Here is a 72,089-nt window from a genome sequence, read left to right as displayed (position 1 = left end):
CCAACTTTTGTGAGAAAAATGGAATAATAAAGAGTTTTTTGTCAGTAGCTCATCCCCAGATGAATGGCCAGGTCGAAGCCGTAAACCAAACTCTCAAGAGTTCGCTAAAGAAAAAGTTGGAGGAAGCAAAAGGACGATGGCCTGAAGAATTACCCCAAGTCCTATGGGGATATAGGACTACAGCTCGAACATCAACGAGACATACCTCGTTCTCTCTGGCATACGGTTGCGAGGCTATGTTGCCTATTGAGGTCGAGATTCCTACAATTCGAACCCATGCTTATGACCAAAGCTCGAACCACACTCAGCTCGAAGAAACCTTAGACCTGATCAAAGAAAGAAGAAACGAAGCTCAGCTAAGAAATGCTACCTACCAACAGCGTGCTACCAGGTACTTCAACAAGAGGGTTCGAGATCGAAAATTCGGTGTGGGAGATTTGGTGCTAAGGCGTGTATTTTGGGCAACGCGAGATCCGACAGCTGGCGTGCTCGGACCGAATTGAATGGCGAACACCTAAGACCTTACTATCAATAGTGTAGGAAGGATGTTGCCTGTAACCATGCTTAACTATTTGTGCTGTTTTGCCTACTCTTGAATTTTATCAAATAAAGAGTTATTTCGTCTGATATGATTTATTTTTGCAATCTCTCTTAATCTAATAACCTATGGTCACATTCATAGGTTATTAAGGGGGCATCATTGGTATATATATAAATACCACCAGCTTGAAAAATAAATTAAGATATACGAAATACATATAAGTGTTTGGATGTAACCAAATGCACGAGCTAAGGTAATTTGTATAAAACCAAATTTTTAAAAAACATATGTGTTTGGATGTAACCAAATGTGCGAGCTAGATAATTTGGATATAACCGAATTATAAAAAACATATAAGTGTATGGATTACAAACCAATCACGACCTTAACAGGTTTGGAGCAAACCAGCTAAAACTAATCGACGATAAGTTGGAACATAAACCTACTTCGAGTTAAGTCGAGATCGAGGCTGGAGTATATTATAAAAAATAGTTTCGAACTCATAACCTCGGAGAGATAACCGAGGACGAGAAAAAGTAACTAAAAAATAAGATATAACTAAACCGTTCGCATTACACACCATACAAGTACTTTCGCGTTCATGGTTAAAGTAATATCCGACCTTGACGAATAACGAGATTGGAAGCGGATAATTCGAGCAAACTGTGCATGAATGCATTGAACCTCAAGCCTAAATCCAAACTATGTTTGTGCGAATAAACAAACATACGCGATTCTTTAATGCAAAATGTGCAAAATATTTCAAACCAAGAAATGTAAAGCATATGTATTAAAAGAAAAGAAAAAGAAATTGTATCAGCCCTACGGGCATAAATTAAAGCAGTTACAAAAATAAAGGGACGCAGCCCCGAGGTGAGATTCAAGAAGGGGCAGTTTCCTTGGCCTTCTTAGCACCAGCAGCACTAGACTCCTCAGGATGAATAGCATGACTATCCTTCTGAGCAGCCTCCTTAGCGGCCTCCCGAGCAGCCTCCTCCGCCTCAAGCCGAGCATTCCACTTATCTAGGAGCTTTGCCTTGAGAGGGCATAGGAAGCTGGTATCGAGGTCGTCATTATTGGCCCATATTCTGTACATAGCCAGATCAACCGCCTGGTCCTTCTTCTCTTTGTACTCGGCAAGGAGGCGAGCCTTTTCACCCTCAATTATATCAAAAGTGGCGGCCTTGTCTTCTTCGAGCTTTTTATTAGCCTCCTAGAGCCGAGTGTTCTCCTTCTCAAGCTCCACGAGCTTAGCGTTCTTCTTCTCAAGCTCCGCGAGCCTAGCATTCTGCTTCTCAAGCTCGGATGCCTTGGCCTTAAGCTCCTCAGCTCCTGTCTCAAGCTTTGCATTTGCTGCCCTTAGTTCATCACTCAGTTTGAGTTGAAGATCCTTCGCCTCCTGAGCATAGGATTTGCTCGAGTGGATCTCGTTATTCAACTTATAGTTGAGCTGAGCAGAAACAGCAAGAGTCTGGCATAAAAAAAAAATCATCATCATTAGCATACAGACCGTCTGTAAATATAGCTAATGGAGAAAAAATAAAAGTTACCGCGGCGGAAAGCTCGACACTCTTCTCGTAGAGTGTGTTGCAGTCTCGGGCGTTGTTCAAAAGTTGCCATTGAGGAGCATCAAAACTGCTAAAGCTTTGGCCCACTCAGGACAAGACGTCCGAGCCCAGCATAGCCCCATGGGACCCAGCAGCATTGTCAATTACATACTCCTCAACGTGAGTAGAAACCGACAACTTGTGGGTTAGAGAAGCATAAGGTTTTTTAGGAGGTGGACCGATCGTCGGGTGAACCAAGACAGGAGGTTGAGGCTCGAACATAATGGAGGCACCGACCTGTGAAGTCGGCACCACAATGGAGCTCGTGATAGGCGGAGCTGGTGGAGGTGTCTTTTCGGTCCTCTTAAGGACCTTGGCAGGTCGGTCAATATTTCGCGACCCCCTGGGGTGCTTGCTCCTCTTGGCACCGCCACTCTCGAGAATATTGTCGAGATCGGAGTCCATCTCACCTACACAGTCACACCGCTGTTTGAGTTAACAAAAAAGAAAGAAATATATATAGGGTAACTCAACATCACACCAGTATGCAAAGTGATGAAAAGGCGAGTGGAGAAAAACCTAACTGGAACTCTCCGTCGAGCCTGAGCTCGGAGACCACGAAATTCCCCCATCTTCAGAAGAGGCGGGGGGAGTACCTTCCCTATATGTGGGCGTCAACCTCGAAAGGTCCCTATAGTCATTGGTCCCGTATTGGACGGCTATTCTGTTCCACACCTCGTTCAGGCTATACATAGTATCGTATTGCCCGAGCCAGCTATCAAACCTATGAACCCGTTCATCTACCCAAGTCCATATGTAAAAATGGTTCCTATCGTCCTCGCACAGTACTAACCTATCGGGTTTGTGTTTTAGTAAGGTGGGGGACCACATTTTCGAGCTTAGGATGATTGTACCTTGATCATCCGAGCCCGAGCTCGAGGCTTCATCGTTGGCCTCGTTCCCTGATTGCGGGCTCCTTCGACAAACTGGAGGCGGGGGCCTCACCTCTCTCCTCGGGGGGAGGATGCTTGTTGGCAGGGGCACGAGCTCCCAGCGGTCGTACTTTTTGTTGGACCAGTCCGAGGTGGACTGGCCATTTCCCAAGAGCCCGCAAGCTCGAAGTTTACCTTCGTGCAAAAGGTATGAGAGCGATCTCCTGCCATAAGGGAGTTGGAGCAGGGTCTCCCTACGCTCCTTCATCTCGTCAGAAGGAGTGGGACGATGATAATTAGCTGGAAAATAAGATACATTTCAACTAAGTACAAGCCTATAGACAAAAGTTCGAGCACAGAGATAAAGGAGGTTGGGGTACTTACGAATCCGTTTGAATGAATAAAATCGAGACGGAGAAAGGTCATCCGTCCAGAAGAAGGCCTTCTTAAAATCAGGAGGATGGTTGGGAAGGTCCTCAAACATCTTTTTCTCCTTCGGGTAGCTCGAAAGGTAATAGAAACTGTCTCCTCCCCGAGCTCGGGAGGGATTGCTCTTCAAACAGAAAAGATACAGGATCTCCTCTGGCGTCGATCCTTCCCACTTCAGCTCGTGGTATATCGACTTCAGGGTAGAAAGAACCCTGTATGAATTATTGTTGAGCTGGAATGGAGCCAACCCAACGAAGTCCGTGAAGTTCTTGAAGAAAGAATTCAAAGGCAGTATCGCTCTTGCCTTCATATGCTCCTGGCTCCAAGCCGCATACCTCAGCTTGTTGTCAGGATTTCCATCTCCTGGAGCGTGGCAGCTTCGCTCGTGGGAAGTAGGGGCTCGACACCTTGACGAGCCTGACAATCTTATACCGTGAAAGGCCAAGATGTCGTTTATCTGACCTAGCGAGGTAACCGAGCTCCAATAATGCTCGGCCTCGAAAAATTCCCTCATCAGCTGCGAAGTAGAGGGCTCCCCCATCAGTGAGAATTGGAGATCTCCCGGGTTGTACGCGATTGTCACTTTTAACCTAGGATCAAGGGGGATCAGTCTGGGCCCTGAATCAGATTCTGGATAAAGAGCCTCTCGAAGGATTCTTCTATTCTTTTCTATGACCTTGAAGATTTGACGGCGATAGTGAGCTCGGGTTTCTTCTTGCTCGCAAGCTAGCTCACGTTCACGAATCAGGCGTTGGTTCCGGGCAAATAACGATTTCGGGCTCGGAGTTTTTGGAAAATACGGGATGGCAAACAACGACCCCCACCGTCTTTCCAGATTCTGTGACATCTAACGAGAAAGAAAAAATGGTGAGGGCCGGGCATGCAAGAAATCAAGAATAGCGAGCTTGGTGAAACAAGCTCGGAAGTGCTTGGGTACGAGACAAGCTCGATCCTGGAAACCCGATTAAGGGTCACGACGCGTATTCCACAAAAAAGAGGAGGGAAGTGGGTCTAATTTTTTAGAATCCCGAAATATCAGGGAAAAAGGTGGCGGTTGTTCAAAAATGGTATTCTTGGGTATCGTGCATTCTTTAAAACCAAGATTTTGTACCCAATATCTTGGTGTGCAAGATACGTCTTTTAAATTTTGAAAACCCAGAAAAAAGAGACCATTTTTGGGTTTGTTCTACATATAAATTGGATTTGGAACCAGTAATGGGAAAACCTAAACCTAAATACCTATTGGTCAAAACGTCCTAGTATATCAAACTACAAAATGAACTAGTGCATTCCCATAAATTAAAAAACAGCAAAGCCAGAAACTGATAAAATATATATATATTAGATACTTACACAATGAAGATGACGATTGCAGAGAAATCGTTGATTGAAGAAGAGGCTGCAAGTATAATCCCACGGTCTCGAGCAAGCTGGCGGTCTTTTGCTTCTTTGGCTGGGAAAACATGCAAAAGCAAGAAGCTTTCTGGGATAGCCTCTGGTTTTTCCTTTCTCTTTTCTTTTTTCCTTTGATAAACATAAAAGTAAAATGAGGAAGATGGCTAAGGCCTTATATATAGACAATCAGAGGTGGAAAAAAGGGATTAATCCGAGCCATTGGTCAGGATTCTTATCAAATCTGACGGTCAGGGAAAAATGACAAGATGGCGCCGAAAAGGTGGCAGGCGAACGATCGTGGGCAGGTTTCCAAGGTACTCGAGTACCTTGAGTGAGAAATACCCAACTGGCACGTGTCCATACTCGAACATGTGTGACAGTGCAGTTCCCGAGGAAAGTAGTTCAAAAGTTTCCTTCTCATAGGATTCGAACAAATACTTTTGAGGGGGCAAAATGTTACACCCAGATTTCGAGCCTTGAGAATTGTGATCTCGAAAGCTGGATTCGTCAGGTGTGAGCTTGCAATATCTAGAATACGTGTTCGCAACCTAGGCGCCGAACCTACAAAGCAGGTGGCAACCTCGAAGATGGGTAGCCTCGAATTCCTTGCAAGCTCGGAAGACAGAACATCGGGATACGTCCATTGTCATGTGACCTCGGATCAAGTGGCCCGAGCTTGGCTTAAGTGTGAGCTCGGTGTTTCATTCTAAGTTGATTTTGAGAAAATAATACAACTCGAAAGTCACCCAGAGACCTGGACTGGTACGATGCTGGCGATGTTGATTGCTGACTTCGAACATCTTAGTGAGTCACTTGGAGAGACGCAGTCTACATTTATTGTTGTAACTTCCCTATAATAAATGGATATTTATTAGTCAGTTATACGCCCATTGGTCTTCAGGGGACGTTTCCTTGTATATAGGAGTTACAGGCTTTTAAAGTCATTAAATTTATTAATGTAAAGGATAACTTCCCAGAGACGTGTGGGATAATATCCTGAGACTTCCTCTATAAATAGAGAAGTCCTGTACCTTTGTAAATGATCGAATTTTTGGGATCTTGAGAGAAACTCTGGAGAATTCATCTCTGAAGAATTTCCAGAAATTTCCTAAGTTCTAATAACATAGACTCGTGGACTAGGCAGAGTTAATTGCTGAACCACGTAAAAAATCCTACTTGTTTTATTGTATTTTTCTGGCCATAACTATTTATTATTTACGTGCTCTATATTTACTGTTGATGAAAAACAACGTCAACAATTTTATTTTAAAAGTAATATATTTTGCTAAAAGTTTTTATTATTTAAATTTTAAAAAGTCATAATAAATAAGTATTATTATTTTATAAAAATTAATTTTGATTAAAATGAAATCAATTGTATTTTATACTAGTTAGGAAAACACGATGATGTAATTTGATATTGTTGACATCCAGTGACGAAGGCCAGGAATTATCGAGATGGGGGCCAATTTTGTTTATATAATAAAAATTGTACTGTATAATTGTAATACAATTATTATTTATAATAATTCATCTTGAAGATCCAAGTATATCATGTATGTAATAAAATGTGAAAGTAAAGGAAAACAAAAAATTATAAGCTTTTGAATAACATTATAATGGTCTTAATAGAAGAGATGATAATTATGTTAAAGTCATATATACCTGAAAACTTCAATTTCTTTTATTAAAAGTAAGTTGTACTCGACGATTCTTCATAGATGCAAAATCATCTATAATGGAGTCACTACTAAATTTTGCAGTAATTTCTTTCTCAATACAAACTGTTAAGCAATCACTCAGAAAACTGTCTTCCATCTTGTTTCTGAGATTTGTCTTGATAATTTTCATGATTGAAAATGCTCTGTAACGCCCTAATCTCCAGAGACCGTTACGGTGTGCATTTAAACAGTGCTAAACTTGCTAACCGAGTTATTTGGCCATAATCGTGTAACTAAGTATGATTAGTGGTTTAGGGTTAAATTTTTTGGTTAAGATATAACATTTCACTAAAACGTTTACTGTATACATTGGGATCCCAAAAATATAATTTAAAGGTCAATTACAAGAAAATAATTACAATCAGCCGATCTAAGCGGCAAAATAGGATTTAACCCTAGTTCATCTTTCAACCCTCGGTCGTGGCGATCGAGCAGCCGCATATGTACACATCGTCACCTAAGCTCTCCAACTCAAGGATGGTCCAACTTTCTTTTGCTTTTACCTGCACCACATAGCACCCGTGAGCCGAAGCCCAGCAAGAAAACTCAATATGCTCATGAACAGTAATAACATGTCAACAAATCATAAAGTGCATTCCTATCGATAATAGCCTTAATCACGCATGCAAATAAGTTCAAATAAATGTTGGGAGTCCTGCACTCTGAGTAGATGACTAGTAATTCTCTCACTTTGAGGTAGATGATAGTAAGTCAATCTCGGTCAGATGACTAGTAAGTCAATCTCTGAGGTCCCATACCCTCCTAGCCGTGTGACGTGTAGGTCACCTTAATCTTTCCGACTTTGGCTCTAAGTAACTAGCTTTTAGACTAGACAAGCGCTTTTAGTTTTCATCGAACTTGAGGTCGATCCGGCATTAATGCTCATGATGAGTCATCCAATGCAAATGTCGATTAGATCTAATCTTTTATCGGCTTTGCGTTCATGACGCTTATGCCGCTCCCAACTCATAGGTCAGTAACATATGACCAATGCTCAGTACTACTGTTGAACTTGACTAGTAAGTCACAGCTTCATAGTCAATTCTGACACCATTGCCGATTCTGACTAGTAAGTCAGTGCCACACACACGTAAGCAATGCTACAAGGCATATATCATATGTCAAATATCCGAATGTAGGGCATTCAGCATGCTTACTTAACAATTGCTAGCATAATTAGGATCATGCACAAACACAAAGACTCAAGCTCTGATCAATCTCATGTTTAACATTCATGGCATGCCTTAGCCACATGTTTCTCGTGCATTACATGCATCACATACCAGGTGCAGTTTTCTTACCTTTGGTTCGAGCGAGAAATAAAAAATGGACGACCCTTGAGAACGATCGATCCTTGAATCCCTTAGCGATCACCTAGTCATAACCAAATACAATCTTCGATTAATGAAATCCACAATAATAGGGTCTTGACCTAAACCTCACTCCCGGGACCCCGAATTGTACCCAAATAGTGAGTAGATTCGATCCCGAGTCTTAGGAATTGAAAACCCGAGCCAAAAACCCTTAAAAACACCCAAAACATGCATCAGATAAAATAGGATAGCGCTACAGCGCTGCCCCCTTAGCGCCTCAGCGCTACAACCAGGGGAAATTTTCCCTGGCTAGCATTGTAGCGCTACCCTTTAGGCGCTGTAGCGCTAGCACCAGGCATATCACCCTGGTTTTTCCCCTCCTTCGAATCCTCCATTTCAAATTTGAAAAACAAGCTTCCAAACTTCTTTCAAACCCCCAAATGAACCCAAATACCATATACACAAGTCCTAGGCATCATAACCCAAGTATCATTTGCCAAAAACTCCCATTGAAACTCAACTTTCAAACCAAAAACCCAACTGAAACTCAATGAGAAAACATACCAAGAATAAGAGATTCCATGGTTAAAAACTCACCTCAATCTCAGCTTAGGACCCTCTTCAATGGTAGAGCCTAACCCAAAACCCTCAAGGCTTGGTTCCCTAGCTTGGTTCCTCAAAAGAAGCTTCAAAATCCAAAGAGAAATGGAAGAGAAATGATGCACGGGAGAAGGTGAAGGAGACTCTGTTTTTGGTTCACTTCCACAGCCTTCTAATGGCTAATTATAAGCTTAGGATGAAAAGACCTAAATGCCCTCATGCCTAAATAAAAGCCTTAATAGCCACCAAGGGAAAAATCGTCATTTCCCGCCTATCTCGTTAATCATAATTAACACCCTCCAATTCCCACTATTCTCAATATTCTCAAATGCTAATAAATCATATCCCGTTACCCTTTAATTCCCGGCAATGTTCTAATCACCAAATTACCTCGAGACTCACACCGAGCGCGAAACTAATCCCGTTATGACCAGACTGATAACTTGCATTCAAAGATCGTCTCATGTCGAATGGCACGAACAAATCCATATATAATATGTTATTATTTGTAATTCACCCACATGCATGAAAATACACAAATCATGCCCTCAACGGGCCAAATTACCAAAATTCCCTTATAATTAAAAATGGACCCATATGCATGCATTTATCATCATATTATTATATAATTCACATAAACATGCATATAATTATTTAATGGCATAATAAATCAATTATGACCGTCCCGGGCTCCTAATCAAGGTCCTAAACCTTATTAGGGATTTTGGGGAATTTCAACTATCCCCACCTTACAGAAATTTCGTCCTCGAAATTTATCTGAACTGCCCAGAATATAAATTCTGCACAACTGATTCCAGTTTCCCAGGTCGTTCCCTCGACCTCATTGTCTCTAAAACATACCTTAACCCAAGGTATAACTTTGTTCCTCAGAACTTTATTCTTTTTGTCCCATATCTGGACTGGCTACTCCTCAAAGGATAACCTAGCCCCAATATCCAATTTCTCATAACTCAACTCATGAGTTTCATTCTAACCCATGTCCTTAGCATGGAAATCTAAAATACATTGTGTACCGCTAACAGTGCCAAAGACATGGCTAATCCAAAGACAACCTGACCAATCTTATCCAGGATTCAAACGGTCACCTTAATCCAGACTCATCTTGCCTTTATCTCTTCATCTCTTTCTACTTGGAACTCCATGTTCCTGCATCTCAAATCAATATAACTTTTCCATTTATTCTGAGAAGTGAGCATCCAAGCTCTAACCTTTTCAAAACCTCCATGCTCCCCTGAACTACCTCAGGATCCAGATATAATATCTCATTCATCTTATAAGATGTCCCTTTAAAAATAATTGGATAACTCTCTATCTCTCTGATTTACCATCAGTTTGAGAGCAATAAACTGTGTGAAACATTCATCACCTTCTGCAAACCTTCCAAAACTTGGAAGTAATGATCAAGTCTTCATCTGATATGATAGACCTTAAATTCCCATGAAGGCCTACCATCTCTCTCACACAAAGATCTGAATACTGATCAGCTGTGTTACTTGTCCTTACTGATAAAAAATGAACTCACTTTAAATACTGGTCCCTAATGACCCAAACCAATTCACGCTATCCCACTAACCTGGGCAATCCCACCGCGAAACCCATCGCGATGCTTTCTTATTTCCATTATAAAATACTCAAAGGCTACAATAGCCTTACTGGTTTCTGATACTCTGTCTTGACCTGCCAACAGGTTAGGAACTTTGCCACATATACCATTATGTCTCTCTCCATCCCAGGCCATCAATATAAAGCTTTCAAATTCGGGCACACTACCTTGATGCCTGAATGAAGAGAATAAGAGAGTGGCATGAGATTCATCCAGAATCTCCCAATTAATCCTAGTGTCCATCGGATTTCAAATCCGATCCTTATACCACAATAAATTCTTACCTAACACTGCATCATCCTTACCTAATCCAGCTAAGACTTTCTACTCAATCTTCCTATCTGTGGTTTCACCTAACTGTTTTCCTTTTGATCCTATTTGAAATAGTGGTCTCAAGCATAAAACTGGCCACCTGGCCCACCAGAAGCTCTACTCTAGTTCTAGTCAGATCCTCTAACCAACATGATGCATAGGCAATCACTTTTCCTTGTCACTGAGGTGTCATAACAACCTACTAACTGATTCTGATTTGCAAGACGACTTAGAATTCTTTCCCGAGGAACATATAATATCCTGCCCGTCCAAGGAAACTCCTGCCCCTAAGGCGTTCCTTGACCTTGGCAAATCTCCGCAGAGAATACATCACAATACCATCGTTCAAGACGATCACAAATCCCATTCAAATAATCCTTAAATACTTTGTTCATCTGATTCATTAAAGCAATCTCTTGGCATTAACCAAATCCTCAAAATATACTCAACACTCCCAGTGCCCTTATTTGATACAAAAGTCAGTCTTTTGCATATCCTTCTCCCTGATCTTCAACTGGTACTAACCAGGTCAAAGATCCCCTTTGGAGAATACCATATTACTCAATAATTGAACCTTTAATTCTTCAACTCTGCTGAGTCGTTTAAAACAGTGCCCTAGATCTAATTCCATTCCTGGCACCAATCCAATCACCATTCTATCTCTTCATATAAAGGTAACCTTGACAAATCCCCTGGAAGCACATCCAGAAACTCACAGACTAATCCAGTCTATCCTGATCCCACTGGCATAATCTAAGTGGTATCCACCACACTAGCTAAGAGTTCTATGCATTTCCCTGCAATAAATCTCTAGCTCTTAATACAGATGTCATAAGCATACAAGATCCATGCACACTGCTAACTACCACGAGGCTTCCCACTCTCAAGCTCAAGAGTTACTATCCTTTCCTTGGAATTTAGCATTGCCTCACACTTGACTAACCAATCCAAATCCAGGAACATCTCGAAATCAATCATAACCAACCTTATCAAAACCATTGATGAGTCATTTTCATCATAACCTAACTCATCTCTTAAATCACCAATACAATATTACATTCCCATCAAAACATAACCATGTGATCTGCATAACATCTCTATGCTTCTCTATATGCAACAAACAAAGAAACAACATGGCACCAAAACCAGTCAGCATAATACAAAAATCAGGACTAGAAAGCTGACCTGCCATCCCTGAGGAACCAGCCTCAGTCTCAGTCTCAGTATTTGACTCTGACTGCCTCAGAATGAACACTTGAGCTGGAGTCGAGCTATCCATCCCCTTTTGCTCCTCTGTCTCTCGACTTGGGTAATCCCTTTTTATATGCCCAACCATTCAACATAAGAAACATGTCTTTGGTCGGCACCCCTTCAAATGACGCCTCTTGCACCGAGCACATGTTGAATAAGTCCTCCAGTTCTTATTTTTGCTTGCTTCAATAAATGGAGGCATCACTTCTTGAGCTCCGTGCTCTCCAACACTCTCCTGGCCAATCTGATTTCATGCACTCTCAACAGCAAGAGCCTTCCCTACCACCAGAGCGTAGGTAGAGATTTCATGCACTAGGGCAACTCTAATGCCTCGAGCTATTCTGGGATTCAATCCCTGAATAAACTTTTTCTTTCGAGCTGCATCTGAGGGTACCATGTCAACAGTGAACTTGGCCGACCCATCAAATCTATTAATATACTCGGCTACTATTGCATTTCCCTAAACGAGATTCAGAAACTCATTCATCTTAGCAGCCTTGGCTGCATCACAGTAATACTTTTCATTGAACAGCTGCCTAAATTCTTTCCAATCCATCACAACTATATATATCGTGTCTGGGATACTACTTCCCACCACATCCGGGCATCATCCCGCAACACATAAGTAGCACAGATCACCCTATCGTGACCTACCAACCCCATACTGTCAAGAATGGAAGTGATCATGCCCATCCATTGCTCAGCTCTGAATGGATCTAGGCCTCCCTCGAAGATTTGAGGGTAAAACTCCTGGAATCTTCCACAGATAAATTCCCATCTACTCTCAACCCTAGACTGAGCCAAAGCTGGTGCCACTCCTGGCATAACAAAGGAAAAGGTGTTCCCCGACAGATTCTGTTGTTGCTTCAAACACCTAATCTCTTCCTCCTGCCTCTGCAATCTTAATTACACATCAGTAAGCACCTGTTGGAAATTCTGAGGGGCAGATGAAGAACTCAACCCCTGGCTGAAACTCCCAGCCTCAGTATAACCACCATCAGGCCTCATTATCTGGCTACTGGTTGAATCTGCAGTCAATAACTTGACCCATTAAACATGATGAGCATATCAAGAGCTTTCCCCACGGGAACAATCTTACCACACTATAATCACAACCCACTGCAATGCTAAAAAAAAACATGCCCATGGCATTCATACATCAATCATAATCCCTGCTCGTCCAACATTCACACCATGCCTCCAACTCCAGCATGCAAATATCACAATTATATAAATTCATATAGCAGGTAATCATATAGTCAAGAGCCAGGCTCTATCAGAATCTCATGCTCCCTAATACAATGTACAGGTAAATCATTTACTTTCTATTTAAGCAGTTAAACACATAACTACAAAAATAGTTACCATTCCCTGAGTGAAGCTATCTTCAGTGACGAGTGTACATGCTCAGCTTGCCTTCAGGAACCCTTAACCCTGGCTCGCTCTGATACCAAGTTGTAACGCCCTAATCTCCAGGGACCGTTACGGTGTGCATTTAAACAGTGCTAAACTCGCTAACTGAGTCATTTGGCCATAATCGTGTAACTAAGTATGATTAGCGGTTTAGAGTTAAAATTTTTGGTTAAGATATAACGTTGCACTAAAATGTTTACTGTATACATTGGGATCCCAAAAATATAATTTAAAGGTCAATTACAAGAAAATATTTACAACCAGCTGATCTAAGCGGCAAAATAGGGTTTAACCCTAGTTCCTCTTTCAACCCTCGGTCGTGGCGGTCGAGAAACCGCATATGTACACATTGTCACCTAAGCTCTCCAACTCAAGGACAATCCAGCTTTCTTTTGCCTTTACCTACACCACATAGCACCCGTGAGCCGAAGCCCAGAAGGAAAACTCAATATGCTCATGAACAGTAATAACATGTCATCAAATCATAAAGTGCATTCCTAGCAATAATAGCCTTAATTATGCATGCAAATAAGTTCAAATAAATGTTGGGAGTCCTGCGCTCTAAGTAGATGACTAGTAATTCTCTCACTTTGAGGTAGATGACTAGTAAGTCAATCTCGGTCAGATGACTAGTGAGTGAATCTCTGAGGTCCTATTTGTTGGTTTTTATTGATCAAATTAGAGATTATACGCAGCAGAACAGCAATCAAATTGTTAATTTAATCCCACAAGATTTCTAGATCTACTTCTTCACATGCATATATATATATTGAATCAAAGACATGAATAGAAAAATTACCTCAGGTCCTTCCTTGCTGCTATCTTTTTATATGGAAAAATCCTTGAGATCTCACACCAAGATCTTCCAAAATGTTCTCAGCACACAAAGAACGAGTGTGGGCTCGCTATACAAAATATTAGGCAAAATCTATTTATCAGATGTTCTCAACACATGAGATCTGATAAAATTTGGACCTAGGTTTTGTGAAGAACAGTGACTTTTGTTTGTATCACTGTTCTCTTTCTCTGAGAGAGATTTCAAGATATTTTTCCATCCCTGAAAAGTTACGTTCTGAAAAACTGATATCCTATATTTAATATATCCAATATATTAAAAATAAAATATTCGTTATTTTAAACAATTTGAAAATATCTAATCAGTTATCAGATTTTGTTTAAATAATAATATTTTAATCATATTACAATATCTCATTATTTATTTCATATTTAAATAACTAAAATTGTGGAACCAAGAAACAGCTCAGAGTCTCTTATGCGTGTAGCACAGTGACTGTGCACTGTGCTACACGTGTACCACATACCAGGGATGGCATGTGATTTTTCATAATTTTTATTATTATTTAAATACCAAAAATCCCAAAAATAAATTAATTCAAAATTAATTATATTTTTGTTAAATCAAATAATTAATTAATTCTCAATTAATTAATTACACATAGTTATACAATAATTATGTTTGATGCATAGAAAAATATTTTACTTATCAAATAAGTCCTTTTGCCCATTTTTGTATTTATCTTTGCCAGTATTTGTTTGAGCCATTTCGGGGACCATGGACCTATAACATTAAGCTCCAATAAATTGAAACTAAATAATTAAACTCTTTAATTATAATAATTAATTTATTAATTCTGATATTTCTCCACTATAAATTCAGAATTGCACTTTTTATGTTATAGATATACATTTACAGAAATCTTATCTTAAGTCGTCCATTGATATAACCATCTTACAATAGTTTAACCCTCTAATTAATTAGTTCATAAATTAGAATGGAAGAATCACCATTTTACCTTTCTAATTTACTTCTTATTCCTTAAGTACCATTAATTCACTAGTGAATAATTAATCTATAATCTAATTATAGATTTGAGCTCAAAATCATTCAGTTCCAGAATTAACCCTTAAGGGAACTAATATACGATCTGTTAGGAAAGATTAGATTCCGTATTGTTGATACATGTTCCCAGCCATCCATGATATTAAATCTCCAAAACAAAAGTCATTAGCCTCATTCTTTGAAGAGACCTTAACGAATGAATCAAAAGATTTAATAAACATGAACACTCAGTATTTAGGTTGATCTATAAATGATCATTAGTTATGATATGAATTACAAGTCTTTATTGTTAAATGGTTTTTGGATAAAGACTTTAATTCATATATGTCTATGTCATATATAATCATATTATATAAAGCACCTTTACCGAGATGTCTTACCACATCAATAATTCGAATCTAGATTATTTGTATCATTATGATACTCAGTAAACCGTACTTACAACTCCAATTAAAGAATTCCATAACTTTAATTTGTTGTTGTTGACTATTTTTATTCATTTATGTGATCTTAATTCTCTCGTACTAATACAAGATCACATCCTCAATAATGAATATGGAATTTTTCTGATATTTACAAAATTATTCAAACAATAATTTAACAATCTAAATATAACAATAATAATAATCCATTGTATTTATTTATTCATAGAAAAACAAATGTCTTTTACATGCTTTTAGGACACACTCCTAACACCATTCCCTCTTAGCCATGTGACGTGTAGGTCACCTTAGTCTTTCCGACTCTGGCTCTAAATAACTAGCCTTTAGACTAGACAAGCGCTTTTAGTTTTCATTGAACTTGAGGTCGGTCCGGCATTAATGCTCATGATGAGTCATCCAATGCAGATGTCGATTAGATCTAATCTTTTATCGGCTCTGCGTTCATGACGCTTATGCTGCCCCTGACTCATAGGTCAGTAACATACGACTAGTGCTCAATACTACTGTTGAACTTGATTAGTAAGTCACAGTTTCACAGTCAATTCTGACACCATTGCCGATTATGACTAGTAAGTCAGTGCCACACACAAGTAAGCAATGCTACCAGGCATATATCATATGTCAAATATCCGAATGTAGGGCATTCAACATGCTTACTGTAACGCCCTAGTTACCCCAGAACAGTTACGGTGAACGGTGAACCGGAAATTTAACTTGCTACCCGAGTTCTTTGGTTAAAAACGTGCTTCTAGGTATTATTATTAGGCTAAGGTGGAAACCCATCAAAAGGAAATGATATATTTTATTTAAAACATAAAACTGTTCATGGGCCCATAAAAAACGTTTACAAGTTATTTACAACTCAAAATGGTCATTATTGTTTCAAATTTACAACCCGCCAACCTAAGTGGCAAAAATACGGTAAACCCCCTAGTTTCTCTGAGAACTCCTTGGCCGTGGTGGTCAAGCAGCCGCATATGTACACATCACCATCTAAGCTCTCCATTCACGGCTGGGTGAGCTTTTCTTTCCCTTTACTTGCACCACATAGCACCCATGAGCCAAAGCCCAGCAAGGAAACACAATATAGCATGAATATAATATCAACAATGATCATAATAATCATTCAGGACTTCCAGTCCAAAACAGATGAGTGACAGTTGGAAAGTCACTAAGATGGGTTCCGTTCCCATTAGCCATGTGACGATAGGGTCATTGGGGCTTTAGAAATAAGTGATCCTTTCACTAGCTTAAACAGGATAGGTGCATGATGACTAGTCACCAACATAACCTACCTCATGACCATAGAGTCATAACCATGGGATTCTGCTCCCTAGCCATATGACAAGCTGTCACCTAGGCCTTAGGCCTTGGCTATGAGTAACTAGTCTTAGACTAGCTAAGCGCTTATAAGTTTCATCGACCTTAGGGTCGGTCCAGCATTAATGCTTTAGAGTCATTCAACGCTGATATCGATTAGATCTAATCTTTAATCGGCCCTGTGTTCAGGACGCTTATGCCGTTTCTGACTCTCAAGTCAGTAATATGCGACCAGTGTCGTCCCTGACTAATCAGTGCCATACACAAGTAAGCAAGCACGACTAAGCATTTAATATGCAATCAATGTCCACATTTATCAACCAACATGCCTCAACAACAATCATGCACGTCATATACACAAGGTGCAGTTTTCTTACCTCTAATTCGAGCGAGAATGAATGAACGACCCTTGAGAACGATCTGACTTTTAGCCCTTTAGCGGTCACCTAGTCATAACCAAATATGAGACACCATCAATAAAATGAACAACAAGGGTTCCCAATAAGGCTGATCATTGGGCGGGTTGGTCGGGTTACAAGACATTTTTACCCGTCCAATGTCATAATCGGGTTAGCAAAAGTGAACCCGTAACTTGCCCAATTAAGAAAAAAATAAATTTAACCCGTCCAATAGTTTGGGCGGGTTGGTCGGGTCAACCCACCCAAACCGAAGTGGTATTTTTTTTTTTTTACATTTTTGTAGTTTTTTTTTTCTTTTAAATACTAGTACTAATAGTGTGAAGTTTATCTTTTTAAGCTTAAAACAATATTTTAAATTTATAGTAAAAAAATAAAACAAAACTTAATTAATTTATATATTTATGTGAAAAAAGTTCTTATATATTAATTGGCAATATATTAATAATTGCATCAACATTAAAAGTATTAAACAAAGTAACAAACATATATCATTAAAATGAAAAAAAAATATATAGTCCAAAGTCCAATTACAAATATAAACTTAATTAAGTATATATATAAATTTAATATATTTATTTAAATGTATTAAAAATAATAAATTAATAATAAGTTCTTAATTGGGCGGGTCGGGTTATATTGGGCGGTTTAAATTTTGGTCGGTTTATTCGGCTTGCGTTTTTTGGCGGTTTTTTCCGGTTGGTTTGGGCAGTTTATTCGGGTTGGGCGGGTTGTAAAAATTTATGCACAGACCTAGTTCCCAAACCAAGATCTAGTCTTTGGGACATCAATCCCCACTAATCTGGGTAGTAGGAACAATTCCCGAGGCCTAAAACCAAGTTCCCGAGGCCAAAACACTCAAACGGCCTCAAAACCACTCAAGAGCCGTGGCACTAGCACCTTGAGTCGTGGCCCCCAGCCACACCAGGAGCAAGGGCCGTGGCGCCCCATACCCAGGGCCGCTGCGCCCAGCAAGGCCAAAACCCTACAGCTGCTTCTTCGAGCTAGGGCCGCGGTGCCCAAGAATAGGGTCATGGCCCCCAACCCAGAACCAGCCATAACTCGATCTCCTTCATCTCAAACCCTCCAAAAACATACCTAAACACTTCCAAATCCAAAAATCAAAGTTCCCAAACTTCCCAATGATCCAAAACCATCAAATCCTGAGGCTCAAACGAACCAAAAACTCAATGATTCACAAAATCCAATTCGAAGCTTGGAAACTCTAAAAACTCAAAACTTAGATTACCTTTGATTAGGTTGTTTCTCGTCAAATCCTTCGGTCAAGAAGCTTTTAATCTTTCCTAGGATCGCTATGCCTCGATCCTCGCTTGATTCCGACTCCTAGAACTCGAGATTTCTTCGAAAATACCTAGAACGGTAAAAGGAACTAACGGGAAGAGAGAAAGGGTTTTCTAACGTACGGTTCTATCTGACAAGCTACTTCAAGCTTAAGTAACCTCAAATAAAACCTAGTGCTCGGGGTCCCAAAAACACCCCCGGGGACATTATAGTCAAAACTCCCAGAATTTCCTCCTGATCTCAATAACTCCCAATTTATCATCAAATAAGCATTATCATTACTCAATATCCCAATAAAAGACCCCGTTATGAGAGAACTGCTAATTTGAAATATAAGACCGTCTCATGCCGAATAGCTCAAATATATCTCCATAATAATGGGATCTCATCCACAAATCACAATATGCACCCAAAATACACAAATATGCCCTCAACGGGCCAAATTACCAAAACACCCCCTAACAATCAAATGTGGACCCACATGCATGAATATAACATCATATTATAATATAATTCACATAAACATGCATATTATCAGTTAATGGCATAATTAAACAGTTATGACCCTCCCAGCCTACTAATCCAGCTAGTAAACCACATTAGGGATTTCGGGGCATTACAATTATCCCCTCCTTACAGAAATTTCATCTATGAAATTTACCTGAACAGCTCGGGATACTGACTCTACATATCTGAATCCAGCTCCTAGGTCGCTTCCTCGACCTTACTGTTCCTCCACAATACCTTAACCAAAGGTATCATCTTATTCCTGAGGACCTTATCCTTTTTGTCGAGTATCTGAACCGGATGCTCCTCAAATGAGAGATCTGCCTCAAACTCCAGATCTTCATAACTCAAAATATGATTCACATCAGATACATATCTCCGAAGAGCAGAAACATGAAATACATTATGCACGACCGACAACGCCGGAGGCAAGGCTAGTCTATAAGCCACCTGACCAATCTTCTCCAGGATCTCAAATGAACCTACAAACCTAGGGCTCAGCTTGCCCTTCTTCCCAAACCTTCTCACCCATTTCCATGGCGAGACTCTAAGGAAGACATAGTCTCCCACTTGGAACACCACGTTCCTATGCTTGGGATCTGCATAGCTTTTCTGCCTACTCTGAGAAGCGAGCATCCGAGCTCTAATCTTCTCAATGGCCTCACTGGTCCTCTGAACTACCTCAGGACCCAAGTATCTCCTTTCACCTGTCTCATCCCAATGAATGGGAGATCTGCACTTCCTACCATACAACATCTCATAAGGTGCAACTCCAATGGTAGACTGATAACTGTTGTTGTAGGAAAACTCTATCAAAGTTAGATACTTACTCCAAGATCCACCAAAGTCCAGCACACATGCTCGCAGCATGTCTTCCAATATCTGGATCGTCCTCTCAAATTGCCCATCTGTCTGAGGATGATAAGCAGTACTGAACTTCAGTTGTGTACCCATGGCCTTCTGTAAACTCCCCCAGAACTTAGAAGTAAAAGTGAGGTCCCGATCTGACACGATTGACCTTGGCGCTCCATGAAGGCGCACGATCTCTCTCATATAGAGATCTGCATACTGATCAACTATATAAGTAGTCCTCACTGGCAAGAAGTGAACTGACTTGGTGTAGTGATCCACTATTACCCAAATAGAATCATGCTGACCAACAGTCCTGGGTAAGCCCACCACGAAATCCATCGTGATGTCCTCCCACTTCCACTCTGGGATATCTAGAGGCTACAATAACCCTGCCAGCCTCTGATGCTTAGCCTTGACCTGTTGACATGTCAAGCACTTAGCCACATACTCTACTACATCTCTCTTCATCCCTGGCCACCAATACTACGATCTCACATCCTGGTACATCTTCGTGGTGCCTGGATGCAAAGAGTAAGGTGTAGTATGAGATTTATCCAGAATTTCTCGCCTCAAAGTAGTGTCTAACGGAACACATATCCGCCCCTTGTATCTCAACAAGCCCAAATCAGACACTGTATAATCTCTGGATGCTCCAGCCAAAACATCCTCTCTGATCTTGATCAGCTGTGCATCACTCAACTGACCCTCCTTGATTCTCTCTAACAGTGTAGAGTGTAGCGAAATATTAGATAACTGGCCCACCAGCAACTTTATACTAGCTCTGGTCATATCATCTGCTAACTCTCCGGCTATCAGCCTCGCACCATAAATCTGTCCCGGACCCTTCCGGCTTAAAGCATCAACTACCATGTTGGCCTTTCCTGGATGATACAAAATCTCACAGTCATAATCTGTAACGACCCAAATTTACTAATAAGGCTTAAGGGCCTTGATTAGTGTGCCGGGAGGGCATAATTAGAATTTATGCGATTTAATGATTAAAAGTATGTTATATGACTATTTGAATATCTAAGATGCATGATTATGTGTATTAGTATGCATGTAGGCCTTGATTAGGTTAGAAGGGCATAATCGTAATTTTGGGCCCGTTGATGGCATAATTGTATATATATGTGATAAATTGTCGAGACCACATTATTATATGGATATATTTGTGATCTGTGATTCGAGACGATCCTAGTGAGCGGGTTAGCGAAAAAGTCACGGCGGAGATTTATACCAGCTCGGGGTGAGCCTGGGGGTATAAATGGGAATTTAGAGAATATGTTGGGGTCAATTTTGACATTGAGGAATATAATTGGTGAATAATTAGGTATCGGGAAGTAAGCGGAAAATAATAGAGACACTCGAGGAATTAGCGAGTATTGGATGAAATGACCAAAATGCCCCTAGGTGGATTAAAAGGTTTAAGAAACTATGGGAGGGTATTGTGGTCATTTAGTTTATAAAGGATAGGTGTTATTCAGGCTTTATGCTTTAGTGGAATTTGTAGAAGGGGCTAGAATTCTGAAGAAAAGAAAAAGAAAGAAAAAGAAGGAAAGAAAGGGAATTGGAAGTCTACTCTTTTCTCTCTCTCGGTTCAAGTTTTCTTCACCATTTCTTGGGTTCCTTTGGAGTAAAAACTCAGGAGGAGTTTGGGTAAGAGCTAGAGGCTAGGTGTAACGCCCTACTTCCTTAGAGCCATTACTAAGTGAGTTTTAAACGTGTATTTAACTCGCTAATCGAGGTTTTAGGTAAAAAGTGTAATTAAATCATAAACAGTGAAATAAACTTTGAAAATAATTCCATTTACTATAAATCAATAAGTGTATGACACTTGGGATCCCAAGATACTGTTTAGAAATATTTACAACATATAATTACAAATCAAGTCGACTAGACGACAAAATCTAGGTTTTAATACAACCATCTCCCAAAAACCACTGGTTGTGGTAGCCAGGCAGGCCAAACATGTACACGCCACTTCACGCTCTCCGTACTCATGGTTGGTTGACTTTCCCCTTGCCCTTACCTACACTACAGAGCACCCGTGAGCCGAAGCCCAGTAAGAAAACCTTCACAAGCAGATAACATATGCATAACAAACACTTAGCATATAATCAGGCCACCAATAGGCTAAACACATACGGCCATGCCGTCCCAGGCGCTTTACCAGGCCCTGGGTTCGCGGTCCACACCGTGAGGATATCCCAGGTATCCTTTAGGGTCTCGCCCTGGCAACTCGCACTCCACGTGCTCAACGCTGCTCCCGACCCCTTGCCGCTCTCGGCCTTGCACTCCACCTGCCTAACGCTGTTTCCGGCCCCTTACCGTTCCCGGCCTTGCCGACCTCGGCCTGCGCCGTTCCCGGCTCTTGCCGAACATTTACACATATGTATACATAGCATAATAAAGCAAATACTAATCATGAACAAATCAATCAAAGGGGCTACGCCCTGCAACACAGTCATAAAGGGCTCAGCCCTGCTGATAACTCTACAAAATAGAGTTATTTTACTACTTTTTATGTGTTAATTGTTGCTTAATTCTTGAGTTTTTAATTGATTTATTAAGTTTTAAAGTAATTTTGAATTTATTAGGTTTATTTTAATTTTATACATTTTTGTGTATTTTTATAGTTATTTTGTTGTAAAATGTTGTAGTTTAATTATTTGAATTATTGTTGTGTGTTTAGTGGTTAAAATAAATGCATATTTATTCAACTTAAGTGTCAAAACAAATTAAGTTTAAGTTAATATTTTCTTTAAATTAATAAGTATGTTCCAGCAATTTCAGTACTATTTAGCACACGATTGCTGAGAATGTATTATTTAGGGCACATGCTTTGTTATATTATTTTATAATATAATGTAATATTATATTATATTATAATATAATATTTTAGATTAAATAAATGTGACAAAGTGTGTCACATATTGTAACATATAATAGAGAGTTACAATATTCAGATATATGAGATATATCCAAATAATGTAACATATTTGGTGTTATAAATTTGTAACTTTCAAATATTACCCTTTATTGTGTAAAATTGTTGTTACAAAATATTGAGATGAATTTCATAAAGCCATATGTGATATGACTGTTAAAGATATGATTTAAACCCCAATAATGTGTTTTGGGAGTTACAAAATCATTTGGGAGGGTTTGGAACCGTTTGGAAAAACAACACATTTTTTAGTTCTAAAAATGGTCGGGGGCCGCGTGTAACGCCCTGGTTACCCCAGAACAGTTACGGTGAACAGTGAACCGAAAATTTGACTCGCTACCCGAGTCCTTTGGTTAAAAACGTGATCTAAGTGCTATTATCAGGTTAAGGTGAAAAACCAGTAAAAAGGAAAGGGTACATTTCATTAAGTAAATAAACTGCTCATGAGCCTTTTAAAATGTTTACAAGTAGTTCGTAATACAAAAGAGTTGCTATTGTTTCAGATTTACAATCCCCGCCGGCCTAAGCGGCAAAAATAGGGTAAACCCCTAGTCCCTCTGAGAACTCCTTGACCGTGGCAGTCAAGCGACCCTGTATGTACACAACATCGCCCAAGCTCTCCACTCAGGGTTGGTTAAGCTTCTCCTTTCCTTTACCTGCACCACATAGCACCCATGAGCCAAGGCCCAGCAAGAAAACACAATAAAGCATGATATAATATCAACGACGATCATAATAACCATTCAGGACTATCAGTCCGGCAAATAGGTGACAATAGCCAAAAGTCACAATAACGAGCATCGCTCCCTCTAGCCATGTGACAATAGGGTCACCAGGGCTTAACTGATAAGTGATTCTCTCATAGGTTGATCAGGACAGGTGTATGGTGATTAGTCACCAACATAACCTTCCTCACGACTCTAGAGTCGAAACTATGGACAACGTCCCTTAGCCATGTGACAAACGGTCATCGGGGTCATATACCTTGGCTATATTCATCTGGTCGTAGACCAGGCAAGCGCTTATAAGTTCTTCGACCCTAGGGTCGGTCTAGCATTAATGCCATAGAGCCATTCAATGCATGATTCTCGACTTTAGAGTCGGTCCCTGACTAGTCAGTGTCTTAAACAGGTAATTAGTGTTCACTGGCATTTAATATGCAATCCATGTCTACATATATCAACCAACATGCCTTAATATCAAACCATGCATGTCATATACCTATACAGGGTGCAACTGTATTCATACACTGTTTTCTTATCTCTGGTTCGAGTGAGAATTATTATATGAACGACCCCTGAGAACGATCAACCTTTAAATTCCTTGACGGTCACCTGGTCATAACCAAATTATAGAATTCATCAATAAAAATGATAACTGAGGGTTCCCAAACCAAATCCCAGCCCCCGAGACATCAAACACTACCCAACCGGGTACTAGGTCCAACCCCAAGGCCTATGGTTTGAATCCCCAAGCTAAAAACCATATTTTAGCAAAATTGGCCTTAAGGGCCGCGGCCCTCCCCTGCTGCGCCGCGGCGCGCCCTCAAATAGAGAGGGCTCCCTGTCTGCCAAACGCCAAGGGCCGCGGCGCACCCCTGCTGCGCCGCGGCTCCCAACCTAGACCAGCAAGAATGCCCTTAACGAACCAGTTTTTCCCCTGTGCGATTTCCTCTCAAACCAGTCCTTCAAACCTTCATAAAACCCCTTCCTAACATACAATTAAACCCCCAAATAACACCCTTAGCTCACCCTCATCAAATCCCAATCAAACCAACACTAAAACTCCCTTTGATTCACACTTCCCACATCAAAAACATAAACTGAAAACTAAAAGTAAAACAGAGCACCAGCTGTGATAAATGACCAAAACTCACCTTGGAACTAGCTTCAAACCTCCCACACAAGCTAAAACAAGTGCTCCAACCCAGCCTTTCAATTTCCCTTGGTTGAATCTCCACCAAGAACTCAAAACCCTCAAAGGAGAAATGAAGAAGATGATGTACGGGAAAGGAAGAAGCAAACCCCTGTTTTTGTTCTGTTTATTCTACCACCTTCTATAGTCACATAAGTCTCATATATCCACCCCTAAAATGACCAAATTTCCCTTGTGTCATCTAAAGCCTTTCAAGCTACTCTAGGGGTAAAATTGGTACTTTTCGCTTAACCCGTTAATCATAATTAACGCTTCCCGATTCCCGCTAATCTCAATATCCTCAAACACCAATAACTCATATCCCGTTACCCTAAAATCCCCGGTAACTCTATAACCATTAATATCACCCCGAGACTCACCCCGAGCCCCGGGCTCAAACCTGTTATGACCAGACCGATAAATCCCGCTCAATGATCGTCTCATGTCGGAGTACTCGAACCAATCCACATTATAATGTGGTCTCACAATATATCATTAACACACAAACAAATATTCAATTGTACCCTCAACGGGCCAAATTACCAAAATACCCCTGTAAACAATTGTGGACTCACATGCATGCATTTAACATCATATTATAATATAATTATCATAAACATGCATAAACACATTTAATGGCATAATTAAACAGTTATGGCCCTCCCGGCCTACTAATCCAGCCATTAAACCATAATAGGGAATCTGAAGCATTACACCGCGGCCTGTGGGACAGAGGCTAGTGGTCGTGGCCACTAATGTCTCTGGCCGCGGCCACAGGCCAAAAACTGACAATTTTTTCAGTTTTTTCAATCTTTGTTGAACGACTCAAACAACCCAAATAACTTCTAAATCTCATTTTTAATTCCATATTAATCCAATTAAACATTGGTAATAGCCAAGGGGGTTGGTGGAATTTGAAATTCAAAGGGTGTCTCTAAACTCAATAAATAGGAGCCTATAGCTCACTTGTAAGACACAACATTTCTATCCATTAGAGCACTTGGCTAGAAACACCTTGAGGCTTGATAATTCCAGAAAGCTTTTCCAAAATCTGTGAGAGATCCCTTAGTGCTTGAGTTAGGGGGGAAATAAGCTTTTGGACAAAAGTTTCAAACCTTGTTCAAGTTGGTGATCCCCAACACTCTTCACTTTGGTTGTGTGAGTGAGAGTTTATTGTTTTGGTTCTTGTTCTTATTTTTCTTCTATTGTTCTTTCTTCTTTTCTTCTTATCCTATTTACTTGTACTTTTGTTTAAGAGTTGTAATCATTTTATTTCCTTTGTTGAAACACTTCTAGTTTACTTGTATCTTTTTGTAATAGAGTTGTATTTTCTATTTCTATCATCTTACATCTCCTTCTCCTTTTATTTGTATTTTCAGTTATAGAGTTGTAACATTTTATTTAATCAATCCTTGTCTATTGTAATATTTTGCATAGAGTTGTAACATTTTCTTACCATTTCCATTGAGGCAATTTATATTTTCATAACAGGTTTAACATGGTGTCTCATGCATACAGGTAAATCATATATACTATATTTAAGCAGTTATACATATAACTACATAAATAGTTACCAAACCATGAGTCGAGCTTGACTTCAGTGATGTGTGTACATGCCCAGCCAGTCTACAGGAACCCTAACCTTGGCATGCTCTGATACCAAGTTGTAACGCATTGGTTACCCCAGAACAGTTATAGTGACCGGTGAATCAGAAATTTAACTTGCTACCCGAGTTCTTTGGTTAAAAACGTGCTTCTAGGTATTATTAACAGGCTAAGGTGGAAACCAATCAAAAGGAAATGATATATTTTATTTAAAACATAAAACTATTCATGGGCCCATAAAAAACGTTTACAAGTTATTTACAACTCAAAATGGTCATTACTGTTTCAAATTTACAACCCGCCAACCTAAGCGGCAAAAATAGGGTAAACCCCCTAGTTCCTCTGAGAACTCCTTGGCTGTGGTGGTCAAGCGGCCGCATATGTACACATCACCACCAAAGCTCTCCACTCAAGGCTGGGTGTGCTTTTCTTTCCCTTTACCTGCACCACATAGCACCCATGAGCCAAAGCCCAGCAAGAAAACACAATATAGCATGAATATAATATCAACAATGATCATAATAATCATTCAGGACTTCCAGTCCAAAACAGATGAGTGATAGCTAGAAAGTCACTAAGGTGGGTTCTGTTCCCATTAGCCATGTGACGATTGTTGGTTTTTATTGATCAAATAAGAGATTATACGCAGCGGAACAACAATCAAATTGTTAATTTTATCCCATAAGATTTCTAGATATACTTCTTCACATGCATGTATATATTGAATCCAAGACATGAATAGAAAAAAATACCTCAGGTCCTTCCTTGCTGCTATCTTTTTGTATGGCAAAATCCTTGATATCTCACACCGAGATCTTCCAAAATATTCTCAGCACACAAAGAACGAGTGTGGGCTCGCTATACAAATGATAGGCAAAATCTAATTATCAGATGTTCTCAACACATGAGATCTGATAAAGTTTGGACCTAGGTTTTGTGAAGAACAGTGACTTTTGTATGTATCACTGTTCTCTTTCTCTGAGAGAGATTTCAAGATATTTTTCTATCCCTGAAAAGTTACATTTTGAAAAACTGATATCCTATATTTAATATATCCAATATATTAAAAATAAAATATTAGTTATTTTAAACACTTTGAAAATAACTAATCAGTTATCAGATTTTGTTTAAATAATAATATTTTCATCATATTACAATATCTCATTATTTATTTAATATTTCAATAACTAAAATTGTGGAACTAAGAAACTGCTCAGTCTCTTATGCATGTAGCACAGTGACTGTGCACTGTGCTACACGTGTACCACATGCCAGGGATGACATGTGATTTTTCCCAATTTTTATTATTATTTAAATACCAAAAATCCCAAAAATAAATTAATTATATTTTTGTTAAATCAAATAATTAATTAATTCTTAATTAATTAATTACACATAATTATACAATAATTATGTTTGATGCATAGAAAAATATTTTACTTATCAAATAAGTCATTTTTGCCCATTTTTGTATTTACCTTTGCCAGTGTTTGTTTGAGCCATTTCGGGGACCATGGACCTATAACATTAAGCTCCAATAAATTGAAACTAAATAATTAAACTCTTTAATTATAATAATTAATTTATTAATTCTGATATTTCTCCACTATAAATTCAGAATTGCACTTTTTATGTTATAGATATACATTTACAGAAATCTTATCTTAAGTCGTCCATTGAAATAACCATCTTATAATAGTTCAACCCTCTAATTAATTAGTTCATAAATTAGAATGGAAGAATTACCATTTTACCTTTTTAATTTACTTCTTATTCCTTAAGTACCATTAATTCACTAATGAATAATTAATCTATAATCTAATTATAGATTTGAACTCAAAATCATTCAGTTCCAGAATTAACCCTTAAGGGAACTAATATACAATCCATTAGGAAAGATTAGATTCCGTATTGTTGATACATGTTTCCAGCCATCCATGATATTAAATCTCCAAAACAAAAGTCATTAGTCTCATTCTTTGAAGAGACCTTAACGAATGAATCAAAAGATTTAATAAACATGAACAGGAGTTCATGAACACTCAGTATTTAGGTTGATCTATAAATGATCATTAGTTATGATATGAATTACAAGTCTTTATTGTTAAATAGTTTTTGGATAAAGACTTTAATTCATATATGTCCATGTCATATATAATCATATTATATAAAGCACATTTACCGAGATGTCTTACCACATTAATAATCCGAATCTAGATTATTTGTATCATTATGATACTCAGTAAACCGTACTTACAACACCAATTACAGAATTCCATAACTTTAATTTATTGTTGTTGACTATTTTTATTCATTCATGTGATCTTAATTCTCTTGTACTAATACAAGATCACATCCTCAATAATGAATATGGAATTTTTCTGATATTTACAAAATTATTCAAACAATAATTTAATAATCTAAATATAACAATAATAATAAACCATTGTATTTATTTATTCACAGAAAAACAAATGTCTTTTACATGCCTTTAGGACACACTCCTAACAACGATAGGGTCACTGGGGATTTAGAAATAAGTGATCCTTTCACTACCTTAAACAGGATAGGTGCATGATGACTAGTCACCAACATAACCTACCTCATGACCATAGAGTCATAACCATGGGATCCGCTCCCTAGCCATGTGACAAGTTGTCACCTAGGCCTTAGGCCCTGACTCTGAGTAACTAGTCTTAGACTAGTCAAGCGCTTATAAGTTTCATCGACCTTAGGGTCGGTCCAACATTAATGCTTTAGAGTCATTCAATGCTGATATCGATTAGATCTAATCTTTAATCGACCCTGCATTCAGGACGCTTATGCCGTTTCTGACTCTCAGGTCAGTAATATGCGACCAGTGTTGTTTCTGACTAATCAGTGCCATACACAAGTAAGCAAGTTCGGATAAGCATTTAATATGCAATCAATGTCCACATTTATCAACCAACATGCCTCAACAACAATCATGCATGTCATATACACAGGGTGCAATTTTCTTGCCTCTGATTCGAGCGAGAATGAATAAAAGAACGAACCTTGAGAACGATATGACTTTTAGCCCTTTAGCGGTCACCTAGTCATAACCAAATATGGGACACCATCAATAAAATGAACAACAAGGGTTCCCAAACCAAGATCTAGTCTCCGGGACATCAATCCCCACTAATCCGGGTAGTAGGAACAATCCTGAGGCCTAAAACCAAGTTCCTGAGGCCAAAACACTCAAACGGCCTCAAAACTACTCAAGAGCCGTGGCACTAGCACCTTGAGCCGCGGCCCCCAGCCACACCAGGAGCAAGGGTCGCGGCGCCCAGCAAGGCCAAAATCCTACAGCTACTTCTTTGAGCTTGGGCCGCGGCGCCCAAGAACAGGGCCGTGGCCCCCAACCCAGAACCAGCCACAACTCGATCTCCTTCATCCCAAACCCTCCAAAAACATACCTAAACACTTCCAAATCCAAAAATAAAAGTTCTCAAACTTCCCAATGATCCAAAACCATCAAATCCCGAGCTCAAACTAACCAAAAACTCAACGATTCACAAAATCCAATTCGAAGCTCAGAAACTCTAAAAACTCAAAACTTAAAACGTAGATTACCTTTGATTAGGTTGTTTCTCGTCAAATCCTTTGGTCAAGAAGCTTCTAATATTTCCTAGGATCGCTATGCCTCTATCCTCGCTTGATTCTGACTCCTAGAACTCGAGATTTTATTCAAAAATGCCTCGAACGGTAAAAGGAACTAATGGGAAGAGAGAAAGGGTTTTCTAATGTACAGTTCTATCTGACAAGCTACTTCAAGCTTAAGTAACCTCAAATAAAACCTAGTGCTCGGGGTCCCAAAAAACACCCCTAGGGACATTATAGTCAAAACTCCCAGAATTTCCTCCTGATCTCAATAACTCCCAATTTATCATCAAATAAGCATTCTCATTACTCAATATCCCAATAAAAGACCCCGTTATGACAAAACCGCTAATTTGAAATATAAGATCGTCTCATGCCGAATATATCTCCATAATAATGAGATCTCATCCACAAATCACAATATGCACTCAAAATACACAAATATGCCATCAACGGGCCAAATTACCAAAACACCCTAACAATCAAATGTGGACCCACATGCATGCATATAACATCATATTATAATATAATTCACATAAACATGCATATTATCAGTTAATGGCATAATTAAACAGTTATGGCCCTCCCGGCCTACTAATCCAGCCATTAAACCACATTAGGGATTTCATGGCATTACACTTACTTAACAATTGCTAGCATAATTAGGATCATGCACAAACATAGAGAGTCAAGCTCTGATCAATCTCATATTTAACATTCATGGCATGCCTTAGCCACATGTTTCTCGTGCATCACATGCATCATTTATTCATCTGACCTCCGAGATGGACTGATCAGTCATCTGACCGAGATAGACTTATCAGTCATCTGACCGAGATAGACTTATCAGTCATCTCATCGAGATAGACTTATCAGTCATCTGACCGAGATAGACTTATCAGTCATCTCATCGAGATAGACTTATCAGTCATTTGACCAAGATAGACTTATCAGTCATCTGACCGAGATAGACTTATCAGTCATTTGACCGAGTAGACTTATCAGTCATCTATTTAGAGAGTGACTTATTAGTCAAATGTTCAAAGAATGACTTATTAGTCATCTACCCCGTTGAGACTTATTAGTCATCTACCTCAGAGCTGGAGACTTATTAGTCATCTACTCAGAGCGCAGGACTTCACAAACATTTATTTGTACCTGCTTGCATGCATGAGTAGGGTTACTATGGCTAGGCATGTCTATTATGACTTAGTAACATGTTATTACTTGTTCATGAGCATATTGAGTTTTCTTGTTGGGCTTCGGCTCATGGGTGCTATGTGGTGCAGGTAAAGGCAAAAGAAAGATGGAATATCCTTGAGTTGGAGAGATTAGGTGGTGATGTGTACATATGCAGCTGCTCGACTGCCACGGCTGAGGGTTTAAAGAGGAACTAGGGTTAAACCCTATTTTGCTGCTTAGGTCGGCTGGTTGTAAATCTTTTGTTGTAATTAATCTTTAAATTATATTTTTGGGATCCAAATGTATACAGTAAACATTTTAGTGAAATGTTATATCTTAACCAAAAAATTTAACCCTAAACCGCTAATCATACACATTTATAGCCAAATGACTCGATTAGCGAGTTTAGCACTATTTAAAATGCACACCATAACGGTCCCTGGAGTTTAGGGCGTTACAACTGTGAAGTCATTCTGGGGTCCCACTAAGCCATGTGACCATCAAGTCACTTGGGCCTTTTAGCCTTGGCTCTGAGTAACTAGCCATAGACTAGCCAAGCGCTTTAGTTTTCTTCGACCATTGGGTCGGACGAGTGTATGATGCTCTGTTGATTAGATCTAATCATATTGACCAGCGCACATTGTGCTATTGCTGCTCAGTCAATGCCATACGACCAATGCTCAGCACTATTGTCGTTCCCAACTGATAAGTCAGAGCTTCACGACCAGTACTCAACACTATTTTCGTTTCTGACTGATAAGTCAATACGTTTCTCAAGTAAACAATGCAACCAAGCATTAATGATGCAACATATATCCATATATATAGAGCACTCAACATGTTTCATCAATAATCATGCATGTCACATAATGGGTGCAGTTTTCTTACCTCAGGCTCGAGCGTAAAATAAGTTAAGAACGACCCTTGAGAATGACCCTGACCTTAGGCCCTCAACGGTAACCTAATCATAACCAAATATGAAATCCCATCAATAAAATGAGTAATAAAAGGTTCCCGGACCAAATCCTAGCCCTTGGGACCTCGAACTCTACCAAACCGGGTAGTAGATTCGATCCCAAGCCTTAAATTTTGAAAACCCGCTCCTAAAACCAACATAGGCTAAAAAAAAATAGGCGGGTCGCGATCTGTCCCCAAGGTCGTGGCGCGTCTCCCAGACAAACAGCCCCCCTATTTAGGTGCTAGGGGCGGGCTGCGACTTGCCCTTGAGGGTCGCGGCGCCCCATGCAGACAGAGCCCCAACAAGGCTCTAGGGTTCGCTCAGGTCGCGGTGCCCAATAACTCAGCCGCGACTTGACCCCGCGAACCCAGCTCCCCTGCATTTTCTTCAATTCAAACTCAGCCTAAAATACTTCCAATCAATCCCAAAATCAAAACCATAACTCACAACAACATTATCATCAATCCAGCAACAAAACTCAAGCTTAGAAACCCTCAAAACACTATCAAATACCCAATTCCATAATCAAACTTCCAAGCTTATAAACAACATAAAAACAAAGGAAAACTTCAAAGTTTATGCTTAGAATCATTACCTCAATTACTGAATTATCCCCTAGCTTCACCCAATCAAGAACCTAGCTCAACTTAGTTTCAATTCTCCTAAACTCCAAGCTTCAAAAATCAAAGCGAGAGAGAGAGAGAGAGTATGATCGAGAGAGAAGAGAGAGAAAGCCCTGTTTTCTGTGGTTCATTCCACGGTTTTCCCTGGCTGAGTCTATCTATTAAGCCTAAATGACTATATGCCCCTAGGGCCAATCTACTCCCTCAAAGCCACCCAAGGGTAATTTTGTCATTACCATTGTACGCCCTGTTTTTCCCACGGGCTGATTAGCGAGTCGAGCTGCGGCCTAATCATAGTTATCTCGTGGACGTCCCACAGACCAGAGCTTCCGTCATTAGGTCGTACCTCCTTAGCTCGAGGAAACTCAAGGGTTCGCCAAGATTGCACAAGACTTGGCCCCAGATTCTGAAGGCCTATGGTCGAGTTAGGTATCCAGCTCGCGGTACGAACTGAGTATGAAGGCTATGACCCTTTGTAAAGTCAACACACGCAAGGTAAACGTGCATATATCAGACATCACGTGTCTGATATGCCCCTGACTTCTCGGACACGCAGCAGGAACGTGCGTATTCAGACACCCACGACTGGGTTGGGCCGTGCGGCCCATTATCCCCTTACCTATCGATTTGACCATACTTATGTGTCAGGTTTAGGAATTAATCATGAATGTCACAGGGTTGATGTGATAGATAAGAGGGTCACGGGATGACCTTCTTACCAACTCCCAGGTGCCTTCTCCTATAAATATGGAGACCTTGGGACTTAATAAGGGTTGGATTCTCTATTGTAAAAAAGCTCATGTAATCAAATATCCAGTATAGAGCAATAATACTGACTAGTGGAGTAGAAGGATTTTAACCTTTGAACCACTCAAAAAACGTGTCTTGTGTCACCTCTTTCATTTTCTAAGATCTTATATCTGTTTCGGTTCACATTTAGCACTAATCCATTTCTCTTCATTTCTTAATTACTTGTTGGCGAAGAACCGCGTCAACAACCACCTACCCCGTCAAACATAATTAACGACCCTCAATTCCTGTTACTCCTAATATCCTAAAATAATTTTCAAATCATTTCCCATTACCCGCTCATTCCCGGTAATGTACTAAGTACCAAATTACCCCTAGGCTCAGCCCGAGCCCGGTAATTAACCCCGTTATGACTAAACCGCTAAATTGCTTCCTAGGATTGTCTCATGCCGAATAGCTCAAATATATCCACATAATAATGTGGTATCACCCATATATCACATACATGTACATAAATATACAAATACGCCATCAACGGGCCAAAATTATGAAAATGCCCTTCTTATAAGAAATGACCCACATATATGCAAATACAGTCATATAATAATACAACACACCTAATCATGCATATCATCATATAATAACACATTAAATCAATTATTGCCCTCCTAACCTCCTAATCTAGGCATTAAGCCATATTAAGGAATTTGGGACGTTACACTTAACTACCTAAGTTATTTTTTTGTCGGCAAAAGTACCTTCCGTCGATGTTTTGTTATAGTTGTTTATTTTGCTGCTAAGTCCACCACGTGACGTCAAATATTTTTATAACATTAGTACTTTTGTCACAAATATCTCATAGCTTAGGTACTTTTGTTGTACATATATTTTAAATTAGGTATTTTTATCGTAAATATTCATTTAATTTGATACTCTTGCTAATATGTCATAAACGCACTTAACGGTTGGAATAGACGGCTGCAACAAAACATGGACGGAAGGTACTTTCGTTAGCAAAAAAATAATTTGGGTACTTAAGTACTACAAACGTAATAATTTGGGTACTTTCGCCGCAAATATCCCTGTTGAAATATTATTTTTGCCATATATATCTTTGTTTTCTTTATATATATACAATAGGGAATTGAACCCCTGATCCATCTCCACACACCCAACTACTTGCGCTAGCCCAAAAGTGACATATATTTTTGTTGTTAACTGCTTGGTTACTATTTTTTTTGGCTATTTAGGATTTTTACCCCCCGAACTATTACCACTACCGTATCGTGCCCCCTAATTTTTTCAAGCCGTTAAAAATTCCCCCCGAAATATTCACAGTAATGTAAAGAAGGACTTCTGTTAACTTTCAACACATGTGGCTAACAGAATGCTAACATGGCTCTTTACATGCTGATGTGTCTTGGCCATGTCAACGCCATGTGTGTAATTTTATTGTTTTTAAATATGGTTTTTATTTTTTTTAATGTATAAAAAATGGTTTAATTTATTAATTATATTTTTTAGTGTTCAATTCATTAATTTTTAATATGATTATAGATTTTTTAATTTAAAATTACACACATGCCGCTGACATGGCCAAGACACATCAACATGTAAAAAGCCATGTCAGTCTTTTGTTAGCCACATGTGTTGAAAGTTAACGGAAGTCTTTCTTTACATTACTGTGAATATTTCGGAGGGAATTTTTAACGGCATGAAAAAATTAGGGGGCATGATACGGTAGTGGTAATAGTTCGGGGGGTAAAAATCCTAAATAGCCTTTTTTTTTTTATCTATTTTGAAGTTATTTAAATTTGATCTAATAGTGTAAAATTAGTGTATAAATATGTATCCATAGAATATATATAAATATATATGATACCCGTTTTATGGTATACTCATAATGGGTATAGGATATGTAAACATTTATACCTATAATATTCAATTATAAGTTTTATGCCAATAATATATTTATAGGCTAAACATTTTCACCAAAGATAGTTATTTATTTGAAATTAATTGGTGAAAAAATAAACTTTTTTTAAAACAATATTATTTTGCAAAAAAAAAAAATTAATATTGCTATGGGCACCAACGATGTCCAATACCATTATTTAAAATTAGAATGTATGAGACTTAATATTTAAACTGTTTTAATAACTTTATAACGTATCAAACAGCATTGGATACTATGATACCTCATAACGTTACTCTAATTTTTTGATAAATTTTTGTTAAATAGAATATTTTCGACATGATGTTGAGCGTATCAAAAGAACATTTTTTACAAAAAAAAAAAAAAAAGAAAATTATCGAAAGCATGTTATTTTATTAGAATATAACATAAAAAAATTATTTTGCCAAACGTTGTACTATTATTTAAATATCTAGGACATGTATTTATCAACTTTTCCAACTTATCGTTAATCATATATTGGGCTCTGCTCATACCCATAAAATCGTTTTGTTAAATTTGGGCCTTGGGCCATGATTTCCCCAATGGCTGCATACTCTTGAATATCAAAAAGGTTGGGTTATTTTCACAAATACCAATTATTTTCTTAGCATCAAATTAATTATTAAAGATTACATCACTATTTATAAGTGAATCAAATAAATATATAATAACTTGTAAAACTTCAGATATGATGAGGTTGTTAAATAGTAATATATATATATAAATGAAAGAAAATATCATTTTAACAAAATGGTATAAATCATCAAGTTGTGTTGGTAAATAAATCAAGCCTTTGACGGTCAATTTTAGTTTGACCCACAAGTAAAAATGTAGAATAATATAACACTAGTCAATAGTCAAGAGTTTTGACTTTGAGGTGAAACTTTAGTTAGCTGCTTTTTTGACTAATAATTGTAAATCAAGTCTTTTGTGGTAAAAAAATAAAGTAAATAATCACATAAAACAAATAATTAATTTATATGAACTAACATTTACCTTTTCACATTACCAATGCATACTCGCTTATAAATTACCCTAAATAAATAAAAATGAGTTTCCTAGATTTTGTAATTATTGTAAAATAATTTTACACAAAAAGTAGAAAAATTACTATTAATCCTAAACCTATTTAATTTAAACAATATATGCATCTATAAAAAAAAAAAAAAAAACATAGACATCATTTGATCAAGTTAATTGATTACTTAATTATACAAACAAAAACAAAATCATCTTAGTCATAATGATCTAAAACACTTATTTTATTTGTTTATATAACTTGAGAGAGAAAAAGTCTTACCAAAACCCTACAGCTGGTTCCAAAAATGTAACCACTACTCCTACTACTACTAGTATAGCTAACTACTACTACACCTTTTTCTCTTTCTTTCTTTCTCTCTTTCTATCTATCTTTCTTACTAGGCAAACACCCTTTATTTTTAATTTTCTTTTTTATCTTTTTCTTTTTGTTGTAGAACCAAATGATTATGTTGATTATGGTGGTGGCTAGTATATTTTTTGAGAAAGAAAAAAAAGCCAATATAAAAAAGCCAAATATATATATACCATTATATATTATCATCAGAAAACCATGAAGATCGATCGGAAAAGAAACCTAGCTATAACCTAGCTAGGTATTATTTGATCATATATATATATTTATATATGTATATGAGTGTATATATAGTTGATCCATATGATATAGATCGATGATGAAGATCAGTTTCAATGGCGGGTGGGAAGCTTCTTTTGAGGTGAATGTTGTCTGGCACGAGGTCACCAATTTCAACTTTATAATTTATTAATTTTTGGCTGGTTAATTATTTACCGATCAACCATATCAAAACTATATATGATTTTATATATATATTTATAGATGTGTTTATATGGTTAATATTAGTGTCTTCGGACCAGGCTTCATTCCCCTCAACTACTGCTTCGATCATCGATCGATCTCACTTCATCAGGTGGGTTATTCCAAGTTCTAGCAAAGATCGATTGATCATTAATTTTATGATATTTTTATAATCAAATGATCTTATTATTAGATGTTGAAGAACTTGGTTGATTTTTTATATGATAACTTATGATATTATTCTTTAGGAATAAACCAAACCCTATATTTTTGTATTTGCTCATATATTTCATTATAAGTTTATATAGTTATGATGAATTTTATGTGTTTGTTTTCTCAACTCTTTTTAATTTCTCTATATGATCAGTAGTAGTAATTTCTCTTTATCCTATATACACACACACACACACATATATATATATAGCTAGGGTTATAAGAACTGCTGTATACTTCTATTAATTCTTCATTAATATTATTCAAGAATATTGTACAATATATACTATATATAACTGTAAATAAAATTGTCCTAATTAGTATTATTATTATTTTATGATAATGATCATCTACTCTAATAAATTAAGTAATTAATAAGATAGAGATTTGTTTTTTGTTTTCTACTTCATATCTTCTTCTTAATTTCCCAGTAATTAAAAATATTTAGTATAGTGGGAAACCATGTGCAAAAGCTGTAAATCTGCGTTTTCTGATCAGCTTTACTAAATGTTCTTTAATTTTAAATGTATATTATTATTAGACGACTGATCAATATTTATATATATATATATGTATATGTATATATAAACTTGTAGTGGAAGACATAGATATATGGATGAATGAATAATTAACATAGTGATATATAGATATTCCTTTGTGAAATTGATTCTATTTTTGACACTCTTTTTTTTATTTTTCTCTTCTTTACGAAAAGAGGTATCTTTCTGTCATCTTTTGCAAATCTTTCTTTTCTCTAGTCTTCTTTATATTCCTGTTCATTTCATCTTTCTTTTTCTTTTGATTAGTTACTTTCTTTATATACATTTTTGGATATAACAAAGTTAATTCTACCGATTTAATATCATGAGATTGTACATTTATACAAAATATATATATATATCTTCTATTCCTTTTTGCTGCAAATTATTATAGTCTTGATCATATGATATATATATATAAACTATAATAATAGGTTGATCCTTTATTCATTAATCATGCATATATAACCTAAAAAGAGTAGTACATTTTATTCAAAAGTAATGCTGAGATTGCATATATACAAAAAGAGTACATCTATACATTTGTATATATATATATAAATATATATGACAGTATATTAACACTACTATATATCGGTACGTGTGTGTACATATATAGGACTCTCCTGACGAACTTTTCTCTTTTGCTGCAATTATAAACTTCATGAGTATACATAGATAGATATATACAAATATACTTATCCTATAAATATATATATATAAGTCATGTATGTGTGCATATATCTTGACCCTTATACTACATCTTCAATTTGCATATATATATATATATATATCATATATCTTGCTCGTTGCTTTGGATATAGACACATATATATAACAATAATGTTTTCTGATAATTAAGCTAGGTTAACTAATATATTATACTTCATGTTTGTTGCTGTATAGATATATATATAGTGCATATATATATATAATTCATAAGGTCCTAATGCTAACTTGATTGGGACTTGGGAGTATACATATGCATTTGCTAGCTGTGACATTGGCATAAATATATCAATATATATATATCGATTACTGTATATTATTATAAACCAGGTAGTCTCACTGTTTTCAACAAGAGTATAATACAGTAATATATATTTATACATATATATATATATATGTATAGACACGTGAAGCTTAAGCGTATATACTATTGATTCTAATGATCAGTTTTATTAATTTTTAAATTGGTGAATATATATATATATTATATAAATATATAATATAGTGAGTAGTGAGATCGTAGTGGGTAGCAGGTGCAATGTATGCAAAGACAAAGTAAAAGAATATATATCTAGGGTAAAGAACTTTAATTTGATGAGGTGGGAAACATAAAAAAGTTTTCAAGTACTAGCTGGAATATATATATATCGGTTTTATTTATATAATAATTCTGGTAATGTATATTGATGAAATACTAGCATATTAATTATTATTATATATATATATGCATTCATTTTTGGAGAGATGTGAAAACAAGCACTTAATCTATAATTAAGCATGTACATATGTATATATATATATATATAATACTTTTACGGTGCACAAGGTGCTTGCCTTGTGTGTTTCAGGTCGGTGAATATTTTTCGGTGTTATTTTTTTTTATTCGCATGGAACACAATTTATTTGAATTTAGTGTTTGACACGATAAATTATTCAAAATTTCTTAAAAATTTATAGAATAATTTAAATAACTAAAATATACACGATTTTAAAAAAAAAATCGATGCAAAATTTGTTCACTATCCAACAAAAAAAACACAAAAAGTTTGCATCCTATATATATATATATAAGCGACAAATTAAAAGGGCGAGTGACTAGCTATAGGTTTTATCTATGAAAGCTAAGAAAAACATAACAAATTGGCCGATATGGCCACCAACCGACCAAATGCTGAAGTTGCTATAAAGGCCGGTTAACAAAGGTATAGTAATTTATGCACATTATTTTTTACTTTATTTGTTTATGATCTTTTAAAAAAATTGTCTATAACATAAAAATATATAACCACTATAATAATTATTTAACTTGAGATTTATTATAAGTAGTTATAATTAATATACAAGTTAAATTAATAACATATATATATATTATGTTTTTGCAAGAAAAATAACTTTTCCCGCACATTTTACTAGGCGTGCTGGGATAGGTACATTTTGCCAGCGCGTTTTGTTAAAAGCGCGGCAGCACTGTCTCAACATATGGTATCTCCAACCCATCCTTCCATATACGAGGCAGTGCTGTTTCAACATATGATACATCCATACATGTACGGAGCAACACCATAACCTTATTCGTGGCTAATTCCACCGTCGTCGCAGCCACCGTATCCCTACATGTATGGAGTAGGATCGTCCACATCACCTCCCCAATATCCCTGGCAGATGCCGCCGCTGTAGCCACCACAACAACCACAGCTTCAACAAGAAGATAATAGGGAGGACATGGCAGCTAATTTAGGAGACTAGGTTTATTTTATTGTTAGTTATTGTTACATTATATGAACAATATGGATATTTGTTATCTTAATATATTAATAATATAGATAATTGTTATCTTAATGAACTAATTTGAATATTTAATATAATATTTTTATTTTTCATATATTTATTTTCAATTATTTAAAATTTTATTATATTAATTTTTAATAAATAAAATGATTTTAGGGGCGACTATTGACATATCAGGGGCGACACATCGACTAAAATTATGCCAAGTGTTCAAATATTTAGGACGACATTTAAAATTTTAGGGGTGACATATTGCCCCTAATAATCAAGTATCAGGGGTGACACATCGACTAAAATTAGGCCAAATATGCAAAAAAAAATTGGGCGAATAAGTTGCCCCTGATATTAGAATATTAGGGGCAACCCATTGAGTCGTCCCTAATGTACACTATTAGGCACATTTCATCATGGGCGACATATCAGAGGCGACTTTTAGCGCATGTCGCCCCCAAAACCTATTTTTGTTGTAGTGATGTTTTCTTGTTGTAGTACGTATGTCATCAATTTTTGTATCAAGTGCGCTAAGTTGGATTTAAATTATATATTATGGTGTTTGATCTAAATTGTCAACTCTAAATAAAATTAGGAAAAAATTAATAAAGTGGCTCGTATACATTTTGGTTAATTTGAATAATGTAATAATATAGTATATCTTTAAATTAATTAGCTAGCTAAATATAAAGCCATGACTTGATCAACATTCAATATATGATGAATTCGTTAAATATAAAGGGAAATTTGAGTTTTTATGCTTAGTGAGGGGTTATAAATCAAAAAAATGCTAGACACTTAAATCATTTCAAAACAATGCCAAAATTTTTGACAATACCCAAAATACCCCTCTCATAATTTTTCTCACCCCTTCCTCTTCCCTCTTCCCTCTCTCTCCCTCAACACATTCCTCTCAACTCCCTCTCTTGAAAAAAAATTCATGGGTAAGATAAAATATCATAGAAATCAATGTAATGGCAAGTATTCAACACTTAGGACACTAAAATACTACATTTTGAACAGATTTGGACATGATTTTTGGGTTTTTTTTGCGATTTTTTTCAGATCTGAAACTTTGAAATCTGCAGAAAATCGACGTGGTTCGATGGTGGTTCGATGGTGCTCGATGCCAGCTCGATGGGGCCTTCAAAATCAAGATTTTCATGAAAAAATCGATGTTGCTCGATGGTGGTTCGATGGAGGTTCGATGGTGGTTCGATGGTGTTCGATGCGATTCTTGCAAGATACGCAATTTTTCACTCGGGTATCCGTTTGGGGTGATTTTTTTTTTGATTTTGGGTATTTTTTCAAGATCTACACGTTTGGGATGTGTATATACACATTTGGGAAATGTAAATCTTGAAAAAAATGACAAATGCAAAACATACCTCATGTTCAAGATATGTTTTGGTATGTTTTCAAGTTCTAAACTTTGAAAATGTGTATATGAACATATAAAACGTGTAGATCTCAAAAAAATACCAAAAATAAAAAAAAAATCATCCCAAACGGACACCCGAGTGAAAAATTATGTCTCTTACAAGAATTGCATCGAACCACCATCGAGCAACCATCGAACCACCATCGAGAAATCTCGATTTTTTCATGAAAATATTGATTTTGAAGGCCCCATCGAGCTGGTATCGAGCACCATCGAGCTGGTATCGAGCACCATCGAGCAAAGTCAATTTTCTACATATTTCCGAGTTTCAAATCTGAAAAATAACTAAAAAATCATGCCCAACTCGATGGTTGCTCGATGGTGTTCGATACTACCTCGATGGGGCCTTCAAAATCAATATTTTCATGAAAAAATCGACGTTGCTCGATGGTTGCTCGATGGTGGTTCGATGGTGGTTCGATGCAATTCTTGTAAGAGACATAATTTTTCACTCGGGTGTCCGTTTGGGATGATATTTTTTTTATTTTTGGTATTTTTTTGAGATCTACACGTTTTATATGTTCATATACACATTTTCAAAGTTTAGAACTTGAAAACATACCAAAACATATCTTGAACATGAGGTATGTTTTGCATTTGTCATTTTTTTCAAGATTTACATTTCCCAAATGTGTATATACACATCCCAAACGTGTAGATCTTGAAAAAATACCCAAAATAAAAAAAAAAATCACCCCAAACGGATACCCGAGTGAAAAATTACGTATCTTGCAAGAATCGCATCGAACACCATCGAACCACCATCGAACCTCCATCGAACCACCATCGAGCAACATCGATTTTTTCATGAAAATCTTGATTTTGAAGGCCCCATCGAGCACCATCGAACCACCATCGAACCACGTCGATTTTCTGCATATTTCAAAGTTTCAAATCTGAAAAAAATCGCAAAAAAAACCCAAAAATCATGTCCAAATCTGTTCGAAATGTAGTATTTTAGTGTCCTAAGTGTTGAATACTTGCCATTACATTGATTTCTATGATATTTTATCTTACCCATGAATTTTTTTTCAAGAGAGGGAGTTGAGAGGAATGTGTTGAGGGAGAGAGAGGGAAGAGGGAAGAGGAAGGGGTGAGAAAAATTATGAGAGGGGTATTTTGGGTATTGTCAAAAAATTTGGCATTGTTTTGAAATGATTTAAGTGTCTAGCATTTTTTTGATTTAGTATATCTCATTAAGCATAGAAACTCAAATTTCCCAATATAAATAGGATATTTAGTATATTTTTAATGGGAAATTTGAGTTTTTATGCTTAGTGAGGGGTTATAAATCAAAAAAATGCTAGACACTTAAATCATTTCAAAACAATGCCAAAATTTTTGACAATACCCAAAATACCCCTCTCATAATTTTTCTCACCCCTTCCTCTTCCCTCTTCCTTCTCTCTCCCTCAACACATTCCTCTCAACTCCCTCTCTTGAAAAAAAATTCATGGGTAAGATAAAATATCATAGAAATCAATGTAATGGCAAGTATTCAACACTTAGGACACTAAAATACTACATTTTGAACAGATTTGGACATGATTTTTGGGTTTTTTTTGCGATTTTTTTCAGATCTGAAACTTTGAAATCTGCAGAAAATCGACGTGGTTCGATGGTGGTTCGATGGTGCTCGATGGGGCCTTCAAAATCAAGATTTTCATGAAAAAATCGATGTTGCTCGATGGTGGTTCGATGGAGGTTCGATGGTGGTTCGATGGTGTTCGATGCGATTCTTGCAAGATACGCAATTTTTCACTCGGGTATCCGTTTGGGGTGATTTTTTTTTTGATTTTGGGTATTTTTTCAAGATCTACACGTTTGGGATGTGTATATATACATTTGGGAAATGTAAATCTTGAAAAAAATGACAAATGCAAAACATACCTCATGTTCAAGATATGTTTTGGTATGTTTTCAAGTTCTAAACTTTGAAAATGTGTATATGAACATATAAAACGTGTAGATCTCAAAAAAATACCAAAAATAAAAAAAAAAATCATCCCAAACGGACACCCGAGTGAAAAATTATGTCTCTTACAAGAATTGCATCGAACCACCATCGAGCAACCATCGAACCACCATCGAGAAATCTCGATTTTTTCATGAAAATATTGATTTTGAAGGCCCCATCGAGCTGGTATCGAGCACCATCGAGCTGGTATCGAGCACCATCGAGCAAAGTCAATTTTCTACATATTTCCGAGTTTCAAATCTGAAAAATAACTAAAAAATCATGCCCAACTCGATGGTTGCTCGATGGTGTTCGATACTACCTCGATGGAGCCTTCAAAATCAATATTTTCATGAAAAAATCGACGTTGCTCGATGGTTGCTCGATGGTGGTTCGATGGTGGTTCGATGCAATTCTTGTAAGAGACATAATTTTTCACTCGGGTGTCCGTTTGGGATGATTTTTTTTTTGATTTTTGGTATTTTTTTGAGATCTACACGTTTTATATGTTCATATACACATTTTCAAAGTTTAGAACTTGAAAACATACCAAAACATATCTTGAACATGAGGTATGTTTTGCATTTGTCATTTTTTTCAAGATTTACATTTCCCAAATGTGTATATACACATCCCAAACGTGTAGATCTTGAAAAAATACCCAAAATAAAAAAAAAATCACCCCAAACGGATACCCGAGTGAAAAATTACGTATCTTGCAAGAATCGCATCGAACACCATCGAACCACCATCGAACCTCCATCGAACCACCATCGAGCAACATCGATTTTTTCATGAAAATCTTGATTTTGAAGGCCCCATCGAGCTGGCATCGAGCACCATCGAACCACCATCGAACCACGTCGATTTTCTGCAGATTTCAAAGTTTCAGATCTGAAAAAAATCGCAAAAAAAACCCAAAAATCATGTCCAAATCTGTTCGAAATGTAGTATTTTAGTGTCCTAAGTGTTGAATACTTGCCATTACATTGATTTCTATGATATTTTATCTTACCCATGAATTTTTTTTCAAGAGAGGGAGTTGAGAGGAATGTATTGAGGGAGAGAGAGGGAAGAGGGAAGAGGAAGGGGTGAGAAAAATTATGAGAGGGGTATTTTGGGTATTGTCAAAAAATTTGGCATTGTTTTGAAATGATTTAAGTGTCTAGCATTTTTTTGATTTAGTATATCTCATTAGGCATAGAAACTCAAATTTCCCTTTTTAATTACATAATAAGAACATGTCAACTACTAATACCCTTTTTTTTTCATGAGTTAGCCGACATATATATACTTAATCACTAAGCTATATAATTATATTGATATGGTCAACAAAGACACATATGGTCACTTAATGATCCTCATATGTATCAAATTGTACACAACTACCTTTCTATATTTCACTTATATAAACTTATAAACATATAATCCTATATATATAAGGGTTTATATTTTTTGTACCTTGTATTTTGTCTCATTACTTGTTTGGACTCTGCGTTTTAACAAATTACTTTTTGGACCTTATGTTTGATAAAATGGTTCAAATAGAACCTTAAACACAATTTTGGTCAAACTTTTCTCAACTAAAATCACAAATGATTCACCAAACTAACAATTCATAACAAAAATAAAATAATTCTGCTTAAAAACTGTGTTGTTATATTCCATTTTTTCTTCATCAAAATTGAGTTTAGGAATCTATTTGAACTATTTTACAAAATATAAGGTCTAAAAATAAATTTTTTAAAACATATAGTCCAAACAGATAATAAAAATAATAGAATGTCTAAAAAGATATATATAATACTCTTTTGCCGACACTTTTTTTTCCTCATTGCATGTATTTACTTATATATTTAATTGATATATCATTATCAACTAATCATCATTTTTATGTACTTTTATTCACTAATATTATTAAATAATAACAAATATTAGCATTTTAATTGAGGTATATGTATAAACTTAGAACTTTTGTTTTTTTTTTTTAAATATTATTAGAACTAATATGAAGAAAATATTTTAATTTTATTAAACTTGTTTCTACTTTTAAAAGATAAGGATCTTGATTATATGGCTTTGAAAGTTATTTAAATATAAATTACTTTGAGAATAGTTTTTGGATAAAAAAGTACGCGATTATCAATTAAACCACAAACTTTAGATCACGTAAAGTTTTTTTTAAGGAACAAAATAGAGTTTATATCTTTTTGGACATTGTGTTTTGTCTCATTATCTGTTTGTACTCTGTGTTTTGACAAATTACTTTTTTGACCTTATGTTTTGTAAAATAGTTAAAATAGAACCATAAACCCGATTTTGGTCAATGTTTTCTCAACTAAAATCACAAATAATTTACCAAACTAATAATTCAGAACAAAAATAAAATCATTCTGCTTAAAAACTGTGTTATTATATTCAATTTTTTCTTCATCAAAATTGAGTTTAGAGTTCTATTTTAACTATTTTACAAAACATAGGGTCCAAAAAGTAATTTATCAAAATACAGGGTTCAAACAGGTAATGAGACAAAACACAGGATCCAAAAATATATAAACCCAAAAAATAATAATAATAAATGTTGTTTAGAGCTTTAATGAACAATTAATGTTTCATACATTTTATCCAAAAAGAAAAATTGAAATAAATTTTCTATTTTATCATTATTCTAATTATTATAAATAAATTCTTATTTTGTTGTTAATTTAAATAAAAAGTATATGCGTTAAAAAAACAATAAAATTTATGTAGTATATAACTTTTTTTTCTTAATAAAATACAATCTGAGATCATAGGGTGGTATGTATACTATGTATATACTAAAATCGTAAATGAATATATAAATATATATGGTGTGATTATAACACATCTATTTTTTTTGACAAACTGGTGCATCTTTTTTCTATTTTTAGCACTTGGATATATATAATCCTAAATATTTTTAGAACATCGAATTCTACAAATTTTCAAGAAATACTGAATAAATTAAATTGTCTGTTGCAAGCGTGCTTCTTTTTTTGTGTGCGCATATAAAATTTGACAGTTTGAAATATGTTTTCAACTTCGTAAATTATTCAGAATTTCTTAAAAATTTGCAGGATATTCTAAATAGCTACAATGTATATTGTCGTATAATTTTTATTTTTTGGATTATATCTATCCAGATTCCGAAAATAGAATAATGATCATCAGTGTTGTCCAAAAAATAAATATGTTGTAGTCGCTCCCTATATATATATATATATTTAGAAAAACATAATAAGGGAGACTTGTCTTAATTAGTCATAATATTGAAATTGAATAATTTCTTTTTCCGTGTAAAATTATTATAGAACCAATAAAAACATGAACAATTAGAGACAGAAATTAAATGTTTTATCATTTTCTTTTAAAACAAACCCTAGCTATATGACAATTAATAGAGAACTTTTATTATTTTCTCATATAAATTTAATCTTTCATTAGGATAACGTTGTATGTATCCCAGTTGGCCTAACACAAATAATATACAGTAACGTCTCTCCATAGTAATATTGTTGGACCACCATATTTTATTACTATGAAGATGTTATAACTTAATAGAATTATATTTATAAAATATTGAAATACATACATTTAACTTAAATAATAATTGATAAAATATATCAAATTCGATGTAAAACATTAATAAACGAGAATAACATAAAAATATGGCTATAATTTACATATCTAAGTTATTTTACAAGTCTAAATTGATAATTAATTTTATCATAAATTTTTAGTATGTAAAAGATAGTTTATATATATATATTTAATATTAAGTCAATTATTACTATGTGGATGTATATTTTTTAAAGGCGGGACTAAAAAATATTATAACTTATTACAACGTGAAATTTATTTCTATTTATATCTAGCGCTAAGTTGGGAATAAAAATTTTTATGACTATACATGAGTTATTTCAATATAGAATAACACTCTACCAAGATTTTCCAAAGATTTCAGTATATATATAATTATAAGAGATCAAATTTATTGAATAATAACATTGTTAAAACAGCAATGAGTAAACTTCGACCCATCCAAACAAAAAAACATAGAATATATCAATAATATTTTAATTGGGCTAGCCTGCTTTTTTGCTTTTACAATATAAAAAATTATAGTACACCATGCATGTGTATATGCTTATTTGTAATAAATTAAATTGTACTATAATTTTAATTTTTTATTATTATTAATATATAAAAAAAAAAACAAAAAGATGGCTGGCACTATTTAAAAAAATTGCATTGCAGCCACTATAAGTGGCCGGCTTTCTTGTTATTAATGCACATTAATTCTAGTACAGATTTCGAACTAATGTATATATATATATATATAGGTCAAATTATTACACGGTTCAATTTGAGCCAACTTTGAAGTTGTAAATTGACTCGTTTTGATTTTATTAACCAAATAAATTGACAATTCCTAGAATAAAAAATAACCACTCACTACAAAAAAATGAAACTTTTGCCGGCGCGTTTTTGAGCCAACAAGAGTCATGTTGTGCACCGACAGCTTTTACGTCGGCAAAACATGACGGCGAATATCCATCGGTAATAATACTTTTGCCGACACAAAACGTACTGCGCCAATAAAAATAATTTTTAGCAACATAAAATTGCGCCGAGAAAGTCCATTTGGAAATTTCAAATTCTTTATCTAATTTGAGTTATATATTTGTGGTGTAACTAAAACTTGTTTAGTTATATATATTTTCATAAAACTACTAAAAACAACTTAGTGTATAATTTTTGTAAATGATTATATTCGTAAATCTATCTTATATGTTATGTCTTGACTGTCTAAGAGCACTCACAACAATGTTTTCTTCACTGAAAAATACATATTTTATCAACTACTTTATACATATATTTATAATAGTTATGCATAAACTTCAATTAATTCATAGCTACATTATTATAGAATATTTACATATTTTTTATATAATTTTTTAATATAATTTTTTACTTTATAAGCTTTTTTTCTATCATTTAGTATATATATATATATATTTTAATTATTTTATTTTACTTTAATTAATAAAATATATTTAAATGATGTAAAAAATATATATAAAGAGATGTACGGTATAATGTAAAAATTTGCAGTAAAAAAAAAAAAAAAAGATTTTAGTGAAGTATATTTTGAAAAATAGGGTAGAGTACTCGTTCAAAATGCTCTATCTACTCAATTTTGCACTCATTGCTACTAAAAAAAAATGTCCCCAACTTATATATAGTTGGTTACATAAAACTCTCAACTATATTTAATAGGAGTTAATCATAATTTTTATATGTAATAAACTATACACTATTGTGTAATTAACTTCAATCATAAATAATATCCTAAAATTATATATATAATTTTTATGTATCTTTAACATTAATATTTTTACATAACTATAGATACTATAAGTTTTTTGCATTCTTATTCATAACAAAATATATATATTATTTATAAATTAAAAAACTATTAATAACCCTACAATGGTCCTTGGGAAACCGATATTAAATAAGATTTTTATACACCAAGTCAAATTCTTGTATATTTATCAATATAAAAAAATTTGAAATATAGTAATAATATAAATTAAAATATTTGTAGATATAACCTGTCCTACTAACAACCATTTTTTTTTCTTCAAATCCATTTATATATTTTCTTGTTCATGTCGATGAACTACCTCCTCTCTTTCATGACCATACATACTTATACATATATACAAATATATATATATATATATATATAAAAACAGTTCCGAAAGGCAAGGACTGATTCATTTTCCTATAACAACTCAAATCAATCTCCTCCCATAATTATTTTCAATCTCTTTCTCTATTTTGTTTCTAACACAATCCAAATAATCAAATCAAATCATACCACTTCTCCAATCTCCATAGCCCACCAGCCGGTTCTTCCACCGGTTGGGATTATGGCTAAATCATTCCATTTCTTAAATTAAATCATTTCATTTCCATTTCCATGCATCATTTTAAATATCGACAACTCTCACCACCACCACCGCCGCCGCCACCATCACCACCTCCACCACCTATCTTTACCAACCATTTTATCAGATAACACTTATTTAATTTATTATTATTAATATATATATATATTTTGTGAATATTCCATGAGCTTATTATTGGTGTTGGACGTCGTCGTTTTGTCATTCATCACCGCCCTTCTCCTCCTCTCGGTTTTCTCTCTCTGTTTCATCTTCCACCTCTGTTTCAAGTCCAGAACCTCTCACCATCTCCAGCGATTCAACTCGCTCTGGACCGTCCGATTCCTACTCGTCCTCTCCATCACTTTCTGGGCCCTCAACGAGCTTCTCCGGCTACCTCTCCTCCTCCGCCGCACCGCAAAACACCTCTCCCAACCCCAACAAGCCACCCTCTGCAAAATCCACGTGGCTCTCTCCCTCGGCTTCTTCGAGCCGGCTTTCTTGGTCACCCTCCTCTTCCTCGTCGATGTCTCCGTCAAGAAAGAGACCCCAAACGGCCGATGGGCCGCCGCCTCCGTTCTCCTCATGACTCTCCCGCTGCTCATCCTCCAGATCATCGTTCTCTTCTTCTTCGCCGAGTTCGAAGCGGTAACGCTCCGTTTCCCTGACTACTTCGTCAGGAGCTCCGTCGTCGTTTCCGGCGAGAGTAATGATAAGACGGTGCTCTGCGCCTACCCTTTGCTCAGTACGACGGCGTTTGGGTCGTTCGGGCTTGGGTTCTCGGCCATGTTCTTGGTCTCGGCGTGGAGAGTGGTCTCTGTGGTGATCAACAAGGCCTTGAGGTTGAGGATTTACGGGCTGGCTTTCACAGTCCTCGTTTCGCTCCCTCTTCAGATTGCGATGCTCGGCTTGTCAGCAGCTTGGTTGCCGGACCAGGCCGCGTACGGCAGCGTTTCGCTCGCTGTGTTTCTTTTGACGTTCTCGTGCGCCGTTGTGGGCGAGGGTATTTTAGTAATTAAACCCATTGCTGACTCGCTGGCTGTGAGAGGACAACAATGTTTCTCTACGTGGGACCCCTGGAGAAGGCGACACGTGGCGCATGGGACTGCCTTGGACGAAATGGTGGTTTCGTGATTATTGTGAGGGCTTTTTCGTCAATTCAAGTGGATGACTGTATTAGCTTTCATGACTTTGAAGATTGACATATTGAGTTTTTAATTTTTTTTTAAAGTAAAACAAAATTGTATGTTTAGAATTTAGATGTTTTTTTTTTTATAATTTTAATGAAACATAATTTTTTGAACATAAATTAGAAATATATTATAAACAATATCTAACAACTTTATAGTTGTTCTTTGATTATATTATATCTAATATCTTAACATTATATTAGCTCATTTTTTCAGCTTTTATCTATTTTTTTATGTATAAAAAAATAATTATTTCTCTGCATCAATATCATAAATGTGATAATTTTTTAATTAATAAAGATGAATACCATATCATATAATGCTTGACAGCTCATGTAATGCTTTTTTTTTCAAAAATACCATATCATGTTTTGAAAATTTCATTCAGTGTTTTTGGCGTAAATTTCAACCTTTTTCAGTTTTGAGGGTAGTTTTGTAAAATTATTCTAAAAATGGTCAGAAATATATCTCGGATTCAGATAACTTGTTGAACTGGGCCTAATACATTTCTTTCTTATAAGGCCAGGTTTGGGCCACCTCACTACTCCAAAGAAATTGATTTTTTTGCTATTTAGCAGATAAAGATATAATATTCTAATTGGAGTTAAAAGCAAGTGAAATGGATGATAAAAAAGAAATTTTTGAGCCATTCGATGATATAATTTAATGAAATTTATATATCTCTTTTTTGAAAAAATTATGATTTTTATAAATTTTTAAGTTGGGAACCTTTAATCATTATACTTCATGGGAAATAAATTTAGCATGAATATATGTATATGTATATGTATGAATTAATATAGAGGGCCTACTTGGCATTAATAAAAGACTAACCAATATTACAAAGATATTGATACCTAACCTCCTTTGCTCCACATTTTGATATTTCTTTGTCCCAAAGCAAAGAAATCAATTGAAACTCATTGCTATCCACACCACACTCTTTGATCTTTATACAATGTCTCATAATTAGCTTGGTCTACATGCCTCAATTAATCTTTATACAATCACTTAATTTTTTTGTGAGTGGGGTTCCTTCCATTATATACCTCATACATGCTTTCTTCACATGAAATAAAATATATTTATATATTTGCATTAATTAGACATATTTCTAGAGAAAACGACATATTTATCTAGTAATATGCATGTACGTGATAATCTTAAATATCTAGATTAGTAGTGTTAAATTTTTTTCTCCTCATACTAGACATATACTCACATATGTATTTTCTATGTTAACTATTAAGCCTAAACTTTCTTATATAGGCTAAGTACGAGGAAAAATTTCTCTCATATCCAATGTGGGACTAATTCTATATGTTATTCGATTCTACAAAAAAAAATTTAACAATTATTGTCCTCACATTCACAATCTAATGTAATGTTTAAAATTTATTAATATCTCAATTGGGATGAAAGTCGAACAAGTTCCATATTTTCATGATAAACATCTAAAAAGTCTACTGACACGAAGACCAAATAAAAAAGACTAGAGATACAATATTTCGGTCTCACAATGACTAATAAGAATCAATTTCTGAATTTAACAATTAACATGAAAGTTGTAGTATATTATATTAGTCTATCTCCAATGCAAGATGTAAATTTTGTACTAAATTTGGCACAAAATGAGTAAATGTTATATTTAACTTAGTATTTACAATTGCGCTACAATGCACGAGATGCAAATTAACAAAAAAAATCAACAATTCATTTAATATTTATTGATAATATACAAAAATTATTTTATTTTCCATTTTTTATTGTAAAAAAATTAATATGGTTAATCATTAATTGTTAACTAATAAATTAATAGTAATATGGTAAATAAAAAAAGTAACATTTATTGTTGGCCAAATTTGGCCCATGCTCTATTTTGTGCTAAATTTATTACAACTTTTAGCCTTTGTCAAATTTGGTACACTTTTTAAAACACTATTGGAGTGATACTTTTGTTAAAATGTGCTAAATATAACAATGCACTACTTTTTTGGCATTCCATTGGAGGGCTGGTGCAAAATGACCCTTCATGGTGTGTGAAAGTAAGTAAATATACATATTTTTAATTTTGTAGTAAAATAACATAACCACCTTTTTAATAGGGAAATTTGACATTTTAGGCTAAAATTAAACCCATGTTGTTTAATCAAACTATCTAATTATATATTTTTTAACTATTCTTTTAATTCTTTTTCATCCCAAAAATGCCCTTCTTCTAAACCAAAAAAAGTCACCTTCATTTCTCTCTCTCTCTCTCTCTCGCTCTCTCTCTCTCAGACCAAAAAAAACCACCACGGCTTGCAGTCAGCCGGACCTCCACCCACCACGACCTCAGCCAGACCTTAGCCGGACCTCCCACACACTCAACCGACCTCCACATTCATTTTTCTCACCCAAAAGCAATGGGTAAGTGTTTTTTATATAAAATATTGTTGGCTTTTGTTATATTTAGTGTAAGTTGTATGGATCTGCACATTGTTGGTTGTATTTTGCCCATTTTGTGTTCTGAAATGAAAGTAGACTATGTTTCGTTTTCTGCGTTTTTTTCTGGGTTTTTCGTTTTTTTTGCGATTTTTTAATGATAAATTGCGATTTTGTGCGATTTATACCAAAGTCAGAGATTAGGGATGAAACTATGCGACATTTAAACGATGCCATTGCGATTTTGTGCGATATTATATGTGTGGCAAAAACTAAGTATTTTGGGCGATTTTAGTGCGATTTTTGGGCGACTTTAAATTTTTTTGTTTGTGACAGATTCAACTGTATTTGTGGCTGTATTGTATGATGGTGTTTGGGCTGTCGAGGGTTTCAACTGGGTATTCAATTCCCCAATAAGTAAGACGTTGATGTTTGACATTGACACTACTCTGGAAAAGTTGCGTGAAGTTTTGTATGAAGAGTTGGATGTGGATCCTTTGGTGTATGAACTGAAATTAGAAGTCTGTTACATGTACATGAAAGGCATCAAGTTTCCGCCGGAGGTTTTAGTGAAAGATAGTCAACTACGAGTGTTTTTTAGCATGAAGGCAAAGATGAGTGTGGACAACTTGCTGCCACTATTTGTGACTAAGGTGAAGAAGAATGTGAATTTGGAGCCTTCTCCCCCATCTGTAACCCCTCGAAGTGTGGTAGGGACCTTTGTCCCAGAAACTGATCAGGGGGTTGGTTTGAATGAGCAACTACCTAATAATATAGATGACCACAGAGCCGATATCGCATTTGATCATTTAGGTGAGTTCAATTGTCCCTATTACAACGATGATCCTGTGGTAGATTTGGATGAGGATGATGATGTGGAGCTGGAAGTTGATGGAGCTGTACAGGTACCTCCCTTGAGGTTGGAACTAACTCCAAGCAACCAAGCAGAGCGACAAAGAAGACCCCCCCGTAGTGAGAATCTCCAAACACCAGGAACTAGTAGCAGTCGGCCAGGTCCTTCCATTAGTACTCCTGCTTCTGAATTTGAAGTTTGTACCAAATTCAAACCTCTTATGTGGACTAGGGAAGACATAGAGGAAAATCATGTCTATACGACATCTCTTAGTGGTACGCCTTCAAGGGAGATACATCTTGGCAAGTTGTACACAAACAAGGAAGAATTTAAGAATGTAGTGGGAAGGTATGCACTGAAAAAGAATTTTGAGTGGATGGTGAGGAAGTCTGGCACTGATGTGTTGTACGTTACTTGCAAGGATAAAAATTGTAAATGGAGATTAAGGGGGAGGAAGAAGGCATGTTGTGACATGTTCGAGGTTACTGTGTTCCACAACGAACACACATGTAACTTGGATTCTAGAAATTATGATCACTGTCAAGCAGCACCGTGGGTTATTGGCCACATTATTAAGGAAAAGTACGCATCAGATGGAACTAAGTACATGGCAAAAGACATACAGAGGGATATGTTTAAGGATTATGGCATCAAGATTAGTTATGAGAAGGCTTGGAGGTGCAGAGAGAAGACACTTACGTATGTGAGGGGTACGCCTGCAGAATCTTATACAAAGTTATATGGTTACTTGTACATGCTGGAACAGAAGAATCCAGGTACTATTATTGACATTGTGAGAGAGGACGACCGATTCAAGTATTGTTTTTGGTCACTGGATGCTTGTAGGAGGGGATTTAAGTTTTGTCGTCCTATGATTAGTATTGACGGAACATTCTTGAAGACAAAGTATGGGGGCACAATGTTACTTGCTGTTGCGTACGATGCAAACAACCAATTGTTTCTGATGGCCTTTGCAATTGTCGACAGTGAGAACTACGACTCTTGGAAGTATTTCTTGCAGAAGTTAAGGGAAGCCATTGGGGAGGTTGAAAACCTTGTGTTCGTATCGGATAGGCATCAGAGCATTGAACATGCTGTCGAGGTCGTTTTCCCCGAAGCATGCCATTCTTTTTGCTTTAAACATATTACTATGAGTGTCACGTTCAAGTTCAAGACTCATGTATGTAACACGCAAATATGGCTGGCAGCCTACGCATGGTCGAAGACTAAATGTGATAGACATTTTGAGGTGCTCAAACGGATGGATCCGCCCATTGCTACATACGTCGAGCAAATAGGGCTTGAAAAGTGGGCTTGTCCTTATTGTCCAGGCGATCGGTACAACATAATGACAAGCAACGCCGCTGAAAGCTTCAACAACGTGACAGAAGAATTCAGGAAATATCCAATAACTACTTTGGTTGAATTCACCAGGTTCACACTGCAAAATTGGTTTGCTGATCGTCTCGAAAATGCAAGTAAGTGCACTACCCCTTTGGCAACTACTTTTGAGAAGGATTTAAAAGCACAACATGAAGATGGTAGGTTCAGGACTTTCTATCGTAATGGTGCACAATTATTTAACGTTGGTACGGGTCCTGAAGGTCAGAGAGGTGGTGATGTGGACTTAGTCGAGAGAACATGCACATGTGGAATGTTCCAATTGCTAAAAATCCCTTGTCCTCATGCATGTGCCGCAGTAATTAGTCAGAATGTTAGCCTGTACGCACTTAGCTCCCCGTACTACACAAAAGACACGTGGAAGAAGACCTACGATGCAACAATTAATGTTGTCGGCGAGGAGGATGATTGGGTACTACCGGAACACATCAAGAACATGAGAGTCGGGGTACCAGTGGATAAAAAACCGGTGGGTTGGCCTAGGAAGAGCAATGCGGGTAGAAGACCGACGAAGCGTCGCCCGTCTAATGGTCAAGTGGTTGTGGAACCTCGCCATTGTACTAACTGCGGTGGTTCGGGGCACAACAAAGCTACATGCAAAGCTCGAGTTTGAACCTTTTCTCTATTAGTGTACTTATCTATATTAGTTGTAACGCACTTATTTTTTGACTGGATTTTTGTGTTGTATTCCTGGTTGCTGTTACAGTTTTTTAACCTTTTTTTTTTATACAGGAATGTGTGAACCATGTAGAATTTTTAACAGGGTCAAAGTAGATTTTTTTTCCAATTTTGCGATAGCTGGCGATGTTTTTGCGATTAGTATTGCGATTTTGTGCGATATATTTTGCTATGGAGATTAATTATGCAATTTGTATGCGATTTTTGTGCGATAAATGCGATTTCAGACGATGTAAATGTGAGACAATGTGCGATTTGCAAAGCGAAATTAGCGATTAAAGACGATTTCTAACATATTTTACTAATCTGACAAAATATAATAGTGTCGTAAATATAATAGTGTCGTAAATATTATACATTCTGGTAAAATAAGTCAATACACCACCTATGTCTAAAGGTGAGCATGTTATCATCGTTAACTTTCTGAAATGACCGATCCAACATTCGGTGCTCCACGTATTCAATGGCATATATTCCACAATCGCCACTGCAAATAAAAAGATATTGGTAATTATTAGTAACAATTTTGTAAAGTAATTCATAATGGAGTACAAAATAAAATAAATACAAAAAGAGACATTTACCTGCTTTCCGCTTGCGGTACAACTTCCGGAGTAGCTCGTTTATAATGCATTGGTGGGAGCTGGCTTAGATCACCTGTTTCAACCGGAAATACATAACTGTTGGTCTTAAAATAACCAGAAACCCGCAATAAGGATGCAAATATCTCGGTATAAGGCTTCAAATATGACTTCATATTGTCCTCAGTCGTGGTGCCGATATCACAGTCATATACAACAATCTGCCAATTCTCAATATCTACCTCAACAGCCACCCAATGCTTCTCAGCAGGAAGGTTCAATGTGAAGTAGATGTACTCCTGGTTCTCCCAACAAGGCAAGTGCCGATGCTCCATCCCCCTCACATAATCAATAACTGACTCATCCCAGATAAATGTGCTTCTGTCACCATCATGACAATTCCAGTACATTGAAAATATTTGTGGAGCACATGTGTCCAGAACCACACAATTCGTAGTGTACACCTCAGGGAAGAGCTTCCTCCTTCTTCTCAACAAGTGGAATATGGCATCAATTTGCTGCATTTGAAATAAAAATGGTTAGAATCGAATCGCAAAAAAGTCGCACAAATGTCGCAAACAAGTCGCATAAAACACAATTTCTGTAATTAAATCGCTTTATGTCGCACAGACATCGCCAAAACGTCGCGCATATCCCAATGTACCATTTTCGCGATTTTCTGAGCGACTTAAAGCGATTTAATTACGATTTAAACAAACAATCAACTTATACATCGCTAAATATCGCAAATAAAATGATGTATTGTTCAAAATGAGAAAACAATTAAATTAAACAGTTAAGAAACAAGTACTTACAGAATCGTCGATCCATTCGTGCTCCACCATCAACTTCACGAACCAACTCCGATCGACAATGCCAGTGTACACTTCTCTAGGACGGCGGTTGTCCCTCGAGTAAGTAATCCACCTTTTGAAAAATTTGTACAGTCGTGGGTCTGCTGGCCTCAAAGTATCAACCTCAACAGGACCAGTTCGTTGCTTCTTCTTCCTCGCTGTGTAGTCCTTCAAATACACTGGCTTTCGCTTTGCCCTCCTCACAAATTCCACTCCAGTTGGTGGCCCATCCAACTGTTGCACATCCTGAGACTGCGTATCTCCGATGGCCATAATAATGGCATCCGTTGGAGTAGAAGGAACCTCATCTACGTTGGGTTCCCAATCTTCAGGGTACACATCGTCTTCAGAACCAGAATTATACTGACGACGTTCATCCTCTGCTAGCTGTGATGGTTGCTTCTGTAACAAACTTATCACGGTCGCAAGTTGATCCATGATAAGCTTCTTCATCTCCGCCTGACTACTCTCAAACGTAGTCTTCATCTCATTCTGTGCAGCCAGAATTGCTATTTGTTGGGCTTCGTCCTTCTCCAATCTCTTCGCCAACCCAAGGTAGTCGGCGTCATTGGCTGCAGGAGTTGAGGTTGGAGGCACAGTGCTTGATGTGGACGGCTCTGTTTGTTCTTTCGATGGTGATGGTGGAATGATTTTTGCAGTTTGAACATATTCTGCCACTCGTTTTTCTTGGGTCTCGAATTGAGTGGAATCTTGTGTTCCAGCTTCTGTTTCTTCCATCTCATCTGAGCCCATATTCACCGTGGGGACTTCACCCTCACAATTGGACTTCCAGTATTCAACCTCCTAATTCCGAGGGTGCAAGATTTGAAGAACAACCATCTGCATAACCAAAAAATTAGAAAACAATCAATATCGCAGAAACTCGAAGAAACATCGCATAATGTCGCAAAATTATATTATCAACAAAGTAATAAAAATCGCATTTATGTCGCAAGAAGTCGCACTTATGTCGCTAATATTTTTAAAAGAAATCAAATATAAATCACAAAATAAAAAATCGCATAATGTCGCAAATATGTCACAAAACAGATAATGTAAATCGTATAAAGAAAAATGCTGTCGCACAAATGTCGCGTAAAACTCGCACATATATCGCAAATAATACTGAACGCAAAATATATCAGAACAACAATGAGAAATAGAGAAAGATTTACATACCCTTTTCTCAAACAGCAGTGCCACATTAGTTTGCTTCACATCGTGTTTCGTAACAGTAACGGGGGTGCTCCAGTTCAACATTCTAGGGAATCTACTCCCTTTGCATACCCATACTTCTTCCCCACATCTTGCATGACCTCAAACGCCCAATATTGCAGGGCCGGTGCATATCCGTACACATTGTACTTTGCTTCTAGTTGAGTAACTTTTTTCTCCTTCTTGGATTTCTTCTTCTTCTTATCTTTCTTGCTCGACAACTTATCCAGGTAGTTTTGCCGTAGCTGCTGCATATTTTTAGCTGTGGAAGACAACATCTTCTGATAAGAAAGGAGGCCCCAAGGATACTCGAAGAAGTTATCTACATTTTCAACTAACTTCAGCATATCAGTCCAAATATACACACTCTCGGACCGTGACAACAGAACGCCTTCAACAAAAGCACATAAACCCAGCTTGTATGCATCATCTTCAACATCACACGCCTCAAAAGCTAGCCAAAGGGTTTTGAAGTCCACCCTTTTCGCATTGTTGAAATAGTCCCGCAGTATCCGATCATAATCACATTGTGTATTCAATTCTGCTGTCGAGGGGCCACCGCTCATCTTTAGGCCTGTGATCAAACCGAACTCAGACCTCCCAAATCTGGTTTCCGTTTTACCCACGTAAAACCACACTTCATCGTTTTTAACTTCACTGACTTTCTTTTTCCTCAATAACAGTTGATGCACAATCACCCCGGAGAATTGAAGAACACTGGCATTCCAAAAAGATCTGAAGGGACTTTCCTTCACCTTATCAGTCAACTTAAAGGCTTCGAACTTATCCTTTATAGCAGTGAAGTACCTGCTCCCTCTGTAGCTGATACGCCCTGGAAAATGCTCGGACAATGGAAGAACGAGCTCTGGAGCCATCTGCATTTTTAAAAACAGGATTTATAATCGCACAAATGTCGCAAAAGAACTCGCAAAACCTCGCAAAACTACAATTATAAAAAATGTATAAGGTTTTTAAATTAAAATCACAAACCTATCCAATATAATCCCACAAACATCGCTAAAACAACACAAATGCCATAAACTATCATTATTTTCCCTACATAATCGGACAATATCGCCCAAATGTCGTTCAAAAATCGCAAATCAGACACAAACAACGCCAAGCAACCATACTTGCCTTGATAAGTCGCACAAAATCGCACAAACATCGCTTAATATCGCAAATTTATAAGAAACCAAAGAAAAAGCAGTCCCGATACCCAGATTCTTCCCCAAACACAAAATAGTAGAAATATGAACATCAATCACAGAATTCAGTTCTAAAACAACAAACTAACCTCAAATACACCAATTTCGTTCGAATTAAAAAGAGAAATTAAAAGAAAAATATAAAAAACAAACCTTGGTTCCCGTGGGTTCAAATGGCGGTGGCGGCGGTGATCGGAGACTGGGTTCTCGGAGGTCCGGCCTTTCGTTCCTTGGTCCGCGTGGGTCACTGGGTTCGATGTGGGTCACTGGGTTCCTTGGTCCGCGTGGGTCACTAGGTTTGTGTGGGTCACTGGGTTGGGTGTCGGCGTGTGGGTTCGTGTGGGTCGCTGGTTCGGTGTGGCTGGGTTCGTGTGGGTCGCTGGTTCGGTGTGGCGTTGTGGGGTGGCTGGGTTCGTGTGGGTTCGTCGCTGGGTTGGGTGTGTTTGTGTGGGTTCGTGTGGGTCGCTGGTTCGGTGTGGGTTCGTGTGCGTTGCGGGGTGGCTGGGTTCCATGCACGATGAGTCCCTGGTCTGTAGAAAGATGGCGAAAATGGGAGAATTCAGGAGAGAGAAGGGAGTTAGAGAAAATAGAGGGAAGTTGAAAAGTCAGGGGTATTTTGGGGAAGAAATTGAAAGAGTGGGATAACTTTCCTATCTTTATTTTTTGGGTTTAATTTTTTAGCATATTATGTCAAATTTCCCTTTTTAATATTACATATTACCAAATATGTCCTTTAGCAAATTACTATTTTATTCTAAATATTTTAATATTATAGTATATGTATATACTAAATTGAAAAATAATATACTAACAAAACTTACAAAATTATTACTCAAAAATGTATATACTATGCTAACAAAATTATATACTACTATTAAAATGTATATACCATGATACAAAATTATATACTTACTTTATGTATAATAAGATAGAAACTAAATATCATAAAAAAATGATATACCATACCAACAACCCATAAAAAACTTAAAAAATTAATATAACTTTAAAATAAAAACTAATTAAACAAAATTAATATTCATATATCATTGTATTAAAGTCATGCTATAACGTATTGGATAATCAAGACCATTACACTGTGTATTTTAAATAGTGCTAGACTTGCTAATCAAGTCATTTGGCCATAAACATGTAACTAAAAGTGATTAATGGATTAGGGTTAAAAATTTTGGTCAAAAGAAATGATCATTTCATTCAAAATTTTAAGCTCGTACATGGGATCCCAACATAAACATTTACAAAGTCATTTACAGTCAAATGGGCAATTACAACATAAGCCAACCTAAGCGGAAAAATAGGGTTTAACCCTAGTCCCTCTGAGAAACATTGGTCGTGAAGGTCGAGCAGTCGCGTATATACACGTCGCCACTGAAGCTCTCTAACCCATGGTTGGTCTAGTTTCCCTTTCCCCTTTCCTGCACCACATAGCACCCATGAACCAAGGCTCGGCAAGAAAACTTAAACATGCTCATAAGCAGTTAACATATTACAAAATCATAATTAGCATGCCTGACAGTAATAACTCTACTCTTGCATGCATTCTACTCAAATAAGTGACTACAAGGTCACACCAGGGGGTCGTTGCCCTAAATAAATGACCATAGAGTCATACAGGGGCCCGTTGTCCTAAGATAAGTGACTATAGAGTCACCCTAGGGCTCATTGCCCTATCCTCTGTATAACCAGCCTTAAGGCTGGCCAAGCGACCACAGGGTCAGTCAAGCATATCCCACGCTCTTGATTAGGCCTAATCATATCGGTCTGCGCTCAGTGCGCTATTTCCACCCTTGACTTATAAGTCAATCCTTTCGGCCAGCGCTCAGCGCACTATTTTCGTCCTTGACTTATAAGTCAAGTCTTTTCAATCAGATAAACAAATAAGCATACATTAAATATCACAAGTATGCACAACACAGTTAACATGTCTAATAAACCAGTCCAAGCATAGTCATAACCATGTTCAACAACCGGGTCAAGCCCTAAACAAATATATCACGTATTGAGTGTAATTTTCTTACCTATGGTCCAAGCACAGGATAGATAAAACGACCCTCAAGCACGATCTTGCCTCGAGCCCTAGCGGTAACCCAGTCACAACCATAAATAATATCCCCATTATGATTCAATCCCACAAAAAAACTTCGAGATCAATCTCGTGTTGTCGGTGTTTGTAATGTCTCAAATTCCTTATTATGGCTTAGTGCCTGGATTAGGAGGTCAGGAGGGCAATAACTGATTTAATGTGTTATTACATGATTATATGCATGATTATGTAGGTTGTATTATTATATGGTTGTATTTGTATATTTATGTGCATGTATGTGATATATGGGTGAGACCACATTATTATGTGGATATATTTGAGTTATTCGGCATGAGACGATCCTAGGAAGCAAATTAGCGGTTTAGTCATAACGGGGTTAATTACCGGGCTTGGAGTGAGCCTAGGGGTAATTTGGTACTTAGTACATTACCGGGATTGAGCAAGTAATGAGAAATGATTTGATAATTATTTGAGGATATTGGGAATGACGAAAATTGTGAGTGTTAATTATGATTAATGGGGTAGGTGGTAATGACAAAATTTCCCTTAGGTGGCTTTGATGGATTAGGTTGGCCTTAGGGGTATTTTAGTCATTTTAGGCTATTTGATAGACTTGACCAAGGATGGTTGTAGAAGAACAAAGCAAACCAGAAACAGGGCACTCTTTCTCCTTCTCCCTCTCTCTATCTCTTTCTGTTTGATTGTTGAAGCTAAGTTGAAGGGAATTGAAGCCAAGTTTGAGAAAGGTTCTTGATTGGGTGAAGCTTAGGGATAATTCAGTGATTGAGTTAATGATTCTAAGCTTGAACTTTGAGTTTTTCCTCTGTTTTTATGTTGTTTATAAGCTTGGAAATTTGATCCTGGAATTGGATTTTTGGTAGTGTTTTAAGGGTTTTTAAGGTTAGGTTTTATTGCTGGATTGGTGGTTATGTTGTGTTGAGGTTTGGTATTGATTTTGGGATTGTTTGGTAGTTTTTTTGGTTGATTTTGGATTGAAGGAAATGCAAGGGAGCTGGATTTGCCGGGTCAAGTCGCGGCTGAGTTCTTGGGCCCCACGACCTGAGCGAACCCCAGAGCCCTGATGGGGCTCTGTCTGCATAGCATGTTGCAACCCTCAAGGGCAAGTCGCGGCCCGCCCTTGGCACCCAGACAGGGGGTTGTCTATCTGGGAGGCGCACCGCGGCCCTTGGAGGCAGGTCACGGCCCGCCTGTTTCTTTTTGGCCAGGTATGGTTTTAAGAGCGCGTTTTCAAACATTAAGACTCAAGATCGAATTTACTACCCGGTTTGGTAGAATTCGAGGTCCCGGGGGCTAGGACTTGGTTCGGGAACCTTTAATTACTCGTTATTGATGGTATTTCATATATGGTTATGATTGTTGACGCGGTTCTTCGCCAACAGGTAATTAAGAAAATAAGAGAATGGGATTAGTGCTAAGTAATGAACCGAAACAGATGAATGATCTTAAAATGAACTGATGATACGAATACTTTTTTAGGTGGTTCAAAGGTTAAAATCCTTATACTCCACCAGCCAATATTATTGCTATATTTTTGGTATTCTTTACAGGGTATTTCTTTACACCATAGAATCCAACCCTTTGCAACTCCCAGGGTCTCCATATTTATAGGAGAGGACACCTGGGGGTTGGCAAAGGAGGTCATCCCGTGACCTCCTTACCCATCATGTCACTTCTGTGACATTCATGATTAATTCCTAAAACCTGAAAAATGAGGTGTGGTCTAATCAATAGGTAAGGGGGATAATGGGCCGCACGGCCCTACCCAGTCGTGGGTGCTTGAACACGCACGTTTATGCTGCGTGTCCGATAATTCAGGGATATATCAGACACGTGATGTCTGATATATGCACGTTTACATTGCGTGGTTGACTTTATAAAGGGTCACAGCTTCCAACTCAGGCCTGTGCCTCGAGCTAGATGCCTTCTTAACCTGCGGTCTTCATACCTCTAACTCGGCTCCTTAGTAATCTTAATAAACTTTTGGCTACCTCGAACTAAAGAGGTAGGACCTGATAACAGCAGCTCCGGCCACGTGGCTGATATAATTATGCCATATCTCAACTCGCTAATAGCCCGTGGAAAATTAGGGCGTACATTTGCCCCCCAAGCTCCTGCTCGTGGCACACGGCGCCACCTGGGGCCACAGTGGGGGCTTTTAGGCTTCCTTGTGGGCTCTTCATATTCTGCCCACTACGCAGGCGCCGAATACGTGGAGCATCGTGGTTGGTGACGGTACGTCTTCCGAGAACCGCATTAAATGGCCTAGCCTACATTCGGTCGTCGTTTCGCCTTTCGAGTAAAGAGCCTCGTATACCACATCAGGACAAGCCAACAGCCTTCCTCACTTGGCCTTCTACGTATATAAAAAAGGGTGGCCACCTTACGCATGGGCCACCCATTTATTTGAAATTTTTTCTAATTTTCCCATCTTCTTCTTCCTTCTTAGCCTCAAAAAACCTTCTTTTTCTTCCGGTTACTGTTCCCAGCGTTCCAGAAGTGCAAGCGCGAGAGATCCTTTGAGGCTTTGGCACCAGCTTATTCTGATGAGGCTGCAACCCAGAAGTCCCCTACATCCTCCCCACAGCAAAACACCTTGTAAGTTTTCTGCTTATGCATGCTTTAAATTTTCTCTTCACTGTAGCTTAGGTAAGTTGTTCCCGTAGTCGCATGCAACATTTTGTTGGTTTTTTGTGGGTATAATAGGCGTAGGTTTTTATTTTAGGGCATCGATCGTAGGAAAAAACCATTTAGGAGCATGGCTCATAGGGTACGCTTTCTGGGGAAATTTTCTGGGTAGGATTTTTGGTATGCCTGTTTGAAATATCCAGCCTTTTGGGTGCAAAACCGAGTAGCTTAGGGGGCACGTTTCACAGGCGGTTTTTGCACTGTTTGCCTACTGAAACTTTCCTTCAAAGGCAAACTTTTATCCTGACCCTCTTGACACACGAATTCTGAGTAATCGGGGATCCGTTGGGAGCACAAGCGCGTGTTCATAGAACCACGTGGTCTCACTCTCCACGGGCTGAGATTACCTCAGCCCGTGCAAAGGAAACACTTCGCTTCAGATTCTTTCTTATGCTTAGGTCGCCTTTTCTAAAATTTTCTTCTTTTGTTTGCTAGGCAACTCGATGGGACTCAAGAAGAACGCCCCTAAGAAAACCGCTGGCAGCTTCTCAACAATCCAAAGGAAAGGAGGTGGTGACGGACTCTCCAATCCCCGTTTTCGGGCCGGCCGTGGAGCGGGAGCTCGAGGTGGCGCCCGACGCTTTCTTCGAGGCCAAGAGGATCGTCTCGAAGACCACCGACCAGGGGAAAGTGAATAAAATATTCCTTTCCCACAATATCGAGATTGGGAGGGGCGCCCTGATCGCCCGGCCTCCCCTAGAAGGTGAGCGGAGCTGCGCACCGCTCGATGAAGAATACGCGGCCTGGAGTGACGAGCACTTCAAGGCTGGGGCCTTCCTCCCGCTGGACCAATATTTTGCTGACTTCCTCAATTACGTGAAGTTGGCCCCTTTCCAGCTCCCCCCTAACTCGTACCGTTTGTTAGCGAGGTTGAGATATTTATTCTTGAAGCAGGAATGGGAGGTCCTCACCCCGACGAATATCTTATACTTTTTCTCCCTCAAGGCCAGCCCGGAGCAACGGGGGCGAGGCGACGAGTTCTACTACTTGACCCGTTTTCCAAACACGGCTGCGGTCATCGAGCTGCCCAGCCACCCAACGACTTCAAAGACCAGTTCTTTATGTCCAAGGGGTTTCGCAACTGCGAACTTCATTACTTCAATCATCCTCGTAAGTATCTTATACTCTTAGCTCATGAGTTGACTATTGAATAGCTCCCTTTATTTGTTCCTGATTTAGAAACAATCGTGCAGCCATTTTTGCGAGGACAACCAAGTCTGTGACCCTCAGGAGTCAATACGAGACATTGGCGGGGCTGCCGCCCAACGAAAAGGACTATCGCCAGCTCGTGTCAGACGAGACGATGCGGGCGTGCAAGCTGATCTCTCCAGGCCAGACTTTGTCCTTGAGGAGACCTCAGAGCCTCCCTCCAACCGCGAGACAGCACCCATCCCCGAGGAGGAGGTCGCGGGGGAAGGAGAGGATGAGGAGGACAAGGTGCCCCTCGTGAGGCGGAAGCGGGCGCTGGAGGTTGCCCAAGAAACAGACGAGGAGAGGGTCCGGTCCGGAGTGGCTGCCGGTCCCTCTGGTCAAGGTAATCCTTATATGTTTAGGGACTTAGATAGGGCCACCGCGGACCCTCGGTTAGCTAGGTTCAATCCCAACCAGCCCGTTCAACGTCATCGAAGTGACCCAGACCGCGATATAACCTTACACCAGTGCGTCGACTAGCTCGTGCTGGATTACGAAAGTAGCCGCCCTAAGGGCACTGTAGTCGTAGATAACACCATAGCTTTTAGGTCGGTCTTTTTTTAGGAGTATGGGACCAATCTTCGGTTGTGGCCCTCTCTTTGAGAGGGTACAGTAGCTCCGGGCCTTAGGAAATATGTAGAAGAGTCTAGTCCCGAGCCAAATTCGGACCCAGAACCTCTTCCAGCTCGCGAAGTCATTGTCCTAGACTCACCCGCTGCAGCTCTGGGGCCGGTGGTCGTGACCATAGATTCCTCCTCTGGCTTGGAGGGTAGGATCCCTTTCAATATACTTGATATCTGTCTTCCCTTTAACTTTTGTTGCCTTGCATAAATATTTCTACTTGTATATTAATACTTTGCCTTTGCTGTCTTAGAGGAGATGTCTCAGTCCGGGGGCAACGACCTGCGAGCCATGTTCCCTGGAGGGAACCCTTCTTCTGGGGTCTCTGGGCCCATGGTCAAAAAACTTCGGCTGGCAAAGAAGGCCATTGGGAGCACCTCTAAGTCCCCTGCAATGGGGAAAAACCAGGCTCCGGCAGCTCAGGAGAAAGTACCTCTGCCACCTCCTGCAATGAAGATGCCTCCTCCTCCCCCGCGAGTTCCCGACCTTGCTCGGGAAACGGGGGTGCCCACCGGGACCTTATCCACCACCACCCCCGAGGTGTGCGTCCCAGTGAACCCCCAGGCTCTGGAGAAGATCCCCAACGTCTTTCGGGGAATGGTCTACGAGACGGCGAGCTACACTGTGGACCATTACTACAACGCCGCCTAGAGGGACCTGCGGGCGATCGAGACGAGGAGCCCGAAGAACGTGATGGAGTCTTCATTGGGGATGGCTCTCACGGTAAGTTGGCCTTGCCATCTGTATCTCATGCTTATTATGCATTACATGTTTGTTTTTCTTTTTCTCTAAGGCAGTTGCCTCATCATCTTTTTGTCTTGCAGGGTGCCTTGGCTCTCCACCGGAGCATATCCCGATCTAGGTCTCGCCTCGAGGACATGAGGGGCGAGCACCAGAAAACTTTGGCTGCCCTTAAGACTGCCCAAAATAAAAAACAGGATGCCAAGGATGCCCTGGCGTCTGCGCAGGCCAAGCTGGACGCATCTCGTCCTAAGTTGCAAGAGGACGAGGATACCTTGGCTGCTCTGGCCGCTGCGAGGACTGAGCTCGAGGAGGCCAGGGCCGCCCTGGCGATGGAGAGGGCAGATGTTAGCTCCTCCATGGAGGCCATGCTGTACCACTGCTGGGTCTACAACCCAGATGGAGACTTCTCCTTTATGGGGGCGGATGCATGGGACAGCTTCCTGGAGAAGTTCAAAGCTCGCCTTCAGCAAGAGGCACCCTCCGAGACTGGGGAGACCTCCGCAGCCACCGAGCAGGAGGGCGAGGTGGTGACTTCATCGGAGCAGCCTGGCGGGGCCTAGGACTTCTTTTCTTTCCACCCCTCATATATATATATTGTAACTTTGTATGAGGTTTTCTAACCTCGAGACAATTGGTTTGACCAACTTTTTGCTTTTAATTTATTTGCATCATTTAACCTTTATGCATTTTGGAAAGTCTTAGTTTTTGTTGGTGCTACGATTGACATTTTATGCTTTTCTAGGAAAAAACATAATCAATTTTGAGCCAACTTCTAAGATAAGTCCTGGTTGCATCCCGGACATTGCTTTAAAAACTTAGTTCGCGTTAAGTTTGTATTAATATCTCGTGCTTTTTAAGAAAAACAACGATCAATCAATTTGAATCAACTTCTAAGTTTTAGGACCTGGTTTCATCCAGGGCGTTAATTTGAAAACTTAGTTCGTGTTAATTCTTGATTAATATCTTGTGCTTTTTAAGAAAAACACCGATCAACCAATTTGAATCAACTTCTAAGTTTTAGGACTTGGTTTCATCCAGGGCGTTAATTTGAAAACTTAGTTCGTGTCAATTCTTGATTAATATCTTGTGCTTTTTAAGAAAAACACTGATCAACCAATTTGAATCAACTTCTAAGTTTTAAGACGACCTGGTTATATCCAGGATAAGACTTAGTTCGCGTTTTTCCTTTATCAATATCTCGTGTTTTTTAAGAAAAACATCGATCAATCGATTTGAATCAACTTCTAAGCCTTTAAGGCGGCCTGGTTATATTATCCAGGTACCATATGCCCCCCCCCAAGTAATTAGGAAAGGGTCTTTCGTGGTTACTTGAGATTACATTCACAAATATACACAATAAATGAAAGAAAATTTAATTCTCATTGCTTAATACACAAAAAATGGCCTTTCTGAGTAAGCCTTACAAGGGTGTTACTGATAATATTTCTTTAAATGGATGGCGTTCCAAGTTCGTGGGACCACTTCTCCATTAAGCCGAGCTAACTTGTAGGTTCCTTCCTTTATGACCTCGGTTATTTGATATGGCCCTTCCCAGTTCGGTCACAATACTCCATCTTTGGGATCCTTACCGACTAAGAAGATTCTCCTGAGGATCAGGTCGCCAATGCTAAAGGCGCGTTTTTTGACCTTTGAGTTGAAATAACAAGTGATTTTTTGCTGGTAATGTGCGAGCTGGAGCTACGAATCTTCCATCAATCAGGTCGAGGGACGCGCAAAGTAGTTCGTGATTGCGGTCCAGGTTATAGGCCTGGACTCTACGCGAAGATACCTTTATCTCAACAGAAAGGACTGCCTCACTCCCAAAAGCCAGGGAGAAAGGAGTATGACCCGTAGGAGTCCAATGCGAGGTTCGGTATGCCCACAGTACCTGGGGGAGCTGTTCTGGCCAGACCCCCTTGGCTTCGTCCAGCCTCTTCTTAAGGCTCGCCTTTAGCGTCTTATTGACAGCCTCGACCTGGCCGTTTGCCTGGGGATAGGCCACGGAGGAGAAGCTTTTCACAATGCCGTACCTTTCACAAAATTCGGTGAAGAGGTCGCTGTCAAACTGAGTCCCATTATCGGATACAATTTTCTTTGGCAGCCCGAACCGGCAGACAATGCTTTTGACTACGAAGTCGAGGACTCTCTTGGAAGTGATTGTTGCCAAGGGTTCTGCCTCAGCCCACTTGGTGAAGTAGTCGATAGCCAACACCGCGTAACGGATGATAACTCTACAAAATAGAGTTATTTTACCACTTTTTATGTGCTAATTGTTGTTTAATTCTTGAGTTTTTAAGTAATTTTGAATTTATTAGACTTATTTTAATTTAATAGATTTTTGTGTGTTTTTATAGTTATTTTGTTGTAAAATGTTGTAGTTAATTATTTGAATTATTGTTGTGTAATTTGAGGTAAAAAAAAATGTGGTATTATTAAGCTTAAATGTTAAATATAAATTAAGTTATAATTAATATTTTCAAAGAATTAAATTGATTTATTTTATAGTTGAAAATATTGTATTATGATTTATTTTATATTTATTTTGTAAGGAATTTATGTTCTTGAAAAGTAAGGAAAAGAAAAAAGAAATGTGGAATTTTTGAGAAAAAAGAAATGAAAAGTTTGTATTTTTGAAGACCACCAGCCCCCTGGGCTCACGCCTGCCCAAGCCCCATTCGGCCCAAGTTTCCAGGCCCATCTCTGCTGCCTTCATCTCAGCCAGCCATTCCCTCATCAACCATGCCCCTGCAGCTTCTCACGCGTGGCTATCTCCAGCCATCAACCAGAGTCCAATTTGGCCCAGCCACATCAGCAGCAGCTTCCCAAGGCCCACAACAGTACCCAGCAGCCTGCCACTCCACGCCTCTGCCACCCACACGCCAGCACCTTCACTCCCACATAGACCCAGCAGCTTGCCACCAAATGGCTGCCACTTTGGTTTATTTTTGAGCCCATGCATGCCATTTTTTCCTTGAGCCCACAATTTGTACTCTTGTCCCCTTTATTCAAAAATGCCAATTTTTACCCCACTTTCTACATATTTTACCCCAAAACATCATAATTACACCCTATAATTTACCCATATTTTTTATATTATTATTAAGTTAATTAATTTAATCAATTTAATTAATTTAAATTGATTATTTTAATTTACTCATTTTGGCTATAAATAGGGAGTTTTGAAGACTATTTAGGGTGTCCATTTTGGAGGGAGGTTATCATACCAAAAACTCTACACATTTCAAAACCTCTCCATTCTCTTCATCTTCTTCTTCTTTTTGGTTATTTTTCTATGTATTTTTAGAGGAAATTTTGGGGGTTTCTCCCAAATTTTCCTATCTATGTTTGTAATTTATTTGTTTGTATTTTCTATTCTAGTTATGAGTTTCTAATCTTTTTAAGATTATTAAGGTGATGATGAAACAATTTGTAACTAGATAGTGTTTATTTTGTATGTTGATTTCTTATTTTGTGCAACAAAGTTTATGGAATTTTATTCTTCAAATATCTTATTTCATATAAAATATCATGTATTTTGGATTGTTAGTATATATTTACACTTTGTTCTTCATTAGTGCAAAACATAATATTCTTTGTGTAAGATGTGTCATTAAATTGTACACATCCATGCTTAGAACAAAAATATTATGTTTTGCCTTATAAATAATGTTCATTGATTTATTTGTCATTTCATTAGATTGATTTACACTAAATGCTTTGAAATTATAATTTAGAAAAGTGAAGAAATATCCTATCTTTTTAGAATTAATTTGTGCTTAAAATTATAAATCTATTTTGAAAATGATAGTTTGATTTATTTTAACTATCACTAAAACTTGGGAATCAATGTATTTATAAATATTATTGAACTTATATTTTGTGGATTCTATTATCTTAATAATATTTATTTTACTATCTTGATTTCTATTATTAATTTATGTTTATATATTGTCTTTAATATCTTTATTATTATCTTTTATTTTATTTTTATTGTTACAAATTCTCATAAATCTTTGGGGCTAGGTTAGAATTTATTAATTTTGGTTTAAAATAGTTTTCTTTTCGATTTTAGACAACTCATTTGGGTTCGACCTCGTGCTTACACGAACACTATTCTATAAATACGATTCGTGCGCTTGCGAGTATAAATATTTTAAACATAAATACGATTCGTGCGCTTGCGAGTATAAATATTTTAAACATACTCGTTTTGGGTCCACCAAGTTTTTGGCGCCGTTGCCGGGGAGTTGCAAGAGAAAAGAAACGAAATTTATCTCAAGGTTAGTGAATTCATCTACTAGTTATTTTAATTTTTTGTACTTTAAAAAAAACTAAAAAAATATATATCAATAAAAACTAAAAAAAAAAAAGATAAAAAGAAAATTTGGGACAGTTCAACCACCTATAAAAAAAATATACTTATATTTCCATATTTATTGTTTTTTTTAGTTGATGGCATTTGTGCCTCCTATCTATCCTTTTAATTTTTATAGTCGATGGCACTTGTGCCTCCTAATTTTGTTATAAT

At 37.4% G+C, this 72,089-nt stretch overlaps 3 protein-coding genes and 1 long non-coding RNA gene across 4 annotated transcripts; 3 read left to right on the top strand and 1 right to left on the bottom strand.

Annotated features, from left to right (window-relative positions):
* Window positions 1–36,660: 36,660 nt before the first annotated feature.
* Window positions 36,661–40,561, top strand: LOC133834413 (uncharacterized). The gene is made up of 2 exons (XR_009893349.1): window positions 36,661–39,883; window positions 40,095–40,561. It is a non-coding gene; the product is annotated as an uncharacterized LOC133834413 (long non-coding RNA).
* Window positions 40,562–50,019: 9,458 nt separating this feature from the next.
* LOC133778837 (uncharacterized) lies at window positions 50,020–50,967 on the top strand. The gene has a single exon (XM_062218857.1). It carries the CDS (start codon window positions 50,020–50,022, stop codon window positions 50,965–50,967), a length of 948 nt encoding a protein of 315 aa, XP_062074841.1.
* Window positions 50,968–53,428: 2,461 nt separating this feature from the next.
* On the top strand, window positions 53,429–56,314 carry LOC133778836 (uncharacterized). The gene is made up of 2 exons (XM_062218856.1): window positions 53,429–53,432; window positions 53,784–56,314. Exons 1-2 carry the CDS (start codon window positions 53,429–53,431, stop codon window positions 56,312–56,314), a joined length of 2,535 nt encoding a protein of 844 aa, XP_062074840.1.
* A 2,255-nt stretch (window positions 56,315–58,569) lies between these two features.
* On the bottom strand, window positions 58,570–59,910 carry LOC133778835 (uncharacterized). The gene is made up of 2 exons (XM_062218855.1): window positions 59,102–59,910; window positions 58,570–58,654 (listed from the first exon to the last, which is right to left on the bottom strand). Exons 1-2 carry the CDS (start codon window positions 59,908–59,910, stop codon window positions 58,570–58,572), a joined length of 894 nt encoding a protein of 297 aa, XP_062074839.1.
* Between the last annotated feature and the right edge of the window lie 12,179 nt (window positions 59,911–72,089).

Source organism: Humulus lupulus, chromosome 5, assembly GCF_963169125.1.
Source record: "Humulus lupulus chromosome 5, drHumLupu1.1, whole genome shotgun sequence".
NCBI classification, from domain to species: Eukaryota; Viridiplantae; Streptophyta; class Magnoliopsida; order Rosales; family Cannabaceae; genus Humulus; species Humulus lupulus.
This window is presented reverse-complemented; position numbering and strand designations above follow the sequence as displayed.

What these genes read in the sequence shown, in the direction of transcription:
- LOC133778837 (XM_062218857.1), top strand. Translation starts at nt 50,020, where the DNA reads ATGAGCTTATTATTGGTGTTGGACGTCGTCGTTTTGTCATTCATCACC.
- LOC133778835 (XM_062218855.1), bottom strand. Translation starts at nt 59,910, where the DNA reads ATGCAGATGGCTCCAGAGCTCGTTCTTCCATTGTCCGAGCATTTTCCA. An exon ending in GATGTGGGGAAGAAGTATGG is followed by an intron (nt 58,655 to 59,101) that starts GTATGCAAAGGG and finishes TTGGTTATGCAG; the next exon opens with ATGGTTGTTCTTCAAATCTT.